At 31.7% G+C, this 72,089-nt stretch overlaps 1 protein-coding gene across 2 annotated transcripts; it reads right to left on the reverse strand.

Annotated features, from left to right (window-relative positions):
- Positions 1–21,360: 21,360 nt before the first annotated feature.
- LOC129616002 (replication factor C subunit 5) lies at positions 21,361–23,256 on the reverse strand. 2 transcript variants are annotated; one of them, XM_055531422.1, is made up of 7 exons: positions 23,108–23,256; positions 22,993–23,057; positions 22,652–22,942; positions 22,436–22,595; positions 22,072–22,286; positions 21,937–22,014; positions 21,361–21,882 (listed from the first exon to the last, which is right to left on the reverse strand). In XM_055531422.1, the coding sequence occupies exons 1-7, from the start codon at positions 23,155–23,157 to the stop codon at positions 21,731–21,733; spliced, it is 1,011 nt and encodes a 336-aa protein (XP_055387397.1). In that variant the 5' UTR covers positions 23,158–23,256; the 3' UTR covers positions 21,361–21,730. The 2 variants fall into 2 exon arrangements, with proteins under 2 accessions (XP_055387397.1, XP_055387396.1); XM_055531421.1 differs by having other exon boundaries at positions 21,937–22,286.
- Between the last annotated feature and the right edge of the window lie 48,833 nt (positions 23,257–72,089).

The following is a 72,089-nucleotide window of genomic DNA, read 5'->3' on the forward strand; positions in this document are numbered from 1 at the left end:
TTTGTTTGTTTTTTTATTTTTTAGTTTATTTTTATATTTTTTTTTTTTACAAATTTAATTTTGTTTTAACCTCTTATATCCGTAAGGAAGGGAGCTACCATCTACAGCAAAGTTGCGTTTTTCTGATTTCGGTTGATATACTTTTATTTGCGGAACCGTTAGTACTTTGTGTTCTTTGTTGCGCCCAATATTTTGTGATAATATATAAATTTCGTTGTCTGTTTTCGGGTTTAACACAGATTCTTTGATTGTGTTAAAATTAATTTTTTGGGAAGCTTCATAATTTAAACAAAAACCCTTAACTTTACATATAATTTTTTCTTCTTTATCTTTTGTACTATATACTTTAAATGAGTAATTTTTGGGGCCACCGCTTACAAATTCTGTTATGTAGCTATCTTTACCATAACATTCTTTACGACTGATATACACTACAGAATCAGTATCGTAATATAAGACTCTTTCTTGAAGTTTTTCTAAGTAACTGTACAGTTTTAATCGCGCCGGAGTTGTTGTGTAAGCAGCAATACACACATTAACTGTTGGTAAGGAATCCATTACTTCTTCCTTGTACTGCCAATTAACTATAATGTTTTCTTCATTTACCGGAAAAATATAGATGGGTTTGTTAACAGGTTGTACAATTCTCTAGGCTGGTTAATGATTGATGTTTTTTGTAAATTTTCTCTTTGACCAAATTTGCCCCAAAATGAATTTAACATTAATTTGGCAAATGATCTTAAGCCAGGATTGTTGGAAATCTTTTCATGCTCCGATTGAATATCTTCTTTATCAAAAAAATCTTTAACATAGTTTTCTTTTTCGTTATTAGTGACACATTTAGATGGCCATCCTGAAGCTTCTTGTTTAATTTTAATAAATTTGTTCATCATATTTGTAAATAAGCCCTGTGTATCCATGTTTTTATCATATTTTGTAGTTTGGTATTCCCAAACTTCATAAATTTCTAACATTTTATAACCTTTTTGAATAGCTTTCACAACTTCGTCAATTACACATGTTCCTATTAAAGCTCTTTCCTCATCTGAATGTGGACAACATTCTTAAAGCCATTTTTCTTCACCAAAAATTTGACATAATGAAAATATTAACTTGTTGTTTTGTTTTAGTGGGAGAACGGGATGTAGTAATTTCGTTGGTGGTAAAATTTTACATTTAAGAATTCCGTCCATGTTATTTAGTTTTAGAGTAGAACAAATACTTTCCCCGACATAAATTTGCGGGTGACCAATAGGAAATTTTCCGTACTTGCAAACCCAAGGGTATAACGAGCAAATGTCTATATATTTTATTTTTTCTTCCTCTTTACATTTATAATAGTTGTAGACATTTCCTGTTCGTCCTCCATAAAGAGCATCTCGAGGATTCAACGGTGCATGTTGCACTAACGGATGATTTTTTAAATAACTTGCTTCTTCTTTACTAATTAATGAATTAAATTCACATTGCCACATTTCAATAACATCGTAACCTAATTTTCATAATCTTTCAGCTTTTTTAATAGTTCTTTCATACCTCGTGTTCATTGTATCATTTGAATCGTCTTGCAAACTGTTTTTTCGGTTATGTGGTATACAAGTAGGGTGTCCATGATAATAACAACTGTAAAATTCAAAAACTTGATTAGTTTCTGAACAAAAACCGTCCACTTTTGTACCGTTAACAAATGATTCTTTCTGTTTTGCTGTATGTCTGACGTTAATATTTCTTTTTTCTTCTTCTCATACTAACCATTGAATAGCCACTTTTGATTGATTGTCTGAGTTTCTGTATCCATGTTTAGGAATTAAACTAATTGTGTCCTCTTTTAAAAAATTTCTTCTAAATGCAAGATTGCATGCAGATGCAATTGTTGTTGCTTCTAGAAATGGTTCAACATTACACTGCTTCAAGAACATTTCTCTGAATTTTAAACAAGATTGAATTTACACCATTTTAAGAAGGTTTCACGCTCATCTACTTTCATGTCGTTTGGATTGTAATATTCTACAGAGGGTAATTGCCCAATATAATTTTCATTTTTCGCTGTGTTAAAAAGATGCGGAAAATACCCTTTCTTCATATTAAATTGTAGATCAAAAGCTTTTGGTAATTTAATAAAGCCATTGGAAAATAATTTAACGAATCTATAAATTTTATATTTCCCAATAGCATCATTATTACTTTTGTACCCCTCATTATCAGTTTGCAAGGATGTTTTTTCTAAAATAAAATTCAAAATGAACTGATGATCGAAAGCTTGTCCATTGTGTGCAATTACTATAATATTTTTAAATTTTTTTCTCATTTCCAATATATAGTTAAGAAAAGTTTCTATAATATTTCCTTTTTCAATTATTTTTCTAATTTTGCAATTTGCGCATAAATATAAAGATACAATATCAATACATTGATCGCACCTTTGCTCAAAAACACATAAAATTGTTTCATGTTGTTTAATGACTGTTTTATTATTTTTTACAAGTTTTTCTTCAAAAATCTTTTCTTGTTTTGTTTCTAAATCATAAAAAATGAACAAAAAATTTTTTAAATTGGGTTGATTTTTATTTGGTTGGATACGAGTATAACATAAATGGTTACTTTCCACGTACTTATTGCATATTTTATAAAAATATTCACCACAAATGTGTCGTCTATCTTTTTTGTAGACCGTTAAACATTTGAAACATTTATGTATTAGTTCGCAAATACTTATTGTAGTTGAACTAGAACTTTTGTGGTTATCAAAACATTCTTGACCATTAAATTTTCTGTTACAATCATTACACATAATGTTTTTCAAATTTTTATCACATGGTCGTGATTTTTGACAACACGGACATGATCCAGTACATCTATGTCCATTTTTGTTATTATACGCTACATGACAATCTTCACAATAATATATACAACTGAATGCTGCTGTAAGTGACGTAATCATGTTGTAATGGTTTTTGTGAAATAAAAGATTTAATTTTTTCCCTGTTCCTAATCCTTCAAATATTACATCTTTTCCTTTAGTACCATATTTATATACTATTATTTTATAATTAGATAGATGCTTTTGAAATTTGCTTATTTCGATGACCCCGCAACCTTTGCTGGGAATTGTAAGACCTGCATTTTCAATAAGTTCTGTGACTTTTTTCGTTTGCAATTTTAAATTACTTTTTATTATTTGTTTATAATCTACAGACTTTTCGACTTGATGAATCGCTACAATTAAAGCTCGAGGCAAGCATAAATTATCTCTGTTTGAAATTGTAATAACTCCTCTACGGTGTTTGCATTCGTCATCAAAATTTGTGTATTTTAAAGTTTTACCGGTTCCTTGTGGTAATTTAACACATGTTGCTGTTATACAAAATTTATCAGAGCTTAAACCTTCAGAGTTACTCTGAAAAATATTTGATATGATGTTCCACACGTCTTCAAATTTAAGCTCTCTCGCCTCCTGGAATTTCACCCATCCCGGTCCTCTGTGTTCAAAACTTTCATCGCAAAATGTCAATCCTATTTGATCTGTGGGGTCAACTCCTTCAAGAATGTATTTCAAAACTTGTTCAATTGCGTTTTTGAACCAATCAATTGGCTCTAGCTGTGATGGTGCTCCTTTAACTTTAAATTTTATTACGCGACCTTGAATATTGAACCGTTTTATGACGGATATGTTTTCACTTTCAATGGTATACGCCTTTAAATTTTCTCGAAAAGATTGTAGAAATTTTTTTAAAACAAATTTGCGCGCCATGTTTTTATTCGAAAATACGAAAGTATACTGGCTGTAAACGGATTCAAATTTATTATATTAGTAATAAAAAAAAAACTAATTGTTACATTGTAGCAAAATCATATTTCAGTTAATTAAACCTTAGACTTAGAATCCATTAAAAATAGAAATATTCAGGTTTAATCATCTGAAATGTATAAAAATAAATGATGATTTCTAATTGAAAAGACAAACACCAAATGCGGTGCAACCAATTGCATTGTACATTTCAAAATTATAGTTTAATCGTGATACATAAATTATGGTTTAAGAATTTTTTTTTCGGCTTTAGATCCTATTTAAAGAAAAAATCCTTTAACAATTTTGTATTGAAACTATTTTAAAAATAGGAAAACTTGCAACATTGTGGTTTTAATCATCTTAAAAAAATTATCCTGTCATTTTGTAATAAAATTAATTATGATTTCTAATTGAAAAAACTGTAATGCATATAATTGTATTTGATTATGGAAGATTTTATATGCTCAGTTTTTGTATAAATACTCTTAGAATTTTCTAAATATTCAACAGTCGCATTTCTATTATCAAGAAAAAATATATATCAATACCTAATAGAAATGGAATCGCTTGACTTGACCTATGAAGAAAGCCAAATTTTGATGACTACCCCAAAACGGAAAAGGGTGAGTCATCAAAAGGCAGAGCTGAATCAACAACAACAGCAACAATGTCATCAACAACAACAACAACCGCAACAACAACCGCAACAACAACCGCAACAACAACCGCAACAACAACCGCAACAACAACAGCAACAATATCATCAACAACAACAACAACAACCGCAACAACAACAACAGCCTGTTGCTGTTCATCAACAACAACAACAAGACAGCATCCAAATTTTGGATTGTTTTTCAATTGGGTTTGATGTATCTCAGGCCCAAAAAGAAAAGGAGGATCCAGATATGGATCTCATACGTATTTTTAACAGTCAAACGATTGTTAAAAAATACTTAACGGTTCAACATATGGACCGAAATGAAAACTACGCCTTAGAAGGCATAGAAGAAAAATTGAGTAGAAATACAAAAAAAACCATATTGGGTGTTTGTAACCCAAAATAATTACATTTTCATGCCTGACAATTACGTCAAGATTTTTAAATTAAATAAAAATTACTTTCATTTGGTGAATTCAGGGAAATTCATCATAAAAACAACAGATAATAAAAATTTAAAATTGTCAAAAATATAAATAATTTTAATTATTTAAGTATTTAAGGAACTTAATTTTTTTTTGTTTAAAAATGAAAATAAAAATAAGTAAAATGAAAGATTTGTATTTTATTTCAACTTTCAGGTATTTTTTTTTATTTTCCTGGTTTTTTTTAATCTTTTCAGATATGAGTTATGGTCGAAATAAATTTCAATTACAATAAAAATAATTATGTGTTTTTAAATGTTTCATAATTTTCCTTTTTCCATAGGTTTAGATTTTATGTTTGAAATCTGTTGTTTCCATAAGAAAAAAGAACAACATTTAAATCTTTTTTTTTGTTGTTTTTCAACATACAAATAACACCAATACGAGTATACTTAGTACCAGGCTCTCAGAAAATTTAAAAATGCGACATTTTTAATATATGAGTTAAAAAGATGCTTTATTTTTTTCTTCATTCTGCTTTAATAAAAACAATAATCAAAGCCAGATCATTCTTTACATATCACTTTTAAGCCTTCAACATTTTTTTCTTGTTTTACGAAGAATCGAACAAGAATTTCATTCCTTCTATTTCCTAAACTTAACCTTAAGTAGCTACATATATATGAATACTCGTAGATATGTATGTTATGCATCATAAAATGCATTGAAATATTTTCATATTTCTTTTTACCTTTTAATGCGCGAAAATAAAACAACAGAAGCAAAACAAAACAAGAAAAGCAATACAAGATGTAATTAATCATAAGATATAAATAAATGTTATCTTATTGCATTTTTCTACACTCTTCTCCAAAATAATAAAAAAGTTGTAGTAGTAGTATTCTTACACATGGTACCTATATAAAAATAATACTACTTTTTTCATGATATTCCGTTAACATTATTTATAAAAACATTCTCTTTATTCCCAACTTCCTGAACTCTTTACTTCAAAGCTAGGTCTACGACCTTAAAAACAACTTCCGCCATTAACTAACACTTGCTCAACGATACCAACGCCATACAACTCCTCAAACCAACAACAATCAAAGGGTCATGACATACTTACACATCAATCATGCAAGGTCTCAAGTACGCTGAACTCGGACAAGTAAACAACTAGTAAAAACAAAAACAATGCGGTGCGTACAATAACAAGAACAAAGGTAGAAGGAAAATAAAAATTATAGGTACCTCAATGTAAATATAACAAGTTTTTTCCTTTTTTACTATCAAGGTAAAATTAAAAATACGTACTTTCTGATATTTCTGATTACCTAATACTATTTTTAAAATATTTAATTTAAATTTCCTTATCTGCTGGACAACTCCGGCAAAGGAAACTCACATGTAAACAAATCATGCAAAGTCTCAAGTACGCTGAACTCGGACAAGTAAACAACTTGCTTTGCAACCTTTGACCTACTTTATAGTTCATTGACCTGGCGACCACCTCAGCTTCGTACATGGGTCATGACACACTTAAACAAGTCATCTACCTATACCAGGAAATAAACGACCCGTTATACAGGTCATGACACACTTTAACAGGTCATCTACCTATACCAGGAAATAAGAAAGTGAATCAATCATTAAACTAATATGGCGATATGGCATTCAGCTGTGGGGTTGTGCTAAGAAGGCTCACATTAACAAAATTCAAACCTTCCAGAATAAGGTTCTGTGGGGCATGGTAAATGCGCCATGGTATATACGTAACAGTAATATCCACAGGGACTTAGGAATTCCTTTGGCTGTGGATGAAATTAGAAGTTGTGCTACAAAGCATAAGGCTCGACTAGAACAACATGTAAATATGGAAGCAGCTCGGCTGCTAGACAATGGCGTTATGACAGAAAGACTTAAACGAACAAGACCATTCGATTTAACACGAAATACCAATTTCCTTGTGGAAGGTATTTAATTCCTGCACGGAAAAAGCAAGTTAGCGCGGAGGTAATAGTTGGTCTGTAGGACCAGTTTTATCCGTTCAGAATTTAGGTGATTTTTTAGGGTAGGAGTCACGCTCCCCCACTGTCGGAGGAGAAAAACAGATAGAGCCGTCTTTCTTCGTCTTTCGAGATTTTTTCACCTAGTAGAAACAAAAAAAAAACAAAGAACCTCTTCCCTAATTGCATTTATGAATGCTGACTCGTTGCCCTCATTCAAAATCATTAATTTACTTCTATCTATAAATTCAAGTACGCACTCACCTTTTTTATTTATGTCACTGCTTCCCCAGACGGTGTGGTGGGCATTGACATCACTTTCTTTAGGTCGTTCAGTTGTTCGTCTGGATGGGTACAGTCTCCCGGGAGGTAGAGTGAGCACACAATAAACTCTGTCAAACCTCCGCAATATTTTACGTTCACCAACGCAGCTACCTGATCCTTGGAGCAGTAATCTGGAATGGGAAGATACGTTAGTCTTTTACTTAACTAACTCCAGCTACCTGATCCTCGAAGCAGTAATGTGGAATGGGAAGATACGTTAGTCTTTTACTTAACAAAATGCAAGCCCTAGGCCTGCCTCCAGTTGTACTATCATACAATAGTTCACCTGTTAAGCTCCTAGCATGCTGTAGATTTATTTGGATGCACCTCACAGCCATATCTTTTTCTCCGGCTCTTGTCTATGAGCCTTATTTCTCATTGCCGCCTTTTTACGCATTTTGGTGGGCACCTGCCCCGGCACACCCTTTTTTGCCGACCTAGGTGCCGCACTAGCCCCTCCAACAGCAAATACTGAAGCAGTTCTGGGCTTCCCAATGGGCTTGAGCACTTTTGGTTCACCCGGGACGGTTCTATCTGGCGTACTGGTCGATGGTCCTTCCATTTCCCTTGTCGCCATTTTCGGAGCAAATTCAGACTTTCCAATGAGTTTTGACTGTTTTGGTTGGCCTGAAGTGCTCGTTGTTGTCGCGGTGAGCGTTGGTCTTTTAAATTATCCTGCCATGTCGCCAGCATCTTGGGAGGATTTCCTTCCTTTAACCTGATCGGTAACACGAAAGAAGTTTAGGAGAAATCGGAATTCCGCTTTCCGTAGATCTTCCAAGACGCAATCGTCCACGGAGAAGATGATCAGCCACCGTCTTTTTCCTTATCCATCCTCAGCACCCTCCAAGAACTCATCTTGAGGCTGGGATTTTGCTTCCTATCCTGCTTAGAAATTTGTCCCTAGAGAGACTGACGGTTGTCTCGTCCCATGGCACGTAGGTGACACAGACATGCTGTTTAGACATGTCGCCGCCATCCCGATAAGAAGTCATTTTCGGGTTTTGTTGAGAAATGCTCCCTGGGACTTTTCCCTCAACGTTGCCCTTCATCGAAATCTTTTTAAGGGTCCTGCATCCGGTGTGTTGCTTTCTGGCCGCTCCTTCTTCTGTGGATGGTTGGCCCAAACATTTGAACCGCAGGCCCTCAGCTTCTCGAGCTTTTCCTTGTCATATCTGAGAGGTTCCCTAGGGATATGACGTCCCTGATGTATGCTGCGGTACGCCGCTAGGATGCATCAGAGAAATATTTTTTTTTTCGCCTGATATCCAATCTTTTCAGGTCCTCCTCAGTTTGTTGGATAACAGGTTCAAGAGGATCCTGATCATCCCTTTCCGTCGGAGGTGCCGCCTTTTCCTCTACTGGCGTGAAAAGGAGTTCCTCCTTTTGCGTCAAGCGAGAGAAGCTCTGGTTCCGCAGACTTTTGAGCACTAACTGTGTTAGTATTATTGTTGTGCTTAGTATTGTCGTTATTGTTGTTGTTGTAGTTGTCACTGTCATTATTGTTGTGTGGTTGTCACTGTTGTTATTATTGTTGTTTTTGTTGTTGTTGTAGTTGTCACAGTTGTTGTTATTATTGCTATTGTTTTTGTTGTTGCTTTTGTTGTTGTTTTGGTTGTTGTTGTTGTTATTGTCCCCGCTTTCCAATTTGTTCCTACGAGTAGCGCGGAAAAGTACAGTCAACCATGGCACAACCCGGCATACCATGGGAAGGCTTGTTTAAACTGGAGGGCGCCTGGTATCCGCAGTCCGCATATGAAAGATTTAGCTCCCCTTTAGACACGGTGTCATCGGCATATGCTGTTCTATTTGGACTTGGGACACCTGTCGTATAGATGTAGGGCTGAAAATCACAAAGCAAGAGATTCACCGCGAGACATGACCACGACACGAATGTAACTTTGATCGTTTTAATCACCCCTTTATTCTCCGCTATTACCGGGGCTCACTATTAGGAGGGGACAGGGCAGTTTTTGGCCCACTAATACTTCCCATGTGATGCTCGCACTTCTTATATATTCGATTATGAATTATTTTGAGAAATATTTTTAGACTATGATTCATCAAACAAATAAGTCTATGATTATTGCAAGTTTTTGCATTGTTGGTTTTTGGTATTGCGATGGAAGTCGACTTCAACCAGTCTTCTGGGTGATTTCCAGTGTTGTATCTAGATATAATTTTATTTCATTCTATTTTATTTAACATAAATAATAAAAATTTTTGTTGGTATTAAATGCACAAAGAGTTTTCTGTTTGTTTTATTTGCTTTACCTTTACTTATAATACGTTCACAAAAGTTTCACAATTCGCTTCTTTTTTCGAAAGAAAACAAAACTTTTTCAAAAAAAAACTTTTTCAACAAAAAAGTTTTCGCTTCTTTTCATTAATTTATAATGTTTCATTCTTACAAATAAGTTCAATAAATATAATTAATTAATTATAATTATTGAACCTCTTTGTAATTAATTATAATTATAATTAATTAATTTAATTCACATAAATTCTATTATTTTCTATTAAATTATTTAATCTAAGTTACAATAAGTTCAATTTATTAATTTATTGATTTATAATTAGATAATTTATTTCACATAAATTTTATAAGTTACATAATAAATTCTACAAGCTAACTTTTCCATCTTACGTTTTAACACGAATTACTCTGCTTATCATTACTTTTACTTTTTTTCAGAATAAATGTTTTATCAGAGTAAACGTTTTACAACAATAATTACGTTTACCATTGACCTACTAATTTCCTATTACGAAATCTTGAAACATAATTCATAATTATTTTTTTATTGTTGTTTCAAATTCATTAACCTGGCTGCATACGGTCTAATGTTTCAAGCAAAAAATAAGTTCATTCATCTTTTCGCTTGAACATGAAACTTTTATAAAAAACATGTGTTTTGTTTTTTAAAATGCATGCCAATTTTAATTTTAATAAAAAGAATAACGTGAAATAAAAAGGTACCTTATGAAATTTAATTAAAAAGAAATTACGTAATTATCGGAAAGGTGAAATTTGTGAGTTTTCATCAGATTGACAGGCGCATTGTGTTGCTAACATAACAATATAGTTAAAGCAATTTTCGAGTAGGTCCAAATTATCATCATCGATTAGCTTTATGTTTTTTTAATGGTAGCTCGTCGGATTCTGGCGCTTTTTTGTTCTTTGAGAGACCAATAGCTCCGCGGATCTCATCTTAAGTAATAGATGGCCCCGTTAGTTGTCTATTTTCCAATATCACGTTTACAGTTAGTGTTCTATTTGGTTCTGAAAATAGATTTTGAATATAGTTTTCCCAATACCTTTTCCTTTCTTCTGGTTCGATGATTATTTGGTTATGTTGATTGACTAAAACTGTAGGGATCGTTTTGCGAAATATTCTAGGTGTTTCTTTTATTTTCTTCTGCGTATTGAAATCATCATGGAATCGCTGCAGTCTTGCGATTTCATTGCATTCATGATTGCAAATTTTTAAAATTTTGCCTCTTGGCTGAATTCAATTAAACGATCACCTCTTTCATTTCTATCGCCTACACCAAAGTTTCAAATTATATCGTTGAGTTTTTCAGATCCAACTTTAGTGTTGAAATCTCCTATGATCAGGTTTATGTCATGCGGTTTTGTTAGTTTCGGCATCTCTTTGATATCGCAGTAGAATTATTCGACTTCATTATCATCTTTTTCTGTCATTGGTGCATAAACCTTAATTATGTTAAGCGCTATAAGTTTGTCATTAATTTTTAAAAGCATTACGCTTAACACATTCAATAATATCCTTCGCTATTATTACTCGTTCACCATTTCTATGACTTTTCGTTTCATTGCCAGAGTAATATAGTTTGGCTCCTTCTGTAGTGCACTCACCAGAATTTAGCTACCAAGTTTCACTCACTTTAAAGATTTCGATCTTCAGTCTCTTCGTTTTCTTGATAGTATACGCTAATTTTGATGTTTCGTACAGGCTATTTACGTTCCAAGTTCCTATATTTATTTTCTGTTCATTTTTATTTTTACCTCCTGAGACTGAGGGCCATGGGTTTATATTGTTTCTCATATTTCTCATGTGACCTAAGTCTTGTCTCCTTCAATTTTTCTGCCACAGGTGCTACGCCAAAACTGCCCCAGACATATTGATTCTTAATTTTGTCAAATTTAGTTACTTCGGCAGCGTATCTTAGCATTTTCATTTTATTGCTTCTCAGTTTCTGCTCATGTCTTTTAGCTGGTCCAACATTCAGCACCGTATAACATTGCAGGACTGACAACTATTTTATAAATTTTTCCCTTCGTTTTGATGAGTACTCTAGGTTTGCACAATGTTCAAGACAACGAACGCCACTTCATCCAAGCCATGTTTATTCTATGTGTCACATCTTTGTCCACTTCTGCCGAAGAGCTTAAAACTGAGCCGAGATACTTAAAAGTAGTAACTTGCGGAATTGGTTTTTGGTGCATATATAATTGGTGGCTTTCAGATTTATTTCGACAGTCACACACCATATATTCCGTTTTGGTTTTACTTATTCTTAAACCGTTTCTCTGCAGAGTCGTTGTCCCTTTATTCAAATTTAGCTGTACCTCATGGGCCGATTCCGATATAAAAATGATATCATCTGCATACATTAAGCATCTTGGTAATGGCATTTAAATATCTTTTGTTATATAATCCATAATTAAGTTGAAAAGAAATGGACTTAGAGCCGAGCCTTGGTGTACGCCCACTTTAACTTCGAAGTTCTCACTTGACCCTGCTGGAGTTTTTACAGTGGTGCTAATGTTGGAATACATTTATTTAAGATATCAATGTAAGCCTCTGAAACCCCCTGTGCTCTAGCTTCCTGCCACACTACTTTACGCTGAACGCAGTCAAAGGCGTTTTCAATAAATACAAGATGAAGATTTTTATTGTTAGTTCGGTATTTTTCCACCAATATTCTCAGGCTCTGAATAGCGTCTGTTGTTGATTTGCCAGCAATGAATCCCAATTGGTTTTCTGTGATAGATGTTATATTTGACAAACGCCAATTTATCACTCGTTCTTAAATTTTGAATGTGTGAAACATAATTTCCACATCTCCAACATCACGTTCGTTTTTATAGAAGGGAGTAAGAAAACTCTTTCTCCAAAAACTTGGAATTACGCCAAGCGTTATAATTCTGTTGAATAGTTCGGCAAGCTAATTTATACCTATGATTCCTAATTTTTTCCAAAGTTCGGGCGTCTTATGTCTGCTCTAGGAGATTCCTCATTTAGTAGGATTTCATAATATTCTCGCCAGCGTAAACTTATTTCCTTCTTAGTCGTTAGCATTCGCTATTTGCCTCCTTAATAAACTTTGCGATTTTAATGTCTATTCTTGCCCTATGGCGTTTTTTTCGCTATTTTGTAAATATCATTTTTATTTGAGGCACGTTCAATATCTTCATAAAATTTATTTTGTGATTCACATTTAGCTTTTGCAACAGTTGGTTTTACAAGTGCTTTCCCTGTTATATAATCTAAATGATCAGGTTCTAACTTTGTTTTCTGCTATTTTTTGAAAACGTCTTTTTTATTGTTAACTGCGGCTTTCACTTCTTCATTCCACCAAGTGGGATACTTATTTGTACTGATTGCGCTCTCGCCACACCTAGTCTACTTCTTTTCAAATTCTTGCCACATTTCCTCAGCGCTTTCCGTGGTATTATTAAAAGATATAAGTACGTGTGTTTTTAAATCTTCTATTAAAGTTCCATCTCTCGAGTGGTTTATATTTTTCCATTTGATTTTCGGAGTTTTATCAGTTACAATTTTCCGAAGTTGTTTTAGAGTAAACACAGATACTAATAATCGATGTTGTGAGGTTAAAGCTTCTCCTGGCATAACTTTGCAGTCCACGCAGGTATTCAGTAGCTTCCTATCGAATAGTATAAAATCTATCTTGATAGGAACTACCTTGTTGCGGAGCATAAGCTGATATAATATCAATCGGTGGCTTATTTTCCATTGCAAACTTAATCATAATGAGGCTATCACTTTTCAAGACAACATATGTATGTTTATTTGTCTATTTTTTAATATAGTACTTAGTGCAGTAGACCGTCCATTCAACGAACCCAAATTCCAAGTTGCTATTCTATATTTAAACTTATGGCTACTTTTTTGCGATTTACTAATTTTGTCCAATAATATGTTACTAATCTTGTCGGATAATGAGCAACACCACATAAATCAAATCATAATAAATACTGCGAAACAGATTTTCGTGCAATACAATGGAATTATTCAAAGATTCGACGAAAGGTCAAAAAAACGACAAATATCTTTTTAATCAAATTGGTGCGATAAAGAGGAAGTTAAGAAAATTGTTCGAACAGTCCAGTTGCCAAGGGTAAAATAATAAAAACCAATCACAAGTGAAGAAATCAATCAGTTCTGATACGCAAACACTACCGTATTTCAATGTCATTGATGCAATCGAGCATGCCTCTACTTTACAATAAACAATAAACAATTGCATCAAAAATACAAAACTTTACTAATGATTCTTAACAAAATATTCGGCATTAGGGACGAATGTACTACAAGAACACTTCTATCTGCAAAATATCTAACAGAAGAGTTATATGATGATCACCAAATTTTAGGAAATATCAATAATAATTGAAGCGAATTCAACAAAAAGGAGTCAGTCGAAATTTTCAGTGAAAGTAAAATATTCTTCAATTACATCAATAACAAAAATAACCTTAACCTTACAACGAAACAATTTATATTAAAAACTGGATATACATCATGAAGGAATCTCGGCCGTCTTAAATTATCCTGCCACATTTAGTTATGAGTGACAATCATTCACAAAGATAGGTGAAACTCATCCTAGATTGTCAATTTGCACTTCAGTAACGTCAAAAAGCTAGAGGAGCTCACTACAACTTCAGCAGTTCTTACAATATTCAATACCACATTTACCTTAATCAATAAAATTAACTTTCTGATCTACGTAAACGTGAACTTTAAAGGAGGGAAAAGTGAAAACATTACCGAACACGCGCATAGCATCAGACGCTGGGAACAGCATATTTTTGTTATTCAGTAATTTACCTTTGAAAAACTTATTTTTGTAATTCGCACGATAAATGCGTAACAAGTATTTAATTTAATGTTATAATTAATTAAAAAATATATCAATAATATTAGGTCAATGATCAATTATTTGCTATATATATGTTCAAAATTGGTAATTAAGTTCAGTTAAGTTTTATTACAATAATCAAATATATTAACCCAATAAAACGGACAACAGTCAAGCCATCTTTTTATTTTTTTTAAAAGAAATTGGACTATAATTTCTTAACTTGTATATACATCTGTAATTATGTATGCTTTTCAGAAAACGTAATTTTATTGAGTAGGTACGTACAAAATACAAATTTATTTTACCTTGCAATGGTATGTATTAATTTGTTTTTCTAAAGAACTTTTTAAACTCAATTGTAAAATTATTGCATATTTAATAGTTAAGTAAATGTACGTACGTAAAGCAAATTCCTATGGATGTACGTACATACAATAACTTATGGATAAAAAATAACATAAAAAAAATATCAGAGTGTCTTTGACAAGTTTTTTGTATTGCCATCTCCGAAAAATGTTAAGATGAGGAAAATAAAAGTTATGGGAAATTGGTGAAATGCTTCGATTTAAAATACTTAATTTTTATTATGTGTACAGTTCGTTCAAATTTTCGGTCGAGCTAGGGTACGCACAAGCCACAGATCCCAGGAAATTTCTTAGCGATTCTCTGAATTTAGATCGATCAGTCATTTTACGGTTTTTGAGGATACGTGCTTGATAATGAATTCAAAAAGTATGTAACGATAGACAGAAAAGGAGTACCCTTGTGAAACTTTCCACTTCGTGACCATACCAACGACAGATTGAGAGGCAAGAGTTATGTCTATAACCTTTTGGCGATTTTTAGTAATAAAAGTGGGCTTTGAGCCCCTATTGCATAAAATGAGGTTAGTGCTCAGATATATTCCAAAAGTGACTCACCACTTGTATTTGTATCTGAGCTTCTGCAGACTGTGTGATGCGCTTTCGCGTCGTAGCATGACTGCTTACGTTAACCTCCACCACCGTAGTTTCTGCCTCCGCGTCACTCCGGCAAAGGTCCAGCAGAGCCCCTTCAGTTGTTTCCACTCTATCCAGCATTTTTGCTTCTGCTGAAAGCGGTGAACAAGCAGATGACTGCTTGCGCTTTGCTTCCACGTCTTTAACATCCGCAGGCTCACTTTCTGTGCCCTTCGCAAGCTCGACGCAGGCTTGGCTGGGGGTCCGAATTGTTAACATACAATAAGGTGTTGATATATAACCAAATGTTGAAGCCTATATAGATGAATGCCTTGCAGCTCTGGGATTGTGCCAAGCAAACATACATTAAACAAATACAAACCCTCCAGAACAAGGTTCTACGTAATACGGTGCTCTCTGGTTTGCGTGCAACAGTGATATACATAGGGGCCTGGGCCGAACTTAAGATACATCCGTGCATTATAGTTTATTTACACTTCCCTACCATGGAAAAGTGCGTTCCAACCGAAAACTCGATATGCAAAATTTATTGCCAGCACATAACCTACCTATTGTATACACAATGCGTTCGATAAAAATATAGAATTCAGAATAATTGTTGTTACATAACATTCTCGCTTTCAAAGGCAAGGGAGAAGTCTTCAGCCATCATAGATGAATGATTGCCAGCTTGGGGTTGAGGCTGCGAAATTTGTTGTGAAGCTCTCCATTTTGCGATAATGAACCGTAATACAAGTGCTAGCATGATCATATAGATGATGATTATATTTACATAGTGCACCACATTCTCAACATCAACTAGTTGATCGTTTGTGTTCAATTGATGCAGTTGTTCTTCAAACTCACTGACATTCCCTGAATACCTAATGTTTATCAGGTTTTATTGATGTTGTGGTAAATTGTGGATAGAGCTTAAAAACTTGTTAGTATTTATAGCAGGAAGATACGGTAATTCGACTTGACTGGTAATATCAGCGTGCGAAGAAATCGTTATTGTTGGTTGTTTCAATCGACAGTTGTGATGTTGCTCTAAAACTAAACTGATTGTATTGTTGTTACAAATTAGGTTGAACGTTCTTCTTTTGTCCATAACGTAAATCCAGTTATTAGTGATTTTCATATGAATCCATATTTGTTGCTGATTCATTTTTGAAATGACACATCTTTCATGTAATTCTGTCTGGTGATTGAGTAGTTCAACTTCGCATTGAGCAACTTCAGATTTTTCGTTTTATATAGGATGCAACTTTCGGCCATAAAATTTGTTGACGTTAAAGGATAGGCAGTTTTTATCAATTTCTTTAATTAGATAGTATGAGTTATGAGCTAAATTAACTATGATATATTCCAATTATGAATCATCAAGTGTTGGTACCGGGATTATCTAGAAAATTTGATACAATTCTGCTTATAGCAGCAGAATTTTGCATTCAAATATGAAGCGAGATATTATTCGCGCCCGTATTGTCATTAATTTGTATAGTTGCAGAAGTTACTGTGTATTTCTGATTTCGGGAATGGACCTACCAGGCCGAATGTGACGTCTTTTGATGTACAATTGTTTCATTAAAACTTTTGGAGAGATTATAATGTGATGGTTAAGCTCTTGTTGTGATGATGTCATAGCATCTAACATTGAGTTTTGTCCTTGTTCTAGTTCGTCAATCATTAAAATAACTGAAATAGTGACAGCGACAAGAAAGTGTTCAGATTCTGTAGCATTCTAAATACTAACACTTAATCTTTTTGTCTCTCATCAGATAGTTTCTCATCAGGTCTTTTCATAAACATAGTATATCGCGATATATAGCGAGAACTGCTTTATATTTGTGTTCATAAACAAATCTAGTTGCTAATCAAGTTTGTTCGTAAACATTGTTAATCTATCACAAAAAAATTTGAATTACGCAATTAAATCAGCTGTACTTTTTTTTACTAGTTTTTGCAGTTTAGTTTCACATTTTTAATTGTTGATTGCTGTACTTAAATACAACAAAATTTATTTTTGTTTCAGTTTTCTTTTTTTTGTTTTTCTTAATTCTTATTTTTCCTGAAATAGAATTTTAATGACAATTTTTGTTCATGAACAAAACACTGCAAATTCAAAATAGCAAAAGTTCTTATACAACTGTCAAAAATATATTGCGTATCACTTATTGTTTTGCGGTATTGTGTTATGAAAATCTCTTATATACTATTTTATGTAATTAGTTATTTTTGGCAATATTTATATGACATGTATAAGAAAAGCGTTTTCGATTTTTACGATACCTGATTGACTTTTATTTTACGTATCCACTACGTATAGAAAGCATATAGGAAAAGTGTACAATGTTAAAACCTTCTACTAAAGTTTTTAAAACGTTTACGTTTATGCTATCAGGATGATGTTTTTGCTGTGAAAAGATAATCCCAAATATTTTATAGTACTAGATTTAAAAAGTATCAAATAAAATAAAAAAAATGCCTACGAAATGTAGGTACTTATATCTCGACATTTATTATCTTAATTAATCGGTGATTTTACTAATGATCTAGGTTTGTATTTCTATAATTATTGTTAATTATCAATCCCCAGTGTTCAATTGCAATCAAGCTAAATTTGTAGAGAAAAGTAGAGTACATTTAAAAAAAAGTAAGTCTATATTTGCATAAGACTTTAAAAATACAAAGATAAATTTCTGCTTAAAAAGTCAATTTTGAGATACCAAATATAGGCGGAACATAAGAACATTTATACTTTTCTGTTTATTTTCTTATTCTTCCTTTTTTTTTTTAATTTTTTTTCATTTTTTAACAATTTTTGGTGTTTTATTTTGGTATGGCTGTATACATTATATTATTCACACATTTAGCACATGTAGATATACATATATGTATATGTATCCATAAACATCTTTTTATAGGACTTCGTTATACCACAAACATCTTTATTCTCAAGGCTTCGTGATACAGAATAGACTAATAAATACATACGGTGTATTCAAAATTAATGATACTCTTTGTTAAGAAATATATTCTTATATTAGGTATTTTCGAATAAACTAGAAATGTTCATAGTCATTTAGGTTGTTTGAAAAATAAAATCGATTAAATACAAAATATATGTGTACAGAAATTATTTTATCCAAAAATGAAATTTCATGTTCTTACAAACTAGTTTAATAAATTGTAGGTAACAAAACAGGTTTTAGGTAATTTGTTTTGTTTTTGGCGTAAAACAAAAGTAGTATACGCAATAAGAATTCTTTTTGAAAAAAATTTTTGAATTCACTTTTTTAATTGACTACATAACATAATATTTACATAAAAATATAAAATTTTGAATCCATTTTTCTTAAAGCTAATAATATGCTTTATTGTTACATTCTTCTTTTCTCGTAGACTACTGTTTCTTATAGAAATGCAACCTTCGACGCTACATCTTCGGGGCATTTCTATTTATATAAATCAAATATATTATTATATTATATTTAAATATGCATACAATAAAAACTTTAAAAAATACGCAAAATCTTACCAATTTATTAAGCAATTTCTCTTTTTAATAAACTTAAGTATTACTCTTTTAAAAGCACCTTTATTTTATTCTATAAATATTATGAACAAAAGACAAAATTTAATTAATATAAACTATAAATCTTCGATATATTTAATATCACAAATAATAAATATTCACTAAATTTAAATTTAAATTAAATTTTAAACAACAAATAAAACTATCCGTGACTTCAATAATGCTTTAAAAAAAGATTTAAGTATGGTATTAATACGGTTGTTAATGTCTTTATAATGTCTTTATATCTAACAAGTCCCAATGCTCAGAGAGAAACTTGAAAGCACGACTTTATTTTATATGGGTTTTTTTAAATCGAAGTGGCTATTTTTTGAGAGGAAATATTAAAATAAATTCACACTTATTATAAAACAGGTAAAATTTAAAAAATATATTTGAAAAATCAAAAAAATATATTAATATTTTCATTCAAAATTATTTTAAAATTCTTGAAACAGCGGAAAAACAACAAGCACAATCTTCGCCTTCAACGTTTTATATGTTACTGAAAGCATTTCATTATTTTTAAGTGAACAGCTTTTTTGTCTCACAGGGTAAGTTAACTCAGGATATGGGAAGTAACTTTGGTGTCAAGTTGAAAATATAATTAATGAAAGATAATTATTGAATATTGATATAAATACATAGTAAAGAAAAAATTTGAAAAGGGAATTAAAAAATAATATCTAAAATACAATCAAATGCAAATTTTATATATACTTCTAAATTTTACCTCTATTTTTGAGAAAAATTTTTACAACTTAATATATTACCTAAGTAAAAAAATATTTAAAAGGTTTTGGAAAAGACAATAATATATTTTTATGACCGGATTCGAATATTCTTTTTATTTTTGAAATAAATATTATCCGTGACTTCAATAATGCTTTAAAAAAGATTTAAGTACGGTATTAATACAGTATTAGTACCATCTCAGACCTTTCAATACCTTTACATTGTAAAAAAAACTACTAAAGCTTTTGATACATTTTGGAATACAATTTTTACCATATCAATACAACTTTGACATTTGTTTAAAAATTTTAATTTAAAGTTCTTTGCAAATGTAAATTTTAAAAAAATGAATGTGTTCCCAAATATTGTTGTAAATAATTCAATTGATTTTAATAGTAGCAATCAATAATTTTTTCCTATCCACGGTCCATTTCTTATTACTGCAAAAATTAAATGTTAAATAAATACTACATTTAATGAATTAAGGTATAACTTACTGCTCTTTTTCCATTTTTTTTTCAAATTTTAAAAATAACATATACGTGAATGTTTTCAAAAAACTTTTTTGTTTATGAGTTTGAAATATGACAAATGACACTAAATTTTGCATAACTAACAAACGTTACCACACCACTGGAAAAATAGCATTCTTATGCTTTATTTTGGAAAAAACTTGATAGCTACCACTTTATTGCTGAAAATATATGCTAGTTTATTTTATCGGTTATTTCTGGCAACATTTATATGACAAGGTATAAGAAAAGCGTGCTCGATTTTTTCGATACCCGATTTACTTTTATTTTACGTCTCCATTACGTATAAAACGCATTTTGGAAAAGTGTACAATGTCAAGAGCTTTTAGTAAACTTTTTGGAATTTGATACTTTGTACAATTTTACGTCTTAAGCGCATTATTGAAGTCACGGTATCTTAGCAAATGAATCAAAAACATACACAGGCAAGGCCATTTTATAAATAGATTGCTCTTGCTTACCTGCTAATAAAATATGAAAGAAGAGCACAACAAACTTTTTGAAGCACTCAATATAACATGTTTGAAACAATTTTAAAATAATTATTTGAAAAAAAATTTATTGGAAGTAGGTACATACATATTTATTTTTAATAACTTAAAAACTAACTGAAATTATTTGAAACAATCCCATAAGTAACGTATAAATAACCGAAATGAGATAATTTAAATTGTTGAAATGTTCACTTTTATTAAAGTTTTTGTTAGCCGACACTACTCAACTTACCTTATTGGGAAATACAAAATATGCATGAAAAATCATACATCCTTCCTCATTAACATTTGAAACCATACTGAAATATGAATTTGAATTTTTTTTTTCATTTTTTCTTTCCTCCTACCTTTACCAATGGAATTTAAATGGGAAGCTTTTTAAAAAATGTGTATATCCCGAGATTTTTTAAAATAAACTCTTTTTTACGTAAAAAACAGAAAAAAAAATAAGAAATATAACACGATCAGTAGCATTTAAAAAAAAAATAGGAGCGAAGCCAGAAATTCGTAATATTTCGTAAAAAAATTGAGTATTGGGACTTGTTAGATATAAAGACATTATAAAGACATTAGTCTTTACATCTTCCAAATTTCCGTAAAACTTCCAAAATTTTAAAATTTTTTGTTTTTTACTTATTTCAGGCATGCAATAACATGCTCACATAGCAATATATGTATACACATACAGTTAAAGGCACACTATCATTTAAGGAAATATCAATAAGTACATACGACTAACATATTTTTGAAAGCAAAATAACAACATACATTATGTATATTTGTGTACATATAATACAGAAACATATACATTTTATATTTAATAAACATTTGCTTACACATATCAGCACAGTCTATACCAACATAGCTTATCTATTTTTTGCTGTACAATTGTTTTTTAAATTCTATATTATAGAATATAATATATTATTAAAGATTATTATATTCCAGTGCATACTCATAATTCACAGAGAGTAAATTATTTTTGTTAATGTTTTTACATGTGATACTTTATGTTCTGCCAATGTTTGGTACCCGATTATAAAAATTGAAAATTTTTTTTGTTCGTGTTGAACTATTTTATATTTATAATGTCTTTGATATAATGCATAATTAAGAAGTAATTGTTATCATATTCCGGCACTTAAAAAAAGTTGATATTAATGCAGTTATTTGAGGAATTTCCTTACAACCTTTAGATAATCTTTCTTCCATCTCAGATATCTTAACAATTATCTTGTTTAAAACATTTATTGGAATTTCCACTATAAATATATTTCATTTAATGAAAATATTTAATTCCTTGTACAAGTACTTACTCCTCATAACATAAAGTTGTATTTCTACTAATATATCTTCGAGAGCGAGAGCTTTATCAGCTTTTATTTTCGTAATTTCTGAAACAAAAACGAGTTTATTCCTAAGATTTTCTATATAACTCCAGCTATATTTACCATTATAACATTTCTCAAATTCAGTTGATGACATTAAGGAAAGCAGAATCCGTTCAATATCGCTTCGAAGTGGATGTCCAACACATGTGTAAACATTAATTTCGTTAACAATATCAAATGCCATAGAAGTGCTTTGCAATGTATTAACAACTTTTCGCATATCTCCTTTGGATAAAGCAAGCAAAGCTTTTTTCCCATCTTCTGTCGCTTTCAGTCTAAAGAAAAGAATAATGAATTAAACTAATTTAGTTTTAATAATTTAAATTACAAAGGTTCAAATTTTTTACCTAATTTGTCTTTCGTTTGTTTTTATAATAGGTACAAGGAAATTAAACTTTGACATGTTATAAACAATAGCACTTACGATTCATTTTGTATGATTAGGTTTAGCCTAGGAAGAATTTGATCAGAAGACAAAGGAGCAAAGCGAAATTTCGTGCAACGCGATTGTACTGCAGGGATTATTTTGCTCAGAAAGTTGCATATAAGGCAGAATCTGACATTTTCAGTGTATTTTTCTATAACTGAAATTGGCAAGCACTAATATATTATCTTTGTTAAATTTTATATATATGATTACTTCTCCTTAAAGCATTTTGCGCGTCATTGGTCATGGCATCAGCCTCATCTAAAATAATTAATTTAAAAGCACCACTGAAAATAGTCCTAGTAGAAGCGAAATTTAATATTTGCCCACGAACTATATTAATCCCTCTGTCATCAGAAGCATTTAATTCGAGAACCATGGATTTGAATTGCGTGGGGGAATACAACCGTTTTACACACGCCAAAATCGTACTGGTTTTCCCAGTCCCGGGAGGTCCATAAAATAACAAATGCGGCAGGTTGCCACCATCAACTAATTTGCTAACTAAACAAAATAAAATTAATTTAAAATAGTGCTTCATTTAGCTAACTTACTTGTTGAAACAATTTCAGAGTGCGACACTAAATCGTCTAAGGTTTGAGGTCGATATTTTTCTACCCTAAAAATCTGGTTTTATGAAAACTAAAATTTTGTAGAAAAAAAATATACCATGGGAGAGGAATGTCAGACTTTTCACTTTGCACTACTGCGTTATTCATTTCGAAATAATATTTAGCAAAACTTCTTCCATAAAATTATAAATTACTTACTTCTTGTAAGCTACGCTAAACCAACAGTAACATTGGAAAAAAAATCGCTTTTTCTTCGCAGATCGATCTTTTTCCTTTCGATATCTTTTCTTTTAATCGATTTATTTACGTTAATAAAAGATCGATAAAAATCAAAGATTAGAAAGGAGAAATATCGAAAAATTCGAATTAGTTTTATATGATATTTTAAGGTCGGTACTACCAGAAACTATTATTCATACAAAAAAACCTGAACATTTTATTTTTTAGTTTCAGGTTTTACAAATTCTATTTTTCAGTTTTGTAGATGGGAAATTTTTACTTTTCAGTTTTTAAAAAAAATATAGTGACAATTAAAAAATATATGAATATATTCAAATAGGTACAAAAACCAAATATTAAATTAAATAGAAAATTTAATGAAAAGCGTATTATGAAAAATAAAAGCACAAACACAAATACATATGTTTTGTCAAAAGTACAGATAACCACATACTATAATAAGTGTATATATGTAATTCAAAAATTTACCAAAAATTTAAAACTTTTCAAAATCTTTAAATTATTCAGTTCATATGATTTGAAATGTTGAAAATCATTATTTTTAAAAGGACACTGTTTTTTTTTATTATTAAAAGCATTGACTGCTTTAACATGTACATACTTTGTCATAGTACGTGCAGACACTTTCACATAGATATTTGTTTTTTATGAACAAAATTGTAATAAATTCAATGAAAAAACCAAAGTACATATATCTACTATTAAGTAGTTCGACTCTCCGCTTACATCACACTAATGCAATCACTCACCAATATTTGTATACAAAAAATTCCCTTAGTTAAAAGAGTTAAGCAGTATCCTTCTTATTTTCATTTTTATACACATAAGAATTTTTGGGAGCGGGAAAGAGTACGCAATAGATGTCAACCTGTTTTTTTATAATGTATTTTGAAAGGCGACACTTTATTATTTGCTCGTATAATAAAGTATAGGGAAAAATGTTAAGAATTTTAAAAGCGACACAATAATTTCTGTAATTCATTCCAGTACAAGGTGGCAAAAAAGGTGTATTCATATTATAAAAGCGAAGCGGGAAAAAGGTGTTTAAAAAAAATTATTATAATTTATATGAAAAATAATAAAAATAAATTTTAAAAAGACGTATAATATTAAAAAAAATTTTAGGTAGTTGTGAAAAAAAATTTTTTTATAATAATGGGTAAACATTATTTGAAGTGTTTGGGATGTAATATTGTGTGTGAGGCAAAAAAGCCGACACGAAAATTTCATTTGTTGCCATAAGATGTGGAGAGGTAAATATGTACTTTTGAAAATATTTTAAATTTTTAGTGTTAAGCATTTGTAATTAATAATTATTATTAATAAATAAAATAAATAAATTATCTTTAAATTTTTTATTTTTATTTCAATCTTAATAAATTTAAAACATATTTCCTATGAATCGGTAATGATTAATACTGATTTGATAAAGTATTAATCAGTACGCATACACCTTTTTTTCTTTATAAATTACTTTACTTCTATGTCACTACCTGATACTGTGAATCTACTACACCAGGTACACGCATGTGCACATTCATACATGAAATTTCAAACTCTTTTGCTTTCATACATTCGAATTTTTTACCTAAATTTTATAAAATGAAAAATAAATTTTGTTATTATCAAAATAAAAATAACAAAATTTTTACCTAACTTAATTTAATTTTATTTTAGTTCAGAGTTTTTGATACACTCGTTTGTTTACAATATTTTGTTTCTTTCTTGCCTACATAACTCTTATTACCATCTATTTCTAAAAAAAAATGGAATATTTTAAGAATTTGGAAGCAAGATCCAAATGAAAACTAACGGAATGGAACGAGTCGAATTACTTATTAGTAGGTATACTTTGGACAAAACTCAATCGACGTTTCTTTGTTTTTATTATTTTTTTTTTTTTTGCTTTCCTCTAATAATTTTTCGTATATCATATTTCCAAACAAAATTTATTGCTTGAACTAATGTCTTTATATCTAACAAGTCCCAATCAAAGTATATCTACTAACAAGTAGTTCGACTCTCCGTTTGCATCACACTAATGTAATCACTCACCAATATTTGTATACAAAAAATTCCCTTAGTTAAAAGAGTTAAGCAGTATACCTTCTTATTTTCATTTTTATACACATAAGAATTTTTGGGAGAGGGAAAGAGTACGCAATAGATGTCAACCTGTTTTTTTATAATGTATTTTGAAAGGCGACACTTTATTATTTGCTCGTATAATAAAGTATAATGAAAAATGTTAAGAATTTTAAAAGCGACACAATAATTTCTGTAATTCATTCCAGTACAAGGTGGCAAAAAAGGTGTATTCATATTATAAAAGCGAAGCGGAAAAAAAGTGTTTAAAAAAATTATTATAATTTATATAATATAATTTTTACAAATAATAAAAATAAATTTTGAAAAGACGTACAATAGTAAAAAAAAATTTAAATAGTTGTGAAAAAAATATTTTTTTTATAAAAATGGGTAAACATTATTTGAAGTGTTTGGGATGAAAAAAAGCCGACACGAAAATTTCATTTGTTGCCATAAGATGTGAAGAGGTAAATATGTACTTTTGAAAATATTTTAAATATTTAGTGTTAGGCATTTGTAATTAATAAATAAAATTTATAAATTATCTTTAAATTTTTTATTTTTATTTCAATCTAAATAAATATAGAATATATTTCCCATGAATAATATATTTCCCAGTAATAATTATATTTCATAAAGTAATCAGTATGCATACACCTTTTTTTCTTTATAAATTACTTTATTTCTATGTCACTACCTGATACTGTGCAGATTTACTGTATCAGGTACATGCATGTGTACATTCATACATGAAATTTCAAACTCTTTTGCTTTCATACATTCGAATTTTTTACCTAAGTTTTATAAAATGAAAAATAAATTTTATTATTATCAAAATAAAAATAACAAAATTTTTACCTAACTTAATTTAATTCTATTTCAGTTCCATGTTTTTGATACACTCATTTGTTTACAATATTTTGTTTCTTTCTTACCTACACAACTCTTATTACCATCTATTTCTAAAAAAAAATGGAATATTTTAAGAATTTGGAAGCAAGATGCAAATGAAAACTAACAAAATGGAACGAGTCGAACTACTTGTTAGTAGATATACTTTGGTCCCAATACTCAATTTTTTTTACGAAATATTACGAATTTTTGGCTTCGTTGCTGGATCGTGTCATATTTTTTATTATTTTTTTCTTTTTTTTAAGTAAAAAAGAGTTTAATATTTTAAAAAATCTCAGGATATTATACACATTTTTTAAAAAGCTTCCCATTTAAATTCTATTGCACGAAAAAGAAAGAAAGGTAGGAGAAAAGAAAAAATGAAAAAAAATTTCATGTTCATATTTCAGTATGGTTTCAAATGTTAATTACGAAGGATGTATGATTTTTTATGCACATTTTGTATTTCCCAATAAAGTAAGTTGAATAGTGTCGGCTAACAAAAATGTTAATAAAAGTAATATAGGTTGACACATTTCAACAATTTGAATTATCTCATTTCGGTTATTTATACGTTACTTATAAAATTGTTTCAAATAATTTCAGTTAGTTTTTAAGTTATTAAAAATAAATATGTATGTGTCTACTTCCAATAAATTTTTTTTAAATAATTATTTTAAAACTATTTCAAACATGTTATATTGAGTGCTTCAAAAAATTTGCTGTGCTCTTTTTTCATATTTCATTAGCAGGTAAACAAGAGCAATCTATTTATAAAATGTCCCTGCATGTGTATGTATGACCTATCTTAATTCTAAACGGAAAGAAGATTACATAAAGAACAAAAATTTTAAAATACCTGTTATTTTACAGTCGGAATTTTTGAGTCATTTGGTAAAATACCATTTATTTCAAAAACAAAAAAATATTCAAATCCGGTCATAAAAATTTTTTCCAAACATTTTAAATATTTTTTTTTCTTAGGTAATTGATATATATGATAGTAAGTTTTTAATATTTTTTCGAATAAAAATAGAGGTAAAATTTTGAACTTTATATAAAATTTGTATTTAATAAATAATATTTGATTGTATTTTAGATATTATTTTCTAATTCCCTCTTCAAATTTTTTCTTTACTATGTATTTTATCAATATTTAAGAATTATCTTTCATTAATTATATTTTCAACTTGACACCACAGTGACTCCCCATATCTTGAGTTAACTTACCCTATGAGAAAAAAAAGCTGTTCACTTAAAAATAATGAAATGCTTTCAGTAACATATAAAACATTGAAGGCGAAGGTTGTGCTTGTTGTTTTTCCGCTGTTTCAAGAATTTTAAAAAAATTCTGAATGAAAATATTAACATATTTTTTTTTATTTTTCAAATATATTTTCTAAATTTTACCTGCTTTATAATAAGTGTGAATTTATTTTAATATTTGTTCTCAAAAAATAGCCACTTCGATTTAAAAAAACCCATATAAAATAAGGTCGTGCTTTCAAGTTATAAAGACATTAGAGTTAGATATAAAGACATTACTTGAACAATTACATTAATGTGAACGAACGACCCCTTTAAAATCGTTCATGTTGCATTTTATAATTTCTTTTTTTATTATTGTTTTTGCATTATGTTTAAACCTAATATCATAGCAATGCATAATGAGTAATGAAATGATTAACGATATACTAAGTAATTCAAATATTTCAAAATTATTATAAGTGTTATTTTAAAGATTAGGTCAATAAAGCGACCAGTCGATCGAGTGAAAGTTAAACCGTTTATCTTTTTATTCAATTTTATTATTTTATTCTGTGCAGCGCTTTTGTACTCGTACATATTATGAAATTTAAGCTTTCTTTCTTCAAGGGCGCAGAAATTTTGCAAATAGAAAACCATAAGCAATTATTTCCAAAATTTTTGAAGACTCCTAAAAAAACTGAAATATAAATAAATGAAGGACAAAATGACCCACACCATTTGCATTAAATTCATCAACATCATTAAAATCCTCAAAATATTAAAATTTCAATTTGTTTACGCTTTGTTTTTATTGTTTGTTATTACTTTGTGCCCAAAAGAAAAAAGTCCCTTCTTATTTTCAGTTTCTGAAAAATTTAATTTCGGCCTATGTAGCGACATCTAATCAAAAAATGTTTCAATTCAGTATCTCATATTTATTTCTTATGTGGTACTACATACTAACTTTTGATGTTTTACCATTATATTACGTTGGCAATCTTACAATATAACAAATGGTAAAAAAAAACAAGTAAAAACAATTCAGTCGGTATAAACTGACCGAATTATACGCCGCACATTCACAAACTTAGTTGCCTTAACTACCTTCAACAAATTACCCTTGATTGTTGGATACCAAGTATTCAAACTTGTCAAACGATTTTATGCCAACTTCAAGAATATATCGGTACTGTAATTGGACACTCGAATGCCAACTTTCATGAATCTAACTTTATTATTTTTCCAAATATTTAAAATTTTCTTTTGGAGTTATATGGCAGTTAATCGAATCCTCTGCCCGAAAATGCCCAATTTCAATAGCAGCAGTCCTTGGCAGAAAAGGAAAAACTAATGAAAGTTTGATGTCGAGACTTAAACCGATCCAAAAAACCGATTTTTTAAGAAAAACTTACATTTCGTTAGTGGCAGTTTTAGTTAAGCATTAGATTATAACTTTTTCTTATTTCGTATGAGGCGCATCGCAAATATCGAAATACATACATTAACCAATTAAAACACGAAATTTGCAATTAATTTCAATGAAAACAATCCATATGAAGTAAACTGCTACAATTTTTCTGTCAAATTATTTTGCTAAGGAATGATTTTATTTTTAATTGGTTACATTTTAAATATGTTTATTTCCATAGATATTAAAAATATTTTTGAGTTTTCGTCAAATTTCTACGTGAGTTTTTCTGTAACATATGAAAAAGCTTAACAAAAATGTCGAAATCTGCTATTATAACTTCCAAAAATATTAACCTTTTACAGTACCAGTTTTATCAAAATATTTTTGAGATGATCTGCAAAATGAATTATGGATTAAAAGAGTATCCGTTACTGAAATTCCAGAGCAGAACAATAAAAAAAATAGTTAGTGTCTGTCAAAATCAGAAAAAGTTTTGAATTCAAACTATATTTGTCGTCCAAATCGGAACAGATCCGACAAAAATTTTTGATACCTAAATTTGATATAAATATCAGAGCATTCAATTCGTATGCTAAAACCGTAAGTATAATTGGTATTTTTGTCAATATTATTTACTTCGTTTAATGGCGGATCCAATACTTGACTTTACTTGATTTAAATCAGCGTGTGTACTCTTATAAAATATACAAGCCATCTTAATATTTTTACATATGTTTGTATCTGAAGTTTTTTTTACAGAAAAAAAGACCATTCATCTCTTTAGTACTCATATAAATTTCGTACGGGAAGGGCTATATCAATGAGTGGTAAAATTATTTTATTTGGTGTTTAAAATTTAATTTTAATTTAAATTTACTGAATAATTTATTATTTGTGTTATTAAATAAAGTGAAGATTAATTATAATTATTATAATATTTAGTATAGGACAAAGGTGGATTTTGAAAAAATAGCACTAAAGTTTATTTAAAAAAATGATTTAATAAATTAATAAGATTTGGCGATCTTCTTAAAGTTTATATTTCTAATCATATTTAAATAAAATATAACAGTATATTTAATTACCTTTATATAAATAGAAATGCCCCGAAAATGTTGCGTCGAAGGATACAGAAGCAATAGTCTATGGGAAAAGGAGAACGTAAATGCAATACCTACATTTACTTTGCCAAAGAACGAGGTCATTAGGGATAAATATATACAAGCATTAGGAAAAAGGAATCTGACACCATCGAAGTATTTTTAATTTGTAAGAATTTTAAGTTTTATTTTGTTGTCTGTGGCAAGTATAATTTAATCAATTACCTACTAATGTTAAGATTTTAACAATTTAAATTTAACAATTTAAATAAATATGTCATTTAAAAATGTCAAATTAAAAATTTTTGGATACTTTAGATGAATACATATACATTTATTTGATAAAATTTATAGGTTTCCTAATGAAACATTACTAGTTTTAAGAAAAATGGTTTAAAAATTTTATTCCTTTATATAAATATGTTATACAGTTTTATAAAAACAATTTTATTATGTATTTACTATTTTCGTTGTATCTCAAGAATATTTTTTTTATCTATAATTTATCATAGTGTAATTTGGTACCTGTAATAATACCTAGTTTGTGGGAACAAAAAATAATTTTATTAATATTTAAACGAAATAAAATAATTTCTGCATATTTTTTGTGTTTAATTGTTTCTTATTTTTCAAACATCCCAAATTACCATGAACATTTCTAATTTATTTGAAAATACCTAATACAAGAATATATATCTTAACAAAAAGTGTGAGGATCAACTTTGAATACGCTGTATGTATACTTTTGTAATTTGTGTATTACCATAAACATCGAATTAGAAATACTAAAGAAGCTTTTTTTTGCTCCGAGCGTTATCCAAGTCGTAACGGGAGAGTATTTTTTTTTTATTTCCTTATCTAGCCTATACTATAAAATATGTGTAAATTGCAAGAAGAATAATTTAAATTTTTTTTTTAAATAAAAACTAAGAAATTTTTCAAAATATTTTTTCATTTTAAATGTCTATGAAAAAAAATCAAATTTAAACAAAACTTATTGTTTTTTTTTCTTTTTGAATAAATTAATTTTATGAATTATAAAATTTTAAATTTTGGCAAAATATTTGAAATGCAAACTTCTTTCTTATAATTCCAATCCACTTTCTTCTATTCTAGGAAAACTGTAATTATAAAAAAAAAGACAAAATACAATATGCATTTTGCTATAATTTAATAATGTACTCGTATGCTATAATTTATCAAACACAGACTAATTTTGCTCAGAAGAAAAATCTGGTCCTGCTAAAATTATGTCATTCGAAATAATTTTAATATAAAACAAAACAAAAACAGGTGTTCAATTTGCAAAAGTAAAAACTTAATAAAATTACAAATTATGAATTAATTAAAGCACTGTTGAATAAATATTTCTTGTATAATAATTGAAATGAATTATATTCACATGTATATGTTGTAATAAAACTATTTGTTTTTACAAATAACTATAACAATTTAGAACTATACATCTTTTATTTTTTCAACGGATTTTCTTCTTTTTTTCACTTGTTATAATTTTTTTATAAAATTTTATTCTCTTTTTAACTCTAATATTTAAATATCTTTTAATTTTTTATTAAAAAACTGCACTAATTTCATAAACAAAATAACAAAATCGTCTTTGTTTACTTTTTATATAGCGGCGCGTAATTTTCTAAGCAAAAAAGCAACAACATTTGGCATTTAATATTAATTTCAGTTTGACAAAGCTCGAAGCAAAGAAAGACATTTTTCTGATGTTTTTGACTTCACTATGTTTTTTTTTACATAGATAGTTTTTAGGGAGTGGAAGCAGATAGAAATAAAGATGCTCCTTCCTTTAGTATTTCTAATTCGTTGACCATAAACTCCTATAATGTACAAGGCATTTTAACATTTGTATATATTTACATTTGTGCATTTTTCACATTGCATTTGTGTATATTGACAAATAAAGAGACTATAGCATTTTTTTAGTTCACACATAGATTATAAGGCTGTGTCGCTGCGCGGTAAAATAATGTGTTTGGCTGTTTAAAATATAATTTTAATTTATAATTAGTGGACATAATTATTTTTTTGTTGTTATTAGACAAAATGAACATTTATAATTTATATAAATAAGTTTTTCCTTTGTTCGTAATATTTCGTCGGCTGAGTGCTGTTTTGCTTCGTACTCCATAACTCATAGAATCGAGAAAATTGCGTTTGAAGTTTAACAACACTTTATTTCAAAACTAAACGATGGGATTTTTTAAATTTTTGTTAGTAGTTTTATTATACTTAAGAATTTGGCTGTTTGAGTTAATAAAGTTTTGTTCAATTTCGACAAAGGGATTTGATCCATATCCACATTTTTGATCAAAAATGTTCACTTTGTATGACGTGGACCAAAAATTGATGGATATAGATCAAAATAGCGCAAATTTCAAAAACAAAAATTGTTCTCTATGTTCAATTATTTTTCGTACACTTGTATTATAAAAATGATTATATTGCGAAAATAAGAAGTTTAAATTTAAAACATACGAAAAATATGAACATTTAACCTAATTAGATTTAAAGAATTTGAATAGTGGTTTTTACTAATAATTCTGTATGAAGTTCGTAATCACTTGATAGAGTTTTCTACTGTATAGACATTTAAACATACATATATTAAAAAATTCAAAAATAGTTTTTTTTATTTCTGCCAGCGATTGTTGCTAGTTTTAGGGAAAAAATTCGAACCATGGATTCGGTTAGCTGCTATGCCACTCAAGAAGATTATTTTAAATATTTTAAAAACTAAAAAAACTAATGAAATTCATGTATTCAATCACATGTAGGACTGTATGGCAGGTTTGCATAAATAACATTCAACATCAAGGACTAACTTCAAATATTTGAAGTGATAAAGCTCTTTAAATTACATAAAAGGTTGCATCTATGTGTCCAATTGCGGCTCAGATGTATTTTAGAAGTTTTAGTGATATGTCTAGCACCAGGAAATTCGGTAAAAAAGTGCCAAATTACAGTTTATATATGTCTCAAAAATTTTCTTCAATTAGTTCACTAGAATTTAATTTTATAATCAGATTGTCAAGATGTATTTACAATTTATATCTGTAAAGGTTGACGAAACATTGTATTTGTTTTTAAAAGATTCCGACATTAAAGTACGGTAATGCTCGGGGCCCAAAACCGCACTGTCACCTCCCAGTGGTGGGCCCCGGTAATGGCGGAGGATAAAGGGGTGATTGAAACGATTAAAGTTACGTTAGTGTCGTGGTCATGTCTCGCGGCGAACCTCCTGCTTTGTGAGTTTCAGCCCTTAATCTATACGTCAGCTGACGACAGGCGTCCCAAGTCAAGGTGGAACAGCATATGCCGATGACTGCGTGGCTAAGGGGGAGCTTAGTCGTTAGTATGCGGACTCTGGATACCAGGCGCCCTTCAATTTAAAGAGCCTTCCCATGGTATGCCGGGCTCTGCCATGAGTGACTTTACTTTCCCGCGCTATTCGTGGGACCTAGGATGGAAAACAATCTAAACAAAAATAACAGCAAAAACAACAACAACAAGAACAACTGTAACAAACACGACAACTGCAACAACAACAACAATACTAAGGACAACATAAACCCAGTTAGTGCTCAAGGGTCTTCGGAACCAGAGCTTCTCTTGACTAACGCAGAGGAGGAACTCCTTCTCACGCCAGTAGAGGAAAAGGCAGCGCCTCCTTGGAGACGAATAATCAGGATCCTCTTAGACCTATTATCCAACAAACTGAGGAGGACCTGAAAAGGTGTGACATCAGGGGAAAAAAACAATAATTCTCTGGTGCATCCAAGCGGCGTATCGCGGCTTATATCAGGAATGGCATGACCCCAGAGGAAGCTCGCAGATATGAGAAGGAAAGGCTGGAAAAGCTGAAGGCCTGCGGATCGGGTGTTGTGGCCGACCATCCCCAAAAGAGGGAAAGGTCGGAAAGCAACACCCCTGATGCAGGGCCCTCAAAGAAGAGGTCAATGAAGGGCAATGTTGAGGAAAAGGTCCCTGGGAACATTCCTCAACAAAACCCGAAAATGACTTCTTATCGGGATGCAGTAGCACAGGTCAAGGTGGCCATCACTCATAGACTGCATACAGAGGAAAGGCTATCCGAAGTTCAGATGGGGAAAATCAAAGTAGCCATCATGGATGAAATGGATAAAGTTGTAGACTCTCATCCACAATTCACTGCAGCGTTGCAAAGGGACGGATGGATATCCGTAACATGCAACAATCAAAACACCAGGCAGTGAATGACCAGTGTCTGCAGGAAGATAAAGCCTTGGGCGGGTTGCGACATCGTGGTACTGGATGGCGACGACATGCCCAAACAGCATGTCTGCGTCACCTACGTGACAAAGGTCGAGACAACCTTCAGTCTCCCCAGGGACAAATTTCTAAGTAGGATAGGGAAGCAAAATCCCAGCCTCAAGATAAGTTCCTGGAGGGTGCTGAGGATGGATAAGGAAAGGGACGGGGGCTGATCACCTTTTCCGTGGATGATTCCGGATTGGAAGATCTACGGGAAGGGAAAGGATCCAAGGGAAACGGAAGGACCATCGACCAGCACGACAAATACAAGCGTCCCGGGGGAACCAAAAGGGCTCAAGTCCATTGGGAAGCCCGGGACTGCTTCGGTATTTGCTGTTGGAGGGGCTAGCGTTGCACCTGGGACGGCAAAAGAGGCTGTGGCAGGGCAGGCGCCCACCAAGATGTGTAAAAGGCGGCAATGGGAGGTAAGGCTCATGTAAAGCCTTTGTCTAAAGGGCCAAAGCCCATAGACAAGAGCGGGAGGAAATGATATGGCCGTGAGGTGCATCCAAATAAATCTACAGCATGCTAGGGCATCTACTGATGTTCTAGCTCATAGATTTATGAAGGATCACCTCGATATCGCCCTTATCCAAGAGCCTTACATAGTGAAGGATCAGGTTAAGGGCCTAACAGGTGAGCTATTGTATGATAATACAATTGGGGGCAGGCCTAGGGCTTGCATTTTGTTTAGTAAAAGGCTAACGTATTTTCCCATTCCAGATTACTGTTCTAAGGATCAAGTAGCTGCGTTGGTGAAGGTGGGGCTGGACAGAGTTCATTGTGTGCTCATCCTACCTCCCGGGGGACTGTGCCAACCCGGACGAGCAACTGAAGGATCTAGTGGACTTTTGTGGAAGGAGGAACTTCCAACTTATAATAGGGTTGGTGGATGGCATGTCTCAAATGAGACATCCATGTCCGATCATAGGCAGATTAGGTTTGATATCATGGTCTCCGGGGGCCTGGCAGAAGAAATTTATCGGGTGCCTCAATCCACAGATTGGAGTCAATTCGAAACGCTCCTCATGGATGGGATTGGATGCGTTCCTGCTTCTGTCAGAACGGTGATGGATATCGAACTGACCAGCGAGGCCCTGACGGCGGCTATTACTAATGCCTATCACGGGAGGTGCCGCGCTAAGCCGAGGCGGAGCTATAGGAAGTGCCCGTGGTGGAATGAAGAGCTTTCAAGGCTTAGACTAAAGACCAGAAAGCTATTCAATAAGGCCAAGGCGTCGGGTTCGTGGGAAGAGTATAAGAACTCACTCACAAAATACAATAAAGAAATTAAAAAAGCGAAGAGAATCTCGTGGAGGGCGTTCTGCAAGGGCATTGATGAACTCTCCAGCAGTGCGCGTCTTCACAGGGTACTTTCCAGAAAGTATGCTAGCGAGTTAGGCCTAATGGAACGTCCTGATGGCTCCATGACTGAGAACGGAAAGCAGACGTTGGAGATTCTTCGGAATCACTCAAATGGGGTCATCGAACCGAGGGCATCCTGGCCCAGGAGGGATGACTGGCAACGATCCCGTCTAGTCTTCACGATGGGCAGGATTAGATGGGCTGTTTTCTCTTTCAGGCCCTTCAAATCTCCAGGTGATGACGGGATATATCCTGCATTTTTGCAGAGGCGTTTCCAACATATCGCTAGAGCACTGTTGGAAATTTTTCGTGCCAGCTATGCGTGGGGTTACATCCGTCAGGCATGGAGGCTAAAGTGACGTATATTCCGAAGGTGGGTAAGCGACCAAGCAACCACCCGAGGTCTTTCCGTCCAATCAGCCTTACTTCTTTTCTATTGAAAGCAATGGAAAAAGTGATTGATAGATTTATACGGGACGGTGCACTGCGAAGCAATCCCTTGCATGAATCTCAGTACGCCTATCAGTCGGGAAGGTCTACTGTACTCGCTCTGCAGAGTCTGGTGGGGGTCCTTGAAAACTCACTGGAAGCGCGGGAGGTGGCAGTTGGCTGCTTCCTTGATATAGAGGGAGCTTTTGACAACACCCCATATCATGTCATCTGTGAGTCGCTGCACAAACGAGGGACTGATGCGACGACTAGCAGATGGGTTAATCGGATGCTACATGATAGGATTATTAAGTTCACCATAGCTGACGACATACTCTTCATCTCCGCTGCAAAAGGATGTCCGCAGGGCGGGGTTCTTTCGCTCCTCCTGTGGTTCATTGTAGTGGATGATCTAATCGCTGCTCTCAGGGGCTCCGGGGCGCGTGTCTGAAATTTACGTGTTGTGGAAAGGTGGTGCAAAGTTGTTGAGTTAAATATAAATCCAAGCAAGAGCACTTTGGTCGCCTTCAAGAGACGCAGAAGCAGAATATAAATCCAAGCAAGAGCACTTTGGTCGCCTTCAAGAGACGCAGAAGCAGGGGCAGATCAACGAGCCCAATTCTGTTTGGTGAACGTATTAGTTACTCGAGGGAGGTGAAGTATCTGGGGGTAACCCTGGATGATCGTCTCTCTTTTAATACCCATATCGATAGAGTTATCAGGAGAGCTACGGCGACCTTGTGGACGTGTAGGAGCTTCATCGGGGGGACCTGGGGAATTAGTCCCAGAATAGCACTGTGGCTAAATACGGCCCTTGCTAGGCCCATCGTCACCGATGCGTCGGTTGTATGGTGCCGTAAGGCTCAGCAGGCGGGTGTGCGGGCCAAGCTGGAAAAGCTACAGAGGCTGGCCTGCCTGGGAGTGACCGGGGCGATGCGGACGGCTCCCACCGCTGCATTGGAGGTGATGATCGGATTGCCGCCACTGCACCTCCATATATTGAAGGAAGCTCGGCTAGTGACTTACTAGTTGGCCCACAGAACTTACAGAGACTTCATTGAGGGCGATCCGATTCTAAGAATAACCATGTCGGATACCTGTCTGCCGCGGTACAACTTCGAACAAAGGTACAGGGTTCTGTTTCCCGATCGATGTATGTGGGATCGGGGTGGTCCGGTACTTAGGTCGGGTTCGAGCGTGTGGTATGCGGACGGGTCCAAAACGAAGTCGGCTGTGGTTTCGGGCGTATACGATGTCGGCCCGGACACGCGTGTAAATGCAACCCTTGACCCGTATTGCACAGTGTTCCAGGCCGAAATACATGCAATAGAAATCTGTCTGAGAATCAATTTGGAAAGGGGGTATAGAAACCGCACCATCTATGTGTTCTCAGACAGCAGGGCTGCACTGCTGGCGCTATGTTCAGCTCAGGGCTGCTGAACATAGCGGTCAGATGAGACCGCCGTGCACATTCTCTGCGACTGTCCGGCACTGGCTGTTCGGCGCCGCAATTGTCTTGGACATGGCTCCCTAAGTGTTTGGGAACTGTTGTCCAACTCCCTTAGGGATATCTCCGGCTTTGTGATTGGGACGAAGATATTATAGACGGGAGAGTGGGGGGGGCTACAATAAGTCAAAAATGGCTGCGGTGGCTTGGGGGGTTACTCCTGTCCCACTCGGTTCCCTTAGAATCTACAATCTACAATCTACGGTAATGCTCAGGCCTTTTCAAAAGTATATTTTAACGAGGGCTATGTATGTTTTGAATTTAACAGCAGTAGGCATACACTGACGTGTAATAGTCACATATACGTGTTCAAAAAGTTTTTAAAACAGTGTTAAACGGCTTTTTAAAAACTTTTAAGAGGTGATAAAAAAATACTTCAATCATATATTAAGTGTGGTCAATAAACTCAAGTGGTTGATGACGAATCGTAAATGAAACTGATGTTCTTAGAATTATTCCAAAGAAAAAAAAAATTGAATCCTCAATTTTTGCATTTAGAAATACGAAATTTAATTGATAGATAAATTTATAGCGGACACTCTCGCTATTATTTCATTTTGTAAGAAGAGATTTTCAAATATTTGAAATAACTGATATTTTATAAGGAGAATAATAAAAATTTGTTTCTGGTTTACAAACATTTAACAAAAGTAAAATTTCAGCACCATATTTTAGTAAACACCTCTTGTAATATAAGAACAAAGCGAACATGAAGTTTTTAAAATGATTTTTGTTTAGCTAAATATGTGAAAAAAACAAGTAAGGTGAATAAATTAAAAAATAATTTATCGGATTAAAAAAATTTGGAATCTTTATCTAAGATTTCGCAATACACAATTTACAAATACATACATACGGTGAATTGAAAATTGATCATCGTACTTTTTGTTTTTCGAACAAATTTTCGAACAAATTAGAAATGTTCATAGTGTTTTGGTATGTTCAAAAAATAAAAACAATTAGATACAAAATATATGCAGAATTTATTTTATTTCATTTAAATGATAACAGACTTAAATTTCATGTTCTTACAAACTAAAATAACAAATTACGGGTAGCAAAACATTTTTTAGGTAAAAGTAAAATAGTGAGTACATAAAACAATTGTTTTAAAAAAACATTTAAATCCACTTTCTTTTATTACATACATAACATACTTACATAAAAAAATAAAATTTTTGTTCCATTTTCGTTGAAACTAGTAATATTTAATGAGCAAACCTATAAAATTTAAATTGTTGAAATCTTAATAATCGGTTAAATTATATTTGCCATAGGCAACAAAATAAAATTTAAAGTTCGTACAAATTAAAAATACTTCGTTGGTGTCGAATCCCTTTTTCCTAATGCTTCAATCCATTTAACCCTGATGCTATCGTTCTTTGGCAAAGTAAATGTAGGTATAGCATTTACGTTGTCCTTTTCTCGTAGTTTATTGCTTCTTCACCCTTCGACGCAAAAACTTTCGGGGCATTTCTATTTACATAAGGATAATCAAATATTCTATTACATTTTATTTAAATATGATTACAATAAAAACAGCACACCAAATCTTACTAATTTATTAAGTATAAATTATAAATCATTTTATTTAATAACACAAAAAATTAATATAATTATTCACTAAATTTAAATTAAAATTAAATTTTAAATAGCAAATTAATTATTTTACCGCTTAGCGATACAGCCTTCCCGTACGAAATTTATTTATGAACTAAAGAAATGCTAAAACCAGTAAAACCTTATTCTATGGACACAAATACAAATGTCTTGTACGTTATAGGAGTTTATGGTAAATAGCAAAATAAGATTGTTTAATTATGTTTTACAGTTAATGAGCTATACCATGTCATACAAAAAAATGTTTTCAGCTTTCTTAAAAAATTATTTTTAGTCATGATATTTTTAAAAATCTGACAGAAAATATGATGATAATCGAATATGTTTTTATTTTTTTCATCACACTTTATCTGATACCAGACTGTACCTACACAATAGATTTGTGTAGTTGAAGTCTGACATTAGAAAATTGATGAGTGTGTATCTGGCAAGTAAGATTAAGCAATGTCATTGAATAATATGTCAAAGGCATTAGAATTAAATTCTTTGAGTTGTTATTAAACTATTTTATTTTTACTTGTGATATTATAAATCACAAATAAATTTTTTTGACAATGCTGTTAATGCAACAAAAAAATGCTGTTAGAAATTTTGGAGTAAATATAATAAATGTGTACAGATGGGTTTTATATGTAGATTGTAGATTTCAAGGGAACCGAGTTGGGCAGGAGTAACTCCCAAGCCACCGCAGCCGTTCTTGACTTGTTGTAGCCTCACCACGCTCCCATTTATAATATCCCCGTCCCAACCACAAAGCGGGAGATATCCCTAAGGGAGTTGGACAACAGTTCCCTAACACTTAGGGACCCATGTCCAGTCCACAGTGCTATCCTGGGACTGATCCTCCAGTTCAAACCGATGAAGCTCCTACACCTCCACAGGGCCGCCGTAGCCCTCTCGATAACTCTATCTGTATGGGTATTCCAGGAGAGACGATCATCCAGAGTTACCCCCAGGTACTTCACCTCCCTAGAGTAACTAATACGCTCAAAAGAACAGAATTGGGCTTGTTAATATATTCCTGCTTTTGCGTCTGGTGAAGGCGACCAAAGTGCTCTTGCTTGGATTTATATTTAACCCAACACCTTCACACCACCTTTCCACAACACGCAAAATTTTGCTGTAGAAGATCAGAAATAGTGTTCTCAAATTTTCATATGTGGCCCGAAGCTCCTGAGAGCAGCGATTAGATCATCCACTACAATGAACCACAGGAGGAGCGAAAGAACCCCGCCCTGCGGACATCCTTTTGCAGCGGAGATGAAGAGTATGTCGTCAGCTATGGTGGACCTAATAATCCTATCCTGTAGCATCCGATTAACCAATTTGCTCGTCGTCCCATCAATCCCTCGTTTGTGCGACGACACACAGATGACATGATTTGGAGTGTTGTCAAAAGCTCCCTATATAATCAAGGAAGCAAGCAACTGCCACCTCCCACACCTCCAGTGAGTTTTCGAGGACCTCCAACAGACTCTGCAGAGCGATTGCTTCCCAGTGCGTCGTCCCGTATAAATCTATCAATCACCTTTTTCATTGCTTTCAACAGAAAAGAAGTAAGACTGATTGGACGGAAAGACCTTGGGTGGTTGCTCAATCGCTTACCCGCCTTCGGAACATACGTCACTGTAGCCACCCTCCATCCCGGAGGGATGTAACCCCACGCATAGCTGGCACGAAAAATTTCCAACAGTGTCCCAGCGATATGTTGGAAACCCCTCTGCAAAAACGCAGGATATATCCCGTCATCACCTGGAGATTTGAAGGGCCTGAAAGAAAAAATCCTGCCCATCGCGAAGACCAAACGGGATCGTTGCCGGTCATCCCCCCTGGGCCAGGATGCCCTCGGGTCAATGACCGCATTTGAGTGATTCCGTAGAATCTCCGAGTCAGAAAGTGCGTTGACGCCATTAGCTCCAACGTCTGCTTTCCGTTCTCAGTCATGGAGCCATCAGGCCCTTCCATTAGGCCCAACCTGCTGGAATGTTTTTTGGAAAGCACCCTGTGAAAACGCGCACTGCTGGAGAGTTCATCAATGCTCTTGCAGAGCGCCCTCCACGAAATTCTCTTCGCTTTCCTAATTTCCTTATTGTATTTCGTGAGTGAGTTCTTATACTCCTCGCACGAACCCGGCGCCTTGGCCTTATTGAATAGCTTTCTGTTCTTTAGTTTAAGCCTTGAAAGCTCCTCATTCCACCACGGGCACATCCTATTGCTCTGCCTCGGCAGCTCCCGTGGTAGGCAATAGTAATAGCCACCGTCAGGGCCTCGCTCGTCAGTTCGATATCCATCACCGTTCTGACAGAAGCAGGAATGGATCCAATAGATTCATTCTCCTCTTAGCCATGAGGAGTGTTTCGAATTGACTTCAATCTGTGGATATCAAACGTAATCTGCATATGGTCGGACATGGATGTCTTATTGACATCCATGTGGCATGCCATCCAACAACCTTACTGAAAAAAATTTCAGCGTAAAGGGTAATGTCAAGAACCTCTTCTCTAACTGTATTTGTGAATGTCCTTATTCGTAATCTTATTGCCCTTTATTATTATTCGTAACCTATTGCCCTTATTCGTAACCATTGATTTATTGCTATATATAAATTCAAGTAGGCACTCACCTCTTTTGTTTACATTACTGCTTCCCCAGACGATGTGGTGGGCATTGGCATCACTTCCTATTATCAGTTGGAAGTTCCTCCTTCCACAAAAGTCCACTAGATCTCTCAGTTGTTCGTTTGGGTGGGCACAGTCTCCCGGGAGGTAGAATGAGCCCACAATAAACTCTGCCCAACCCCCAGAAGACTTCACCTTCACCAACGCAGCTACCTGATCATTATAACAGTAATCTGGAATTGGAAAATACGTTAGCCTTTTACAAAACAAAATGCAAGCCCTAGGCCTGCCTCCAATTGTATTATCATACAATAGCTCACCTGTTAGGCTCTTAACCTGATCCTTCACTGTGGCTCTTGGATAAGGACGATATCGAGATGATCCTTCATAAATATATGAGCTAGAACATCAGTAAATGCCCTAGCATGCTGTAGATTTATTTAGATGCACCTCACAGACATATAATTTCCTCCGGCTCTTGTATATGGGCTTTGGCCCTTTAGACAAAGGCTTTACATGAGCCTTACTTCTCATTGTTACAATGTCGAAGCAGTTCCGGGCTTCTCAAAGTGCTTGAGCCCTTTTGGTTCACCCGGGACGCTTGTATTTGGCGTGCTGGTCGATGGTCCTTCCGTTTCCCTTGCCGCCATTTTCGGAGCGACTTCAGACTTTCCAATGAGTTTTGACTCTTTTGGTTGGCCGGAAGTGCTCGTTGTTGTCGCGGTGTGCGTTGGTTTTTTATTTTGTCCTGCCCTGCCGCCAGCATCTTCAGAGGATTTCCTTCCTTTAACCCAAATGGTAACACGGAAGAAGTTCAGGAAAATTCGCAATTCCGCTTTCCGTAGATCTTCCAATTCGGAATCATCCACAGAAAAGGTGATGGAGCAGCCCCCGTCCTTTTCCTTATCCATCCTCTGCACCCTCCAGGAACTCATCTTGAGGCAGGGATTTTGCTTTCTATCCTGCTTAGTAATTTGTCCTCCAGTGCCACGACGTTGCAGTCATCCCAAGGCTTTATCTTCCTGCAGACACTGGTTATAGACTCCCTGGTGTTTTGATTATTGCATGTTACGGATATCCATCCATCCCTTTGCAACGCTGCAGTGAATTGTGGATGAGAATCCACAACTTTATCCATTTCATCCATGATCTATCCATTTCCCCATCTGGACTTTGGATAGCCTTTCCTCTGGATGCAGTCTATGAGTTATGGCCACCTTGACCCATGCGACTGCATGCTGAAAAGTATGTTAAAACTTTCCCAAGCGTCAAATTCCCTTTTATTTGTAATGTGTTTTAATAATTTAAGATTTTCTAAAGTTATATTTAAATGGTTGTTTTGTGTGCTATGTTGAGCTATGGCTGATCTCAGGATATTATACATTTTTTAAAAAGCTTCCTATTTACAGGTAGGAAGAAAGAAATGGTACATTTCAACAATTTAAATTATCTCATTTCAGTTATTGAAAAGGTACTTATAGAATTGTTTCAAATTCTATAAGTACTTTTTGTACCTACAACGTGGAACTTTAATCCACTAAAAAAACACCCTCCTCAAAATAAATTATAAAACTAGTCGGAAACGACAAATCATTAACTTTGCTCCAACCTTTTTGATTATTCACAAGCTTTTAATCTGGCACAATAGCGTACTAAGTACCAGATAAAAAACATTAAACTAACTCGAGAGGTCTGGTACGCTTAAGTCTCCTAACAAAGTTTTGATTGTCAACTAATCGAGCTGCCTCGATGTTGACATGATTGGATAAACACATTTTATGATTTTTTAATTTCGTCTGTGACACTTAGGATCGTGAGATCTCTGTGTATGTTGACATTACGGATATACCAAGGGGCATTTACAATGTCCCGTAATACCCCATTTTGAAATCTTTGAATAGATTGGATATAAGTCTGCGCAACGCAGCCCCTTAACTGAATACCGTAAGCTCAGACAAGCTTAAATATTTGATTATATATAAAAACGTTGTTGTATATTGTCAACTTAGAACGACTTCTCAAAAGCCATTCAAACTTTGTATATTTTTCCTCGACTAGAGATATCTTTTTCTTTATGTGTGCCTTCCATCTGAGCTTTGCGTCAACGTCATTCCCAAATATTTCGCCTTGTTTGCGGACGGAATCAAGACGCCATTTATCCGAACCGAAAATGAATTATCAATATTTCTATTAGTGAAATTCACGTGTACTGATTTCAACTCGTCAAGTTTTATATTCCACTTTCTAGTCCATTTTGAGATCTCGTCACTGGCCTTTCGTAATTTTTGTGTAGATACATTTTCATTTTGTCCTATTGCGATAACTGCTGTATCATTAGCAAATGTAGCAACTTTCCAAATTTCAGGCACGTAATTGAACCTTATACACGCATATATTAGGCGCGTAAGCATCGCTATACCCCTTTTGGGTAATTCTTTCAAAATATCGGCCGTTATTAGGTCAAATCCTGGGGACTTTTTAGGTTTAAGAGTCCTGATTTCTTCTATAACATCTCTTTCTCTGACAATTGGAATAGTCACGCTATACCCAACAAAAGCAGATTCCTCATTTTCATACACGCCCTGGCCGTCATGCGGGCAGAATATATCGGCCAAATGATCCGCAAACGCATTTGCCTTGTCCTTGTCAGTTTTTGCCAACGTTCCATCTTTGTTTTTAATAGGAGCAAGATATTTGATAGGTTGCTTCATTTTCTTTGTTGCCCTCCACAATGAGTAATTGGTTTTTTCACACGCCGTCAAATTTTGAACATAATCAGCAACCGAATCCTCTTTGTATTTTCTAATACAGCGTCTTAGTTGCTGCGATTCACGATTATATCTGGTTTTATTAGTAGGATCACGCGTTTGCTGCCACCTCTTTCTCGCCCACCTGCTTCGTTTTACTTTTGCTAGTATATGTGGGGGATAGTTAATGCCCCCCTTCTAATAACATTAATTTTGGAACTACTCCAAGCCGCATTTTGAATAATTCTAGTAAAGTTTTCGGCCTCCTCATCTATGTACTGAGTCGTTCTTATTCTTTTCCTTTGATCTATTTGTCGTTCAATCTCTAAGCGAAATCTTGACCAATCTGTAGTTCCATTTGTCATAGCGCAGGTTTCGCTCTTTTCGTAACTATATTTTCCTTAAGGTCAAGAATAACCACCGAATGATCGGAGTTATCATGTACCTCGATGAAATTTTTCGCAATCCGTTTTGTTATGAAGAAATTTAGTGAATCTGGACACTTATTAACATCGGTTGGCCAATACGTTGGCTTCGCAATAGAGTGAAAAAGGCACCCCGCGCCGCCAATTGCTGTCCTAAGTTCTCTTCCTCTAGTTGAAGTATGCCTTGAACCCCAATGAGTGTTAAAGTCACACCCAATATAAATCTCTCGCCTAGGTCTGTCAGAACGTTTTGAAACATTTCTGCCGTAATTTTAAATTTGGGGTGACAATATAATGCAGCCACTCTAAATTTTTGCTTAGTCGAAGTGATCTGAACCGCTGTCATTTGCATTCCCTCGGTTAGTATCTGGTGCAGATCGCAATGCACCACATTTTCTTTTATTATTATCGCCCTTCGAGTTGTAAATTCTATAACCTGGAGTCCAAATCCTGCTTCTTAAGGTCATGTGTGTCTCAGTTACGAGGCACACGTTTATATTCTGGGTATGCAGAAAAACTTCAAGCATGTCCTTTTTATTTGCAATACCATTGCAATTCCATGTTGCTATTTTAAAATTACCTCGTGCCATCATTGCCAGGTCTTTTGGTGTTCGATATTTTCCCCTCGCTCTCTAAAAAGCTCAATCTCTGAGAGATTTTGTCCATCATATCTAGCATGTTCTGCATCATATTTTGCATTTTATACAAAACATTCACGTCACTGGCCCTTGCTTTATTGCTCGTGCACCCGTCATCAGTTTTCGTTTGGAGAACGTCCTTGTATGTTACATCTTTTGAGACTAGGTGAATTGCCCCGTTCAGAATTCTCCAAGTTGTTGTTGCTGTTCTTATTTCTACGTTTTTGTAGTTCCTTAGCTACAAGGCATCCCCTATAGTTTGCTGGGTTGGCCTCCAAGCAATTGGAACACTTTGCTGCAGTACTCTTTGGCTTACTACAATCTAATGTTAAATGCCTGCCAGCACATTTAACACAATTCGGTTCTCTATGGCAAAATTTTTGTGTATGCCCATACCTTTGACACCTTTTACACTGCGGAATGGTCCTATCCTTTCGAAGTGCCTCTATCCTAACTTTCATCCTGTTTTTGTGATCGATTTCATAAATTTTTTTTCATCTCCTCTTCATTTGAGAATGTTAACATAAACAGCGGTAGAGGCATCATAATGTTTTTCCCATTCTCTTTTATTTTTTTTAATTTTATTGGTTACATCTAAGATCTTGTAACCCCTAGAGCTTAGGTCTTTCTTTATATCTTCCGGTTTACAATTGGGGTGAAGATTTCTTACCATGATTTTTATTGGTCTGGCCTGTTTGTCTTCATGGGTATGCCATGAAAACAAACTATTAAAAATACTATTATATTATTTAATTGATATTTTAAATATATTTTCGGATTTTTACCTGCTTTATAATAAGTATGGATTTCTTTTGTTACTTCTTAAAAAATAGCCATTTTGATTTAAAAAAGCTTATATAAAATAAGGTCGCGTTTTCAAATTTCTCTTTTATTATTGGGACTTGTAAAAACATTATTTATAGTCTTATGTGTTTAAATTAGGGTTTATATATGGGTTTATATATGGAAATCATATAAGGTTTGGAATTGGTTAGATAAAGTGGTTTTTTTTAAGACTTGAAAATTTTTGAAATTACATGGGAACCGCATGAGTTGCAGTTAGTTAATTTTCCACATTACATTCGGATCTAAATCTTAATTTATTGGAATATGAAAATAACTTTTGTCTTTAAAATCAGAGGACTTCAGTTGAAGTCCAAATAACAACCTTTTTAAGTCTCTTTGTTTTTTATGTGTAAATTTACTGCACTAAGAATTTCTACATACAATTTTAAATGAGCTTTAGCTCAAAGAATTTGTTAATAAAGGGAATGGATTTTTACTATATGTATATGCGCATCAACATTTTTCTTGTTTGAAGCAAAGTATATCCACTCCACAAAAAGTTCAACTCTGCGCTTACATAACCCTAACGCAATCACTCACCAATATTTGTATATGAAAAATTCCCTAAGCTAAAGGAATTAAGCAGTATACATTCCTATTTTCATTTTTATACACAAAGGACGTTTTGTGAGAGGGGAATAGTTGGCAATAAATGTCTAAATGAATACCAAAGTATATCTATAAAATGTAATTCGACTCGTCCCATTCCGTTAGTTTTCGTTTGCATTTTGCTTCCAAATTCTTAAAACATTCCATTTTTATTTAGAAATAACTCTTGGTAACAAGAGTTGTGTACGCAAGAAAGAAACAAAATATTGTAAACAAACGAGTGTACCAAAAATATTGAATTGAAATAAAATTAAATTAAGTTAGGTAAAAATTTTGTTATTTTTATTTTGATAAGAATAACAACATTTTTTTTTCATAAAAGTTAGGTAAAAATATTTGAGTGTATGAAAGAAATAGTTATAGATTTAAAATTTCATACTTTGTTATACGGTACATACCTATTCAAGGTAGATACACAATATGATGTAGTAATGTGTATGTACCCCGTTTATATGGTGCTTCAAGCTAATTATTGTCTATATAAACGTTATTTGACCTGAAGCCGGCTTCACTTAAGTCACTTACTTGACTTGAAATGTTAATAATAATTTGAAATTTAATAGCTCGACGTCGTTTTTGGGCTTTCGAGCTAACATAGTAAAAACGCAGCTTGAGCTTCGGCTGATTTCACGTCGAGCGGCAATGTAGACGAGGCATAGAAATTAAGTAATTTATAAAAAAAAATTCCCATTTCCGATACGCGTGTATGTACAAAACAAACAAAATTTTGATGTATATGTACATTTCTAAATAAAATTGAAATAAAAATAAAAAATTCATAGTTTATATTACAATAAATGTAATGACAATTACTAATTACAAATTTTGTGTTTTGTTAATATTATTTGTCTTTTTCAAATTGTATACATATAATATGTAAATTATAATTTTTTTTTATTTTAGTAGTCAAAGTTTGTTTTTAAATCGCTTCGCTTTTGTAATATGGATACACCATTTCTGCCACCTTGTACTGGAATAAGTTACAGAAAAAAAACTCCTGCTTTTAAATTTCTCAATATTTTTTCCTATACTTTATAAAAAATAAATAACTCCCGCTTTAAAAATATTGCGTACTTTTTCCCTCTCTCAAAAATTGTTATGTGTATAAAAACAAAAATAAAAAGGTATACTGCTTAACTCTTTTAACTAAGGGAATTTTTTGTATACAAAGGTTCGTGAGTGATTACGTTAGTGTGATGTAAACGGAGAGTCAGATTACTTATTACTAGATATACTTTGATGAATACATTTCGTCGGCAATTTCTTCATATCTCTGTAGCTCAGTTGCTAGAGCGTCCGCCTAGAAAGCGGTAGGTCACTGGTTCGAGTCCAGTTCGAGGAGAAAATTTTTTAATTTTTACGCTTTTAACTCGTTCCTTTGATTACGTCATCCACCTATTCTGCAGTTGTATGAAGAAATTTCCATTAAGTACCCATTTCCATGTTTTAATAAACTTTTTTGTTTTCAAATTAAACTTTTTTTTTCGAAATTAACCCCTTTGTAGAAAGTTCAACAATTTAATGTAAATTACTAAATGTTATGATAATGAATTTAAATGATTGATGAAGGAAATAAAAATCAAATTCGCTATTTTTTTTATTCTACTAGATGAAAAACTATCGAAAGACGAAGAAGGACGGCGCTACATGCCTTTTTCCTCCGACGGTGGAGGAGCATGACTCCTACCCTAAAACTCCCAACCTCAAGCATGACTCACCTAAACTCCCAACGGATAAAATTGGTTCTACAGGCAAATTATCCTCTGCGCTAACTTGGTTTTTCCGTACAGAAATTAAATACCTTCCATAAGGAAATTGGTATTATATTTATATTTACATGCTATTCTAGACGGACCCTATGCTTTGTAGCACAAGTCCTAATTTCATCCACAACCAAAGGAACTCCTAGGTCGCTGGGGATGGCACCGTAACTTATATACCATGGTGCATTTACCATCCCTCGTAGAACTTTATTCTGGAAGGTTTGAATTTTCTTACTGTGAGTCTTCTTAGCACAACTTCACATTTGAATGCCATATAGCCATATTGGTATAGTAATTTAGGAGCCAATAATTTCCCCTATATTTCTCCTATATTTAGGAGCCAATAATTTCCCCTATATTTATTTTCTAATTCTATGTGTTTCTTCTTTATATGTTCTTTCCCTTTAGCTTGACATCATAAAGTCATTCTTAAGTATTTTACTGAGTCATGGGTTGCTACGTTCGTTCCATTCACTATTTTCTGATTGGTGAAGTTTATGGGAACCGATTTTGCTTCATTCAACTACATTTTCCAATCCCTAGTCCACTGGCTTATTTTGTTACTTCCCCCCTGTAATTTTGTTGTCGAATCGTCAATGTTTGATCCTGCTGCCAATATTGTAGTATCTCTTTTATTTCTAGCAATCCTACTGCTAATGCAGTAGCATTTTCTATTTGTGGCAAATAACTCGTGTAAAGCAAGTACATAGTTGGACCCAATATACTACCTTAAGGTAGACCTGCTCTTATTTCTCTTAGCGTGGAGTATTCAGCGTCATGTTTAATTCTAAATAGTCTATCAGTTAAGTAAGACTCCAAAATTACTACAAATTGCGATGGTATCATTTGTCCCAACTTTAATATAAGGTCTCTGCCATATCTTGTTGAATGCCTGTGCTACGTCTAGAAATATAGAAGAGCAGATTTCTTTATTTTTTAAGTTTTTTCCTATAATATTCGTTATTCTATGAACCTGGTCTATTGTAGGATGGTTTCTTCTTAAACCAAATTGATGGTTTGGCATGAGTCTAACTCAAGATCTAATTGTTCTCTTGATTGTATATTAATATTTATGTCAATATTGTTTATTATTTCGTGTTTAAAGCTCGCCCAATCTGTAGTGCTATTTATGAAAGTGGGTTTAGATAATGTGCTAGTTGTTTTTTACTAAGTTTTAATTTGACAGCAGACTGATCTAAATTAAAATCATAATTATCTTCAAGACTTAGGAAGTTTTCTCTTATTTCTCTTTAGTTATAAAAAAGTTAATAACATCAGGAATCTTGTAAGTGTCAGTAGGCCAATAAGTAGGATTGTCAGTGGAGTGTTAGCAACAACAGTTCTTGAATAGCTTTTCTTAGCTCTCTTCCTCTGGTTGAGGTGAACCCAGATCTGTATGATTGGCATTATAGTAACCTCCTATTAGATATTTACGTTATGTCCATGTTTGGACAAGAGACCCTTAAAAGTATTTTTCCAAATGTCGCAATTTGGTTGATAGTGTACAGCACCAACACTAAAGTGCTGTTTAGTAGATTTAATTTTTATCGAAAATATTTCTGAAAAATAGCTGAATTTCAGCTATTTCTATCTTGAATTTTTCATTATTTTCTATACTTTTTTTTATTACTATTGCACTACTTCCTGTCGGCTGATGGCTGGGATGTACCGCTTTATAGCAGTCAAACCTTTTATTTTTAGGCCCGTATTATATATCAAATGCAGCTCCGACAGCAAACAAATATCTATATTTCTCGTTTTGAGAAATATCTTTAAATCTTGTTTCTTATTAAGAATAACATTAATATTTCAAGTAACTATCTCTTTTACGTACATCTTTTCTTAATTTCTTTGATGTCCCCTACCTATTTTCTATTTTTAATAATCTTTTAGAGATCTCGTCAGTTTTAATAAACATACTATGCATCATTTGCTTAATGTCTGCGTCATTTCTTGTTATTTGTGGGGTTTTGTTTTCAGATTCCTTAATATTATTCTTACATCCTCATTTGCTTTGAAAAACCTGTGAATATGATACTTCCATAAACACTTCGATAGGTGTTGTTATTTTGGCTATTTTTCAAGCTATTGCTAATTAAGTTTAACTTAATTTTGTTTGAATAAACATCAACAAAAAAAAAATTAAAAAAGAAGAAATTTTAATTTTGTTGTTTGCAATTATTTTGCAATCAAACAACCTCGATAGGGGCATCAGGGTGTGCCTCATTGTAGTTCGCACTTTTGGGCTGAAAATTATCCTTCTTGTTGCACTCTGCTGTCATAAGATTACATTTTACACATTTAGCCTCTCTTTGATAAAACTTTTATGTGTGTCCAAATCTCTGTCATCTCTTGCATTGCGGAATGGATTTACTGCTTCTAAGAGGTTCAATTTTTACTGTCATGTACTGTAAATATTCTATATTATAGATTTTGGTTATCTCTTTCGAATGGTCAAACGATAACATAAGGAGCGGAAGTTCACTGAAATATATTTTCCATTTTCTTTTTTCCTTTTCATTTTATTTATAACATCTAGGCATTTAAAGCCTTTGCCAATGAGCTCATTCTTTATATCCTTGGGCTCACACGATGGATAGAGATTTCTAGTCATAACTTTAACAGGTCTTGTCAGTTTTTTATCATATGCATGCCACTCCAGTCTAGCCTTATTTGTAGCTTTTGTATTCATTTTCTTCTATATTCATTTTCCTTCTCCACATTTATTTTTAATTGGTCATTATTCAATATGTTGACCATAACATTTATTTCTTTTTCTTTTAAAATCTTAACTATGTTGGAGAAGTTTTTAATGTTGCTTAATATAACCGGAGGAGGCTTGTGCTTCTTTGGATTTTCAGTCTTCACTTTAGGGCTAGTTTCATTATTTTCTTTTAACTGTGTTCTCTAAATTTATTTCAGGAGATTTTTCCAATTTTCGCATATTTGCATTATTCTGTTTTAGGAAGCAGTCAGTTTCGTCGGTTTCATATACAACAACTTCCACATTTTTGTTCTGCTTTTCTGTCTTTATACGGTGCTACAAAACTAGTTCTGTTGCAGATCTAGTTTTGTAGCACCATATAAAAACTCTCTAACTCGGTTATTCTCGAGTCCTGAGTATCCAATTTCGTCTCCTGTATAAAATGCTTTCTTATACTCGTATTACCCTTTTAAGTTTTAATTTCTTGTTTTCTGCAAACTTATTGGACTTTTTCTCAGAGTTATCATCCTTAACTTTGTCATTTTTGTCGGCAATTACCAATGGGGGTGATCGCATGACCCCCGATCTCCTTCTAAATGATTTCATTGCACCGATCTACTATGCAATAAGTAGACTCCCCCAAAATCCATGAGACCAGCTTCCGAAGAGTGTAGATTTTCCAGCATTGCTGGATTGTAATGAAAATAAAAAACATGTAGGTTTGTAGTAAAACTTATTAGTAAAAAGTTTTGAACCACAAAATGTCTCTACTTATAAAAACCAAAAAGTTTTAAACATAGAGAAAATTTTAAAACTTACTTAAAAAACTGTTTTAAGAAATTATAAGTAATTTCCTAAATTTGAAAAAATAAAAATTTTAAACCATTTGAATTTAAATTTATTAATCCTTATAAGAAATTTTTATTCTATAAATTTATAATTATCTATAATTATCTTTATTTTTAATCCTCGAAAAAAACTGAAATCTTATTCTAAATTTTTTAAACTTTTGTTTAATTTACTTTAATTTTTTATTTTAATTCCTAATGTGTTAGAATGTTAACTTAATTAATTTTTTCAGTTTTTTCTTTTATTTAAAATATTAAGGTAAAAAAGCGATAACAATTATCACCCTTTTTTGAATATTTTATGTATAAATATAAGACATAATATGGTAGCCCAGTTAAATTCTTCCTTTTTTTATTTCATACAGGTAGCTTTAAATTTGAATCAACTAGTCCAATCTTTCGATTTTCTTATTTAAGTAGATTTTTAATTTGGTCACTTTTATTTGTATTGCATTCATATTACAAAAACTCAAGGCTTGGACCCTGCTTTTTTGTGAATGTATTTGTAAAATTGTATATGTAGTTTTGGCGAAATGACATTTCTGAAGACTCATTTTTTTTGTTGTTTTTTTTTTTAGAAAAATTATGATTTTTGGCCTATTTTCATTTCGAGTTCTCTATACGAAAACTTGACTAAAACCTAAAAATTTTACATACTAACATGAAGTTTGGAGTTTTCTAAACTACATATCAAAAATTCAAATTTCAACTCAAAGTTTTAATTATAATTTTGATTAAATATATTTTCGAGTTTTTTCCGCCATGTCAGACAATATACGAGTATCTGAGAGAATTGAGAGTAAAAAATGGTAATACAGTGAAAAAAAAAATTTGGTGCTATATTTTTTAGTCTACAATACGCGACTTAAAATAAAGTTAAAAAATTCAAATTTTATTAGATTTTAATTTAAGTTTGGAATTATTTGATTTTAAGTTTTATAATTATGAAAGTGGTTTTATAATTTTATAATCATTACAAAAAATCCGTCCTTTCAAGTTGTCCCCTATATAAAATAAAACATAATAAAAGTATTATAAAGAAATTTGTATAAGTTTTAAAGTTTCTGATGCAGTAGCTTAAGTAAATCAGTGAATTAGACTTTTTAACAATGTGAAAATAATTCCTAATAAAACTATAATCACATACATGCCTAAAAAAATTATATGTACTTTTAATATAAAAAGAATTCACATACGCAGTAATTTTTATGAATTTTGAAGGATATACATAAGTTTAATTAATGCGATTATATATGTGATATATGTGGTTACATAAGAAGTATGTATTTTGGAAGATATGTCATTCAAACTTAGCAAACTCGTTAAAATCAAACGTAGATTTCCTCAAATTTGAAAAAATATACCAAAATTAACTAAATACTTCGAAAAAAAATTGCACTATTTTTTTTTCCAGCATTTATTGAAACCTTAAAAAATTGAACGGAACCTGGAAGGTTTTTTTCAAATCAATTTTTTAAGGTTTTAATAACACAAAATTTTAAGATTGCAAGCACTAGTAAAGTAGAAAAAGATTGAATTTTAACTTTTTCTAACAAAATTTGAAAAAAGATGATCTTGTGGGAGATTTATGATGCTAAAAAAGGCCCTCTATGTTATAGATCCCATAAGAATACGTGTAAATTCATCAGCTGTTAATTGTCACTCTCTCTTAGAGTCCAGGCCTGTATTTCTGTCAGCCGTGGGCAATGGGCACATGTGACGTGAATCGGTGTAATTTGTATTGCATTTTATTAATATTTGATATATAACCATAGGTTATATTTGATATATTTAGCACATTGTTCATTTTTATTTGTATTGGATTTCATTTATGCTTCATGTCTCATTTTACGCAATACTTTTACTTGTAGTGTATATTATATTGGTAAGGCAACTCATGAAAAATAGAATAAAATTTAATTTACTTCAGGTCTCGTTCGTTTTTGTTTGTATTTGATTTAGTATATCGTTCAATTTTATTTGTATTATATTTATACTGGCAACTGATTCGGTCACATTTGTGTGTAAAGAATTTCATTTATTTCACTTCTCCTTCGCTTTCACAATATTCCATATAGGAGTATGTGGTTCGTTTTTATGAGTATTGGATTTTGTATATCATTCAATTTTACTTGTATTGTATTGTATTATATTAGCAACTGATTCGGTCACTTTTGTGTGTATAGAATTTCATTTATTTTACTTCTTATTTGCTTTTATCAATATTCTACACAGGAGTATATCGTTCGTTTTTGTGAGCATTGGATTTAATATATCGTTCAATTTTATTTGTATTGTGTAGTATTAGTACAGAAAGAAATAAGGAAAAATATAAAATGTACATTAATTACCAATGTACGAGTATATGCAGTAATTTTTTTAATAAATAAAAAAGAAAATTGGAATTCTTAGTGAACGAAAAACGATTCATTTTTGAAGAAGTGAACTAATCAGCTAAGTTCATTGAAATGATTTGCTCTTTAAGATTAGTTCGTTCGCGAACGAAACATGACTACTTTCAGTACCGTATAAAATGTTGAAGGCGAAGATTGGGCTTGTAGTTAAGTAGAAAATACTATTATATTTAATTGATTTTTTAAATATATTTTCGGAACTTTACCTGCTTTATAATAAGTATGGATTTATTTTGTTATTTCTTCTCAAAAAATAACCACTTCGATTTAAAAAAATCCCATATAAAATAAGGTCTTGCTTTCAAGTTTCTCTTTTGGCATTGAACTTGTTAGATATAAAGACAATAACTACCATCTCAGAGCTTTCAACACCATTACATTGTAAAAAAAATGCTAAAGTTTTTGATGCATTTTGGAATACGATTTTTACAATATTAATACATACAATATGACAAATGACATCTAATTTTCCATAATTAACGAACGTTACACTTGAAATTTTAAAAATATATTTTTACATAATTATAGCTGATCCTTGGTAATTAAAAATTTTGCTTTTGTGCATTTATTGGTTAAATGATATTAGTTACATGCACATGCAAAAATATAACCAATAACAACAAATTATTATTTCTATATTTGATATTATTTTCATAAGATCTTTATCATAATGTAATAAATATTTTTGTTGCATAATGTTTAAATTTTTGTAATAGAAGGAAAATATGCTGAGAATTCGGTGAATTGCCTTATGAACATTTTTCAATTTAAAATGTATTTTGATTTTTCTTTTATAATTTAACTCAGTACTCCGTAGATAATATATAACTAGTTTATTAGCAGTACTGTTTTAAGTGGCAATTAGGAAGGTCTGTATCGATTGATTTTGTGTAAATTTTAGGAAATATAAGTTAACGATAGAATAATACATAACGTAGTACACGCGCAATATCAAAAATGCTGAAGTATTAATTGAAATTTTCTTACAGAAATTTTTCCACAAAAATTGCTTTTAAAGTTAAAATTTATAATTTTTTCGTTATTTTAAAATTGTAACTTAAAACTTTTATTTTTTAAGTAAATTTTAATTTTAAATTATTGTTGCTAACTTTGCATATTTGGCAAAATTATTTCTCACACTTTTAAAATGCAAAGTAATCAATTAATTAGTATAAATAGAACCAATTTGTAGAATAAATTGTTAGTTTAATTTGTAATTCAATTGAAGCATTATAAAGATTTGGATTAACATCCAAATAAATTCTTTTTTTTAAACTTCGAACGATTAAATTCGTTAACTTATATTTTTAATAAAATTTATTTTGATTACAAATTCTTTTGACAATTTTTTTTTTGCAAAAATCAAAATAAAATTTCAAAATTTAGTTTTATAGAAATATTTTCAGGTATTTTGATATGCAAAAGAGTTAAAACGTAAAAGGACGGTGATAATTTTTTTTGCTTCGAAAAACCATAAAGGGAAAATGAGAATTGCTCTACCTACGCGGCGTCCTTATATACGAATGCTTACCAGGGTAGTGTGCATGTTATAAGCCTAATTACCGTTGATATTTTTCAAATAAAATTATTTACATGCTGCTGTTTTCATTCACGTTTGGTTGTGATAACAACATCATGTAATAGTACATGCTTCTCAAAAGTTAAAGGTAGGTTACTGGACCGGCACATCATACTATACGTCAAGTTGCGTTTAAAAATTAAAATTTATTTCACCACTAATGTTTGACCTCTTTTTCACAATAAGATCCGCCATAAAGTCCTAAAATAGTATAAACTATCAATTAAAAATTACGACAAAATTTGGAAAATTACTTCAATTCACATATAATTTTATTCGCCTAGTTTTGACGTTTGTTTCAAACCACAGCACCATTTAAGGCGAATTCAAGAACAATGACATTCGTTTTGCGAACCATGATAACCCCATAAATTGATCAATTTGAAGGACTTTGTAAAAACGCTGGTCCATATCCGTTGGTTAGAAGACGTGTGGGCGGTAAATCCAGAATTGTTTGACCTAGAATAGGCGGCTTCCTAGTCTGCGTCTGATCCCTGAGGGACGGCAGTTTTTAAATTCTGGTAAGAGGTATAAAATGCAGATTCATCGAAATTCAATGGAGAAAACAAAAGGATTAAGTACCAATTACATTGGAGAATCCAGCCTATTCGGCTTTACGGATTCTGGGGAGAGCCATTTATTGCATCTAATGGACCCGTTTAGGAGGAACGCAAACATTCGACATTCGCCTCCTTCAATATTTTGGGCGCTTTGCAAACAAAGATGTAAAACATGAGTGTGATAATGGGTAAAAATACAAAAACAAATAAAAAGGAGGAGATGATGCCGCAAAGTCATTTTAAGATAGCGACTTGGAACAGCAACAGAATCGCAAATAAAAAGGAAGTATTTGAAGTATTTTTGCAAACCCAAAGCATTGATGTGTGCCTCGTTTCTGAGATGTATATGACATCAAGAACTAATCTTCAGATTTGTGGGTATAATCGTGGTTTTCGACAAACTTCAACCAGAGGTAAGGACCTCGAGGTGCGCCCAGAGAAATGAGCTTAAGCTTTTTACTCTGGAATTTTTATTCATAAAACTATCTACTATAACATAATTGACGTCTTTTGCGATAATTTCACAAGCATAATAATTATTAAAATTTCTTCTACACAACATAAACAATTTAATATTATGGCTGTATATAGGCCAAAAATACATACAAATGAATTTATTAATAACTTTTCGAAAACACTTGAAACTAAATTTTCAAAATTTTTACAAAATAAAAATATACTAAACTTAGGCGATTTTAACTTTAATTTACTAGATTTTAATGATAAAAGAACAGATAATTATAAAAATGTTATGTATTCGAACGCATTTTGTTTTTGCAACAAATGAAAAACACGACATGCTACCAAAACATTTATTGACCATATACTAACAAACAATAACAATCAAAACCTGATAATATCTCAACTTAATTACGATATCTCTGATCATGATATATTATTTATTGAGACAAATTGTATTAATAGTAATAAGCCAGGTAACAATAAAGTTAATTCAACATATGTAAAAATAAATTATAATACACTGAGAGAAAAACTAATGAACGAACAATTATTTAATTTGGAGTGCAATTTGTCGGCAAATGAAAAATATGATATAATAGCTAATACTAGTAAAAATTATATAACTTATAATTCAGTAACTAAATATAAAAAAAAATATTCTAATGATTGGATCGATAATGAGGTCATTGAAATAATCCAAACCAAAAATTACTGGCATAGAAAATTAGTGAAAAATTTTAATAATGTACAAATCAAGGGTTTATATAAGTACTGGTTAAACAAATTAACTAAAATTAAAAAACTATGTTAATAAAAGGACCAGATCACATTAATCTAAATCTTAAATATAATAACACTACAATAGAAAAAGTTAATAGTTACATATATTGTGGCATAATGGTAGATAAAGACCTTAGTTGGAAAGTACATATGGACGCTGTCTCCAAAAAATGCAGAAGAATAGCGGTTATATTTAAAAAGAGTTGTAATGAATTGCCGACCACAGTGGAACGGTCTATTTACTTTAGCATGTTCCATAGCAATATTTCATACGGTTTAATTATCTGGGGATCATCATCCAAACAAAATATTAATAAAATACAAACTTTGCAAAAGAAGGCAATTAAAAACTTATACAATTTAGAGGCTAGAACACCAACTTGTAACTTATGTAATGATTTTAATATATTAAATATCATTCAGCAACACAAACTTTCACAAGTTATTCACATATTTAAAATAATCAACAAACATGTTCTCACAAACATTCAACTCTATACCAAGGAACTGAAGTACATAATTACTATACGCGGGTGATTTCAGAACAGAAAGAGGTAACAACATATATACCGAGTGCGTTAAAGAATATAATAAAATACCATCGAGAGTTAAGTCAGAGCAGAATATTGATTCATTTAAAAATGAACTAAAAATTTTTTTAAAAAGTAGTACCTAATATACATATTTCAATTTTAATTTTAATCTTTTAAAACCATGCGTCACAACACAACTTTAAATTTAAATAAAAAATAAAAAAAAATTTAAAATTTTAAATAAATAAGATGTAATCTATAAATTCATCTATATTTTAATACTTTTTAAATAAAATTAGTCTTAGTTAGTTAACTTGCTTTTTACTTTGAATTATAACTTGATTTCTTTATCTTACTTAACATTATATAAATGTAGAACAACGTAAACGCTCTTTGCGAGCTAACGCTCTTTTTGAGTTTATGTATTGAATAATAAATAAAAATAAAATAAATAAATTACAATGCTTACGCGTCTCATGAATGCCCGTACAAAGTTCAAATACTTGCCTGACATTTAGAAAGTTGAAGAAATAATTATGCTACACAAGTTTAGCAAACCCCATAAACGAAGCAGCTTTTTACAGGGCAATCTCGTTGTTGCCGATAATTTCAAAATTGTTCGTAAAGTTATTGCTAAAAGGACTTCAACCAATAAGTTCCGAATAAACGAATTATCAGTTCAGCTTTCGAAGAAAAAACCCGACAATAGATCAAATTCATCGATTTTCTGACATAACAGAGTTTTCTCTCCAAGAAAAACAAATATGCTCTGCCATATTTTTGGACGTAACCCAAGCTTTCTATAAGGTTTTTCACCATGGGTTAATAAATAAACTCAAACAATTACTGCCAAAGCAGTTCGTTAAACCACTCGAATCGTACCTTCGTGATAGGGTATTTCGAATTAAACAAGAACAAGAATATTTTCGCTTAGAGATATTTTCTCCGATATAACTCAGGGAAGAATATTGGTACCAATATTATACTTATTGCATACCTGTGATATTCCACAAATGGAGTTTGTGACAACGGCAACATTTTCTTCTGGTTGACTATCAAACCTGACCTTGTAAGGAGACTTAAACGTTCGAGACCTCTCTTAACTTAATGTTTTTTATTTGAAACGACAAGTACGTAGTACAACATTGTGGCGGTAGAAAAACGGCTGAAATTTTAAAAAAGCCAGACCAAAATGAAAGGTTAGTCGTTTTCGACTAGTTTTATTGATCAATTTTTTTTTCTACTAGGTGAAATTCTTCCTATCGCATTCCTTTTTCCTCCGACAGTGGGGAAACGTGACTCCTACCCTAAAAATCAGCCAAACTCTGAACGGATAAAACTGGTCCTACAAACCAACTATTATCTTTTATCTTAAGCTAACTTGATTTTTCCGTACAAGAATTAAATACCTTCTTTAAATTAATATTTCGTGTTAAATCTAAAGGTCTTGTTCGTTTAAGTCTTTCTGTCATAACTTAGCATTGGGACCTGTAAAGACATTATTTATAGTCTTATGTGTTTACAAGACTATAAGAAATGTCTTCATATGTTAAATAATGATATTATTTATAGTCTTATGTGTTTATTTAGTGATTCAGACTCTCTTTCTTTCCTTATTTCTAAAGATTGTTTCTTTTCTTTTGTTTGTTTGTCTTTTTTTTGTTTTATTTTAGTATATGCGTATGTATAAAATTATGCACATAAGTAATACATGTAGAAGATAAACATACATATCTTGTACGTACGTATCTCCAAATATCTTTATATAAGACACCATAATACCATAAACTCCTATAATATAAAAATGTCTTTGGTTAGGGTTTAAATTAGGGTTTATATATGGGAATCATATAAGGTTTAGAAAAGTTTAGATAAAGTGGTTCTAGAGATATAGTTGTTTTTTTTAAGACTTGAAAATTCTCGAAATTACATGGGAACCGCATGAGTTGCAGTTAGTTAATGTTCTACATTACATTCGGATCAAAATCTTAATTTGTTGGAATTTTGAAAATAACTTATGTTTTTAAAATCAGAGGACTTCAGTTTTAGTCCAGATAGCCACTTTTTTAAGTCGCTTTTATTTGTTTTTAACGTATAAATTTACTCCACTAAGTATTTCCAAATAAAATTTTAAATTAAATTAAAGATAAGAAAAAAAGAAATTATGAGGTTATACAAGGCAGCTCGCTTGGTTCTACATTTATATTTTTTCACTGTTTGTGAACAGTTTTTTGAAACTAGCTTTAACTGCTGAGAAGTTTATATATGCAGATGACATGGCAATTGTGTACCTACCTAGTTCGTTAGGTGAACTTAAAAGAAAAATAAATATAGATTTGTAACGATTTTAGAATGGATGTAACTACATAAACTAGATCAAATCTTTAAAGTTGAAACATACAAATATCTTGGGATAGTTATTGACTCTGAGCTTAGTTGAATTGCAAATTAACCAAGGAAAGAAAATGGCTGGTATTTTTGAACTTATTTTTAAAAGAGTTCTACACTCAATTAAAAAAACACTCTATTATACCATGATTGACAGTGTAATAGCATACGTATATGCAAAATATTTACAGGGCAATATGGGGAAGCGAAATATGTATGGGTACGAATTGAGAATTTCTATAGCTTTCATTCACCAAAACCACAATATGTTACAAATAAAACAACAAGCTGTTTACCTAAAATGTATAAATATACAGAGTGATTCAGTAATAAGTGGCATAATATATACCATCATTTTAGGGCATCAAAAATGAGTAAAATTTTTGTTCAGAAGCAGGTGTCAAATCACAACGGTTTCCGAGGTACACGATTTGCAAGAATTTTCACGAAATTTCTACTTGTCCAAATTTTTTTGCTTATAATTTTGTTAGGTAGAAGCTTTAAATAAACAGTTTTGGAAAAGGCTAGTATAGGGCTTGGAAGCAACATATTACTTTACTTTGTATTTTATGTACTTTCGGCATACCAGGATTTTTTTATTGGATCACCAATTGCAAAATAAAAGAAGTCACTGGCGGTGCCATAACGGCCCTAGATGGCCTGTGTACTCTTTCGGAGACCGTGTTAACCTAACCTTACCTAATATCAAGTTTTCATATGTTCACGAACTACACAACCACGGCACAAGATCAGCAAATCATCTATCAACAAACTCTTCGTTCACCAAAAAAAATTCAATAGTTTTGATACAACAATTGATGCAGCGATTGCACATTTCAACAGGTTGTCGTCTTAGTTGAGGCAAATAGACAATCTAAACAAATTGAAAAATGAACTTAAATTTCAATATTTAGAAAAATTTAGGATTAAAGGTTCTAACTTTAAAATCTAAAAATAATGCTTAAAGTATAGTAAGTTTAGTTATACTAAATATACTTTTCTCTCTTTCTATAGTTGATAAAGTATCATTTAATTTTTTTTTATAATTTTTTTATTATGACTAGGTTACTTTATTTGACTAAATTTTATATAAACAAAAACAAAACTTTTTTTTATCATATCATAACAATTAGAAATAATTAATTTGTAATTTATGTTATTATAAAACACCGTTACGAGTGTTTTGGCTCTTTTTGAGCATTGTTACGCAAATAAATAAAAAAAAAAAAGCATAACCATAACATCAACGCAGGACACATAAGATCATTGCATGCTAGCATAAGAACATCTAGCCATTTAGCATAAGAACGTCTAATTACGACGTCAACAATGTTGTAAAGAGCAAATCAACTATGTACACAACAATTTAGACTACAATCTAAAAACATTAGATATCTACATATTATGTATATGTTCATAAGCGTTATAAAATTTACATAAATTAACCTACAATAATTTACGAAATTACTAACTCAGCATAAAATACGTTCATAAACAGAACGATTATGCAGTGCGTAAATTTTAGATTAAGTTCAAGTAATTATTTCTGTATTCTTGTAATTAGAATATGTATGTTAGCTTTTTTTGAATATAAATATTTTAATTTGATGCAAATAAGATCAGACTTAAGATTGTACATTTTATTATTATAACCAAAATTTTGTATCAGTGTTTTTACTATAAATACAATATGCATACATTATATAGATTAGGTGCTTCTAGTTAATCTAAGATCAAATAAACATGAGATTAAAAAAACTGCTTAATCTTTGTATTACTAAAAGACTAGGTATATCCCATAGTCTACTCTGTATATCTTCTCAGGAATTAACTTTTGTGACCCCGACGCGATGTAAATGGACAAGTAATCGTCTGTACCATATCAGTCAAGAAAGAACTTACAAATAGCGTAAGATTCATCTTGCGAAAATCAGGCAAAAATAATTCAGAATCAAAAATTCATAGAGGAAAAGCATTCATCATTACCAAAACAAGCAAAAATTTTACTTTTGAAGCAGTAAATATTATAGCAATAATAAATATGGAAGCCTTAGTAAACAAGCAGCATAAAATTGGTGAAAAAATACATGTCATTGTCTGAAATTTTAAGAAGAAACCGGCAAACCAGAAAACCGCAGATTACCTTAAGAAGAGGATCGAAACCTTAAGCGGAAATTGGAAAAATTATGAAATATGAAGGCAAGCTGGATCGTAGTTATTTTGCAGCAGACTGTCAAGAAATTTGGTACCGAAAATCTAATTTGACTGATGAAATAAAACAACTCGTCAGATAGAGTATTATTGATAGATCCAGAATAAGCGGCTATAGTGAACAGGAATACAAGCATTTCTGAAATTTTTGGAAAATCGTTTTCAATCTTTAGAAGCATTGGAATTGAAAGCTAAAACTAGTTCGTCGATGTCTAATTTGCAAATTTACAATTCCATCTACAATTCTACAACATATAACAATTGTGCAATTTGCAACGGTTCTCATCACTTATTTAAGTGTAAAACTTTTCTGCAATAGAACGTACAAGATCGGCTTAATGCAATAAAAGGTATCAGGCATAAACTTGACATAACTTCTTGGAATATACCAGAGAAATTCACGCTGGAAAATCATCTCTATCAATCGCTAGATAATAAAGGGCCTTGTCTTCAATACTGGCCTATTGAAGACAAGGTCCTTTCCATTGCATATCGTTTATACTATGGAACAGTATAAAACCGAAATTGTTCAATTTGGAATTCACTAATGCTGGGGTGGATTTCTGTAGCCTTATTTGCATCCATCATAAAATACGAGGAAAACATTTGCAAAAATCTGATATAATTTTGCAACAAATGATTTGGGGTTAGTTACTGACCTCACGACTGATGGATTTAGGGAATGTAGAAACCTCCACCGTGACAATGTTACGAATTTCGTAGAGGCCAACAATAGGCTGCAAGAATGGAAGTTTGTGTTACATTCACAAAGTTCAATGGAAAGTATAAAACAAGTATGCAGCAATAAGCGTGTGGAATTTGTTTTCATTGCGCCTAGATCACCGATATTCGCCGAAGTCTTTGAGAAGGCTGTTAAAACAGCAAAATATCTCTTTAACAAACTTTGAAGTCTGTATCGTTAACATGCAAGGAAATGGCGAGCTTAGTTATCGAAGCCCTGGCATTTTTAAATTCCAAACCACTGACACCTATGTTAAGCAACTTTAATGACTTAATCCAAGTGACTTAATTCAAGTTGATCCGGATGTGGAGCCTGTGAAGTTACCAACCAGACGAATATTTGTGCTATCTTCGAAGTCAGTTTTGCGACGGTTTAAACAGTACTTATGTGAATTACAAGAAGGATATAAGTGGAATATGCGAATAAATTATCACCAGGTCAACTACTTGTCAAAAAAGAAGACAGTTTACCTTCTTTGGAGTAGGAATTTGGGAGAGTTATACAAACAAGGAAATTATATATCAAGGGAAGCAATGATTTAACAAGAGTAGTAGAAATAAAAACTGCATTGTTCAGTCAAAAATCGTATTGTTATCTTCCGGTGGTGCGTCCTGGTAATGGTGGATGGTAGAAAGGTGATTGAAATGAGCAAAGTCCCATTCGGGTCATCTGTCGCGGCGAATTCTTCGTTTTGTTATTATTTAAACGCTTACAGTTTGGAAGGTCTACGGCAAGCAGCGCTCCGTTTTTCCTTAATTTCTCCCAAAATACCGCTAGAGTGAAAGGAAGCAAATCATCTTAGTGTGCTGGTGTTGGGCCAGGTTTGAACGCGCTGACAAGAGCAACGTCTAATGTAACGGTGACAAGCTCTGCAGGGAAACCAATAGGGCATAAGTTTATTTTGGAACCTGAAGCGGCTCTAAGGGCTGTTGGTGGAACAGATGAAGCAACCACTTCAAAAGGGAGTGCTCAGCTGGTGGCGACAAAAAAGGAGGACAAGCCGGCAGAAAAAAAAACTCACAGCCTTACAAGCTAGGAAGGCCAAAAGAAGAAAAGAGAGCCTATACACAAGAGCCGGAAAAAGTCATATGGCCGTGAGGTGCATCCAAATACATCCATAGCATATCAGAACATCTACGGATGCTGTGGTCCGTAGATATATGAATTATCACCTCGACATCGCCCTTATCCAAGAGCCTTCTATAGTGAAGGATCAGATTAACCTAATGAAGCCTAACAGGTGAGCTATTGTATGATAATACAATTGGGGGTAGGCCTAGGGCCTTGTTTAGTTAAAGACTAGCATATTGTTATGTCCCTTAGCAGTTTCTTTTATCGAAAGAAAAACTAAATTTTCTTTCGTGGTAAAAATGAATTTCAGAAAACATAGGAGTTTTTGTCCCCATCCCTAACAATAATTTTAATAACATAACTTAAATTTGTGGTCATATTTTATACCTCTTTTTCTTACATACAACCTATACACACATAGACATCTTTATTCTCAAGACTCCGTAATACCACAGACATCTTTATACTCACACATTTTACATTTTAGGAGTCTATGATATACAAAACAGAAAAAAATTGGTACAGCCGGATATTGGATGATTTGTGTATTTACGCATAAGTATATATATGTACTTGCACCTTATTAGTATTTGTAATTTTTTTTATTGTTTCTTTTCATTCTATTCTCTCTTGTACGCATAATGCAAAATGGTTGTAGAATTTTATATTTCTTTTATTTCAATTTTAATTACATATATTGAAAACTCTATACATACTGAAAAATTGTTGAATTTTAAATATGCTAATGGACATTTTGTGCCAATCCTTGTATGCCGCATACCATTCTAATGTGAAATATAGGTGTGTGTATAATCATGGTGGTGGTAGATGCTAATGAATTGTATGAAATATCATGCGAAATTCGGTATAGGGTTAAATATCGAATCATATAATATTTTTTCATTAGAAATTTTTTACAAATCGAAATTTCTAGTCATACATCATACGATTGTACCATTAGGAACTTTTTCTTGATGTGTTTGATTTGTATGTGTGAGTATGGAATTTTTTCTTAAATTTTAGTTAAAAATGAAGGGTCGGTTTCTGTTCGCCGTAATGTGCAGACGATAAAAGTTTCAAAAAGAAAAGTAAACAATTAATTAAAAAATAATAATAATTGAGATAAGTAAATAGTTAATTGAAAATAATAATAATGGAAATAATAATAATTGAAAAAAAGAAGAAATTATTTAATAAATTTAAAAAAAAAGTCTAAAACTGTTACATATTCAAAAGTTATATATGTACATAAATTGTTTAATATACATACCTGCACAAAAAAAATTATTATTAAATTTTACAAAGAAAGAAATATAATGGAGGAAAAAATTAAATGTACATTTACAAATAAGTTATGTAAATAAAAGAAAAAGAAGAAAAAAATCGTCTTTTACCACACATTAAACAAGTTTGTTTTATTATAAGACTACTGCAACTATGATAATCAGTTTAAAAACAATATTGATAAAGTAACTTAAAAATTACTTTACTTAATGATAAGTGTTTCCTATTCATGAATCGTTTCAAAAAGTTGCACTCCAAATTAAATTTTTAATACTAAAACCTTCAGTGCTAAAATCTTTTTAAAAGTATTTTCAAAAACGAAAGTTTAAAATTTTAAATTCGAAAATGTAATAATATCTTCTCAAATAATATATATTCAAATGTTTAAATCTTTTAAATGTTAATTAGAAGAAAAAAAAAAAGGAACCCCTTTGGAAGCCTGAGGAGCCGGCCTTACTATAAGTACTGGGTCCAGTTCTTTTTTTTATTATTCTTTTATTATATTGGCAGCTTTTGATGGCATAAAAAAAGAAAAAATGTTTAAAAAAAAGAATTAAAAAAAAACAATATTTAAAAAAATGAAATTGAAAACTTAAATTTAAGAAAAGAAAAACAAGAAAAAGAAAGCAAAATATAATATAATAACATTTTATTTGATTTAAATTTTTTTTTTGGAAATTTTTAACATATTTTGGAAAAACAACAAAAAAAATATTAATTTTCATCATAAAAGTAATTTTCGTTGCTATTTTCAAAAAATAACTACTTTGCTATTATCACATTTTAATAATTTATGTTGACATTTTTTTTGAGATAAATATTTTGTTAAGACAAAATAATTTAAATTCTTTACTTGCCTTGAAGTTCAATTATTTGTATTTAAAAGTATTCAAAAAAAACAAATATTTGAAAATGATTTTTTATAAAGAAAAAGTAATTGTAAATAAAGCGAATTATGAAAATTAACTAAAAATTATTTTGTAAATTTACTTTTGTGTATTTTTTTTTATAAGATATTACAAATTTTCAGTTGAAATATTATAAAAAGTACTACCTTTTAAAACATAAATAATGTAACCTTTTAATAAAGTTTAAAAATATTGATAACAAACAAAAAATTATACATAATTTATATTCAATTTATAATTCAAAATTTATTCTTGGATATATAAGTTAATTTTGAAATTTATAATTTTTTGAAACAAAATAATAAAATTGGATTATTTCGTAATAGGAAATATTTTGCCTTATGCGAAAATTATTCAAAATTCATTATTTTGCTATTTTATTTTAATTCTTGCAACAGATATAGTAATTTTTTTATAATGATTGTTTCAATTATAATTTATTAATTTTTAATTATTTGACATGCAATTTTTTAATGATAATTTGGCATTTCTTTTCTTCCTTTTGTTTCTAACAATCGTAATATATGATTCGATTAGAATGGTGATGGAGTGGTAATTTCATCTCCTTTGGAGTGTCTGAAATTTAGGGGTTTTCGAGTAAAGTTTGGAAATCTCAATACCATCTGGAATTCATGGAAGAGTAGAGCTCGTGACAGTGTTGATTCATGACCCTGTCAGCATAGGGATGTGCAGTGTAGTGCACCCTATTTCAATTCTTCATGTTCTGATTCACTACAATGGACACCAGCTAAATAGCTAAATTCAATTTTAATTTTTTTTGCAATCGCACTAGTGGGCCTTTGAGGACGTCCTCACCTTCATCGTGTAAGCAGTTCATAACAATATCTTCCCATTCCAGATTACTGCCTCCCGTCCTCACCTTCATCGTGTAAGCAGTTCATAACAATATCTTCCCATTCCAGATTACTGCCTCCCGGGTGACTTTGTGAAGTAGTGATATAAAAAAAAGGGGTTAGTACCTACTTGAGTTTATATATATATCAATAGATTAACAGTTATGAATGAGGGCAATAGGTCGACATTCATAAATGCAGTTAGAGAAGAGGTTCTTGGCATTACCCTCAACGCTGAATTTATTTCCAGTGAGGTTGTTGGATGGCATGTCACAAATAAGACATCCATGTCCGACCATATGCAGATTAGGTTTGATATCTTGGTCTCCTTCAGCGTGGTAGAAGTGATGCATCGGGTGACTCAATCTACAGAATGGAGTTAATTCGAAACGCTCCTCATGGATGGGATTGAATCTTCTGTCAGAACAGTAGTGGATATCGAACTGGCCAGTGAGGCACTGACGGCGGTTATTACTAATGCCTATCATGGGAGCTGCCACGCTAAGACGAGGCGAAGCAATAGGAATCGTCCGTGTCTTATACTAAAGACCAGAAAGCTTTTCAATAAGACCAAAGCCTCGATAAAAGCTTACCCACGGTGGCTTTATCTAACCAGAGCATTAAAGATCTCTTAAATAAAGTTGCGTCAAACCAGTGATTTGTAATGTAGCATATTTGCTTTCAAAAAATGAAAATACTGCTCTTAAAAACAATCTATGTATATCTATTACACTATCAAAATTTCTATCATTCATATACGATACTATTTCAAGGATTGCATGCATGAAGGATGAGCGATTTATGCAGTCTTTAAAATAAAGCAAAAATAAATTTAGGTGTTAACATAATGCTCGAGTTAAGAGAAATAATTATAATTTTTAATGGCTTGGAATTTACCGTTAGTTTTCTGCGTTTATAAAAATTCGAAAAAAATTTAAAGTATAAGGAAGAGTTTAATTTAAATAAAAAAGAGTTTAATATTTTAAAAAATCTCAGGATATTATACACATTTTTTAAAAAGCTTCCCATTTAAATTCTATTGCACGAAAAAGAAAGAAAGGTAGGAGAAAAGAAAAAATGATAAAAAATTTGAAATTCATATTTCAGTATGGTTTCAAATGTTAATGAGGAAGGATGTATGATTTTTCATGCACATTTTGTATTTCCCAATAAGGTAAGTTGAGTAGTGTCGGCTAACAAAAATGTTAATAAAAGTAATATAGGTTGACACATTTCAACAATTTGAATTATCTCATTTCGGTTATTTATACGTTACTTATAAAATTGTCTCAAATAATTTCAGTTAGTTTTTAAGTTATTAAAAATAAATATGTATGTACCTACTTCCAATCAATTTTTTTTTAAATAATTATTTTAAAACTATTTTAAACATTTTATATTGAGTGCTTCAAAAATTTTGCTGTGCTCTTTTTTCATATTTTATTAGCAGGTAAACAAGAGCAATCTATTTACAAAATGTCCCTGCATGTGTATGTATGGTCTATCTTAATTCTAGACGGAAAGAATATTACATAAAGAACAAAAATTTTAAAATACCTGTTATTTTACAGTCGGAATTTTTGAGTCATTTGGTAAAATACCATTTATTTTAAAAATAAAAAAATATTCAAATCCGGTCATAAAAATATATGATTTTTTTTCCAAACATTTTAAATATTTTTTTTTCTTAGGTAATTGATATAAATAATAGTAAGTTTTTAATATTTTTTCACATAAAAATAGAGGTAAAATTTAGAAATGTATATAAAATTTGTATTTAAAAAATAATATTTGATTGTACTTTAAATATTATTTTCTAATTCCCTCTTCAAATTTTTTCTTTACTACTATTTATATCAATATTTAACAATTATCTTTCATTAATTATATTTTCAACTGGACACCACAGTTACTCCACATATCTTGAGTTAACTTACCCTATGAGAAAAAAAAGCTGTTCACTTAAAAATAATGAAATGCTTTCAGTAACATATAAAACGTTGAAGGCGAAGGTTGTGCTTGTTGTTTTTCCGCTGTTTCAAGAATTTTAAAATAATTCTGAATGAAAATACTAATATATTTTCTTGATTTTTCAAATATATTTTTAGAATTTCACCTGTTTTATAATAAGTGTTAATTTATTTTAATATTTCTTCTCAAAAAATAGCCACTTCGATTTAAAAAAACCCATATAAAATAAAGTCGTGCTTTCAAGTTTCTCTCTGAGCATTGGGACTTGTTAGATATAAAGACATTAATTGTATTATCACTTTTTTCTCTCAATTCTTTCAGATATGTTCCCTAGTTCCAAGAATTCGGCAAAAACTCGAATTTAATAAAAATTATATATAAATCAAAATTTCGATTTGAAATTTGAATTCTTGACATGTTGTTTGGAAAACTCCAAATTTCATTTTAATAAAAAATTGTTAGGTTTTGGTAAATTCTTTTTTATAAAAACTCGAAATGAAAATAGACAAAAATGATAGTTTTTTAAAGAAAAAGATGGCTCAGAAATGTAATTTTTCTATAAATACATTCGCAGCTTTAACATATACTTTCAAAAAGGAGAAGAATCCAGACATAAACTCATAAACTTATATAATGTACAAGCCATCTTAATATTTTTGCATATTTGTACGAGTATATCCAATTTCTTTTTTTCAAAAAAGAGAACTATTCATTTATTTAGTCCTGGTACACATATAAATATCGTATGTGAAGGCTATGTCGATTTTCTGTAAAATGATTTTATTTGTTGTTTAATTATACCCGTACGAGTACGAACGTATGTTCGAAGGGTATACTAAATTTGCCTTACCGTTTGTAACGCTAAGAAATAACGGTGTTAGATATAGACTCAAGTGTATGTTTTTGATCAGCGTCAAATTCTGAGTTGATTTAGCTTTGTCTGTCCGCCCGCCCGTCCGTCCGTCCGTCCGTCCGTCCCCAACTCAACGATAGCTCAAAAACTAATTGAGCTAAGTTCACCAAATTTTCACAAATGATTTGTTGTAGTAAGTGCCAGAACCCTATTTAAATTGGACATGATCGGGGTACCGGTTCGGGTAGCTGCCATACAACTTCAAAATTTATTTGGCTATATCTCAGAAACTATAAAAGTTATGGTATTGAAATTTCACACAAACGAATATATTAGTAGGGCCAATATGCCCCATAAAAGTCGTTGAAATTACTTGGCTCCTTCTGGTACCTGCCATACAACTTCAAAAGTTATTTAACTATATCTCAGAAACTATAAAAGCTGTGATATTGAGATTTCACACAAGTGAATATATTAGTAGGGCCGATGTGTCTGGTAAAAGTCGTTGAAATTACTTGGCTCCTTCTGGTACCTGCCATACAACTTCAAAAGTTATTTGACTATATTTCAGAAACTATTAAAGCTATGGTATTGAAATTGCACACAAACGAATATATTAGTAGGGCCAATGTGTCTCATAACAGTCGTTGAAATTACTTGGCTCCTTCTGGTACCTGCCATACAACTTCAAAAATTATTTGACTATATCTCAGAAACTATAAAAGCTGTGATATTGAGATTTCACACAAGTGAGTACATTAGTAGGGCCGATGTGCTTGATAAAATTCGCTAAAATTTCTTGGCTCTTTCTGGTAGCTGCCATACAACATCAATAGTAGTTTGGCACAACCAGTATTTTGAATAACACATAGTACTGAAATTTTGCATAAATTAATATGGTAATACGGCAACTTAAAGTCATAGTCTGCCCCATAGTTAGTTATGGCACATTAGTTATTCGCACATAGGATAACAAATTCGTACGGGTATCACAGAGTTGACAAGGTCAACTCTATTTTTTTCTCGTTTAATATTTAATTTTAATTTAAATT

The sequence above is a fragment of the Condylostylus longicornis genome, unplaced genomic scaffold (assembly GCF_029603195.1).
Source record: "Condylostylus longicornis isolate FDR11 unplaced genomic scaffold, ASM2960319v2 ptg000157l, whole genome shotgun sequence".
In the NCBI taxonomy this organism is placed as follows: Eukaryota; Metazoa; Arthropoda; class Insecta; order Diptera; family Dolichopodidae; genus Condylostylus; species Condylostylus longicornis.

Excerpts from the sequence above, each read along its gene's own strand:
- LOC129616002 (XM_055531421.1), bottom strand. The coding sequence starts at position 23,157 with ATGAATAACGCAGTAGTGCAAAGTGAAAAGTCTGACATTCCTCTCCCA. Across the intron at positions 23,058-23,107 it reads TCTGACATTCCTCTCCCATG|GGTAGAAAAATATCGACCTC; the intron begins GTATATTTTTTT and ends CCAGATTTTTAG. Across the intron at positions 22,943-22,992 it reads CTCTGAAATTGTTTCAACAA|TTAGCAAATTAGTTGATGGT; the intron begins GTAAGTTAGCTA and ends TATTTTGTTTAG.